Source organism: Taudactylus pleione, unplaced genomic scaffold (assembly GCF_031769625.1).
Source record: "Taudactylus pleione unplaced genomic scaffold, aTauple2 ptg000465l, whole genome shotgun sequence".
NCBI lineage: Eukaryota > Metazoa > Chordata > Amphibia > Anura > Myobatrachidae > Taudactylus > Taudactylus pleione.
Genome location: NW_028284867.1, coordinates 2,825,946 through 2,898,034, shown reverse-complemented (window position 1 = coordinate 2,898,034; position 72,089 = coordinate 2,825,946). Strand labels below are relative to the sequence as shown.

The following is a 72,089-nucleotide window of genomic DNA, read 5'->3' as shown; positions in this document are numbered from 1 at the left end:
TAGGCACTATTAAACCGCATTGGCTGCTTTTCTCTACTGTCTTTCTGGGCTGCAGAGTTAGCTATGCTGTCTCTGATAAGCAGTTAGGTGGACAATTCCTGCTGTCTAGGGTGATATAGCTGCTTGTGTAATTATAGCCTGACAGCTGAGGGGCACAATAGTGATACTGAGTGGTGCTTGTTTCTTTAGGTACAGACCTCTCCTGTGCTGCCCACACGGAGATGGGAGTTTCGCCCTGCTGCGTCACCGCCCCTTCTCCACCTCCGAGGACGGACCAAGACACCGCGATTCTCCGCCCACAGTCCGCCTCTGATGGTGTCCTGATCGACAGCTCCACCTCCCGCCTCACTCCGGAACAGGCCTCCTCCTATGGCAGACAAAGTCTCCGGATCTCCTGCCGCCCAGACAGCCAGTGGAACTCACACGCAGCCGTCCTTCAGGTGAGCAACACGACACACGTTCACCTCTAGTTGCCGCTACCTCAGGACTTCACAACCGCCACTAGGCAGTCCTCTATATATATCCTCCCTCCGGGTCCTTTTCGCCCGCGCCGCTCTACTCCCGCCGGGGTCGCGTGCAGTGCTCATTTATAATCCTATTGGCCGCTATCCATTGCCACGAGGACATGCAGGGCTCCCCTCTACAGTTCAGTTAGGGGTTCTTGCCTCGTGCGGTCACCATCACCACCGGGCTAGGCCAGTAGTAGAAGCCACACTTCCAGGGGAATTAGATTAGTGTTGGGCCGAGCATCAACAATAAACGCACCACATCTTACATCTAAATATTATATAACCACTATATCAATAATAAACCTTTTCCTGACCCCCAACTCATCAACATAAATATAATCTTTATGAATACTGTATTACAGGTCTTTTAGTGGTATTTAGGGGTACTCCCAACACTCGGGGTACCACACTTGGACACAGCTTGGATCAGTAATGCATGCAGGAGGGCGTGATGCCATATTACAGCTATCGCAGCTGTTACCATGTTAGCATCTGCGATAGCGGCTACGTCCCCAGCTGAATCAGGCCTTTAATGCGGCACAATAGGAATTGTATTACACACTTTTAGACAAAGATGGAAAAACTTTCCTTCAGGATATATGGGAGGTCTTTTTACTAAGCAGTGTTAGGAGACAGGGGGCCTGATTCAGAGCCAGACGCTCTGACTTAGCGCTCGCTCTGAATCAGGGCCGGCCTTCTGTGTTTTTAGAGTGGCCTCCTGACCGCTCGCATAGCTGTGGGTGACCACCCACAGCTATAGCGAGCGGCCAGGAAGATGGTCGCGATGACCATCGCGACCATCGGGCTTGCGAGGAGACCCTTGTGGTAGGGTCTCGTTGCCGCAAGCCCTGGAGTGCTTTTGGCTCTAACAGAGCCGAAAGCTCTCCCACTGACATCACTTGTGATGTCAGTTGGGCCGGCTCCAGATGGTAGGCGTTCCCATGGGAACGCCTCCGTCTGGGCAGCCACGCCCCCGGCCCGCCCACCAAAGGGGGCATGCTGTCACTCAACATCGACAGCACGCCCCCTTTGGTACGAGACCCGGAGCGACGGCTTGCCCGTCGCTATCCGGGTCTCGCGCATGCGCATGACGGAGCCGGCTCCGTCATGCGCATGCGCACTGGGGCACCATCGACCCGCTTGTGAGCGCATAGCGCTCTCGAGCGGGTCTGAACCAGGCCCAGAGTGAAAAGTGATAAGAAAGTGATAAGATGCCAGCCAATCAGCTCCCAACTGTCATTTTCTCAAACACAGCCTGTGAGATGGCAGTTGGGAGCTGATTGGCTGGCACCTTATCACTTTTCACTCTGGCCCTGATTCAGAGCCAGATGCTCTGAATCAGGGCCGTCCCTCCTACTTTTTGGAGCGGCCTCCTGGCCGCTCGCATAGCTGTGGGTGACCACCCACAGCTATAGCGAGCGGCCAAAATGATGATCGCGATGGTCAAGACCATCGCGACCATCACTAGTGATGTCAGTGGGGCCGGCCCCAGACGGTAGGCGTTCCCATGGGAACGCCTCCGTCTGGGCAGCCACAACCCCAGCACGACCACCAAAGGGGGCGTGCTGTCAATCACCATCGACAGCACGCCCCCTTTGGTGCGAGACCCTTAACGATGGCTTGGCCGTCGTTATTCGGGTCTCGTGCATGCGCATGACGGAGCCGCCTCCGTCGTGCGCATGCGCACTTGTTCAACATCGACCCGCTTGCGAGCACTCAGCGCTCGCGAGCGGGTCTGAATCAGGCCCTCTGTCTCCTAACACTGCTTAGTAACTAGACCTCACAGTGCACCCACTTGAAGCAAATATAGCACTATAGTTGTCGTATATTATAAAACCTATTAGGGTGGGTTTATCAACATCTCCCTTTTGCTAATGAAAGATGTAAATATGGAATGATCCAGGGGCTATGCAGCACTCACTAATCCTGACACTGAAATACATTATCGCTGCTGGAAAGCAAGATGGATGTAAGGCGTGGGTAGGAATGATTCATGTTAGTACATGACAAATGCTGCTATTGTTGGATTATTATTATTATTATTTGGTTTTGCAGGCACTGATGGATTTTAAAACATTTTGTGATTAAATCAATGATTTAAAGCATAACTTCGCCCAATAGTGGTTATTCAGCCAGAAAAGATATTGTTGGTTGTCAACAAGCTGCCAGGATGAAATATTACTTGGGTTGGAAGATTGAGGAGAGCGCGGCCGAAATAAGGGGTCTCCCATCATTACTGCCAGCACAGAATATTTATATACAGACAGACAGTGTGACTGAGGACTGCAGCGCCACGCACGCGCAGGGCGACCAACGTACAGCTTGTCTGTCATACTGGAGCTCCAGGTACTGCACGGAGCTGTGAGCGAGGCTGAGGGGCGGGACGCATGCGGGCGGCAGCAGGACAGACCGATCTACATGCTACAGTAGCTCATTTATCATATCGCTGCTTTTCGTGGCAATAAGAAATGAACTTTCCCCTAAATGTGCTAAGAATCTCATGCTTAATCACATGTGTAAAGACGGGAAATGATCACAAAAGCAATAATTTCCCTTCTATGAGCTGTATTCAATTTGAGCGTCCCAGACTTTTCGCCTACTTCGCCTGTTTTGTAGGCGGAAAACTGCCCACTTTACCCCATATTCAATTTGAAACTACGCAAAAACGGGACCTGGCAAAACTTGAACAAGCGGAAAGTACTGTCAGAATTGGGGAAATAAGCCTGATACCCCCCAAAAGATGCTCTGACATGGGGGTTCACTATGGTACCCCCCAATTTGGCTTGCTGAAGGTATTTGGTGTTTTTAAACGGGCTCAATAGCTGCTAAATAGCGTTTTTCTATACGTGGTGCAGAATAGTATTCAGGAGTATTTTTTCCTGAAAATAACTTATCCCAGCAAATTTGGGGTACTGGAAAATGAGGATCATCATATTTAAAAGTTGCTAAAGTGAAGTTGAAAAAATAGTGAAAAATCCACCCAGAGTCAAGTTTGCTAGTTTTTAACTTTGTACCCCAACTTTTTTTTTTTTCGCCCCCTTTTTCAAAGTAATTTTTGGGGTGTCCTTAAGTGTTTTTTTTTATTTTTGACACAGTTCCCGCAACATTGCACCCCAAAACCCCAATTCTGCACTTTTTTCCGCCTGCTATTCATAGGCGAAACTTTTTCACCTAGTACATGGCATTGGCTTTCCGCCTAGGCGGAAAGTCTTTAAAATGGGATACGGGGTAAAAGCAAGACAGGCGAAAATGACATCATCGGCGAAAAAGTATCGCGGATCCGGACTTTTCGCCTCAAATGAAATACGGGCCTAGAGTCAGGTCCATAAATATTGGGACATTGACAGAATTTTCAGATTTTGGCCTCTATTCACCACCACAATGGTTTTGAAATGAAACAAACAAGATGTGCTTTAACTGCAGACTTTCAGATTTAATTTGAGGGTAATTACATCCAAATCGGGTGAACGGTGTAGGAATTACAACGGTTTCAATATGTGCCTCCCACTTCTTAAGGGGCCAAAAGTAATGGGACTATCAACTCAAAATCTATTTCATGGACAGGTGTGGGCTATTCCCTCGTTATTTCATTATCAATTAAGCAGGTAAAAGTTCTGGAGTTGATTCTAGGTGTGACATTTGCATTTGGAATCAGTTGATGTCGATTCTCAATATGAGATCCAAAGAGCTGTCACTATCAGTGAACAAGTCATCATTAGGCTGAAAAATCAAAACAAACCCATCAGAGAGATAGCAAAAACATTAGGTGTGGCCAAATCAACTGTTTGGAACATTCTTAAAAAGAAAGAACGCACCGGAGAGCTCAGCAACACCAAAAGACCCGGAAAACCACGGAAAACAACTGTGGTGGATGACAGAAGAATTATTTCCCTGTTGAAGAAAAACCCCTTCACAACAGTTGGCCAAATCAAGAACACTCTCCAGGAGATAGATGTATATGTGTCAAAGTCAACAATCAAGAGAAGACTTCACAAGAGTGAATATAGAGGGTTCACCACAAGATGCAAACCATTGGTGAGCCACAAAAACAGGAAGACCAGATTAGAGTTTGCCAAACAACATCTAAAAAAGCCATTACAGTTCTGGAACAACATCCTATGGACAGATGAGACAAAGATCAACTTGTACCAGAGTGATGGGAAGAGAAGAGTACGGAGAAGGAAAGGAACTGCTCATGATCCAAAACATACCACCTCATCAGTGAAGCATGGTGGTGGTAGTGTCCTGGCGTGGGTATGTATGGCTGCCAATGGAACTGGTTCCCTTGTATTTATTGATGATATGACTGCTGACAAAAGCAGCAGAATGAATTCTGAAGTGTTTCGGGCAATATTATATGCTCATATTCAGTCAAATGCTTCATAACTCATTGGACGGCGCTTCACAGTGCAGATGGACAATGACCCGAAGCACACTGCAAAAGCAACCAAAGAGTTTTTTAAGACTAAAAAGTGGAATGTTATGCAATGGCCAAGTCAATCCCCTGACCTGAATCCGATTGAGCATGCATTTCACTTGATGAAGACAAAACTGAAGGGCAAATGCCCCAAGAACAAGCAGGAACTGAAGACATTTGCAGTAGAGGCCTGGCAGAGCATCACCAGGGATGAAACCCAGCGTCTGGTGATGTCTATGCGTTCCAGACTTCAGGCTGTAATTGCCTGCAAAGGATTTGCAACAAAGTATTAAAAAGTGAAAGTTAGATTTAGGATTGTTTAGTTTGTCCCATTACTTTTGGCCCCTTAAAAAGTGGGAGGCACTTATAGAAACCGTTGTAATTCCTACACTGTTCACCCGATTTGGATGTAATTACCCTCAAATTAAATCTGAAAGTCTGCAGTTAAAGCACATCTTGTTTGTTTCATTTCAAAGCCATTGTGGTGGTGAATAGAGGCCAAAATATGAAAATTCTGTCAATGTCCCAATATTTATGGACCTGACTGTATATTGGTAACTGGGGCTGTTCTGTGCATGGGCAGTCTGCAGACCACGCATGTGAGGTGGCCATTGCCAGGGAGGGTCCTGATATTTTTTGCAAAATAGTAGCCCATTTGCTACTATAGGATAACACCATCATGAGAATGCGTTATCTTATCAGGGCCAAGCATGGTAAATATGACCGCTTTGCAGACCCCATGGGGCTACAGCTGCTGCCAGATTTTAGAGGGGCTGCAGCAGATGATGGAGATATCTACTGCGGTCCCTGCCTCATACGTTCGAGGGATCCATATACTTGCCTATTCACTAGGAAGTGGGCAGAATGCGGGAGAAGTGCCTACCCTTCTATGGGTGCAGGGTGTTACCCGAAAAATCGTGAGCCTCCCGCGAAAACTGGGAGGGTAGGTATGTATGGCCTACTCTCCCGCAACGGCAGGGCTCACAAAAATCGGGTGGAGCTCCCCGACACCCAAAAGAGTGGACAAGTCTCTCGGCCGGCCACCTCGGCGCGGGGGTGACCTCAGTTGCAGCGCTGGGATCGGAGATGCTGACAGTAGATGTCTCTTCCCTTCAGACGGGAAGCAGTCACGATACTGCCTGCCGATATCCCGACACTGACAGGGGACTAAAGATTGGCGTAAAAATCCTGATGCCTATCATTAGCCCCACCACAAAATACCGACACCCGGTTTACCGAACGAAGGTAAGCCGAGTGACTTAGTATCTATCCGCGGGGGGTTGAGGGTTAGGTTTTGGGTGCTCCGGAGGGACTTGGAGTTAGGCACCCTCTGGGAGGGTTAGGGTAGGGAAAGGGGGGGTGAGGGTTAGACACCACTAGGGTAGGGGTTTAGGGTTAGGCACCCCCCCAGGAGGGTTAGGTTTAGGGTGCGAGGAGGGGGAATTAGGTTTAGGCACTAACACGGGGAAGGTGAGGGTTAGGCACTAGCGGTGGGAGGATAGGGGTAGGCACCACTAAGGGAGGGTTAGGGGGGGAGAGGGGAGGGTTAGGTTATTTACCAGTCTCAGTCGGGAATTAGGTCCGTCGGGGTTCCCCTGTAGGTATTTCATCCGGCGGCTATTCAGCTCTCCGGCATTAAATACCAATTCCCTTCAGACGCCTTCTGCAGCATTTGAATTTTAGCAATGATGGCAATCTGTGGGTTAAACATCGATGGTGCCATCCGTGGTTAACCTCGATGGTGTGTAACCACTGGCAGGGAAACCATAGATGGTTCTGCCGACCGAATGTCAGTCCTGCTCTGGTAGTGTCTGGGCAGCAAGTGAATCAGAATTGGGGGGGGGGGGGCGGGACATTGCGGGTCACAGAGAAGAAAAAAAACAATGTGGGGCTCTGAGCCATCGATGGTGGAGAACCACTGGATCTCCATCGTCGATGGAAAAACCCTCGATGGTTGGTAATCATCGATAGTCGATGACCATCCCTAGGGAGTGGTACTCCTCTGTGATTGAGACCTTCTAGGACTAGAACACAAACAGACAACTGTTTCTCAAAAGGTAAATATAACTCACATTTCCATTGCATTCATCCTTTCATATATCTGTGACCCAAACCAGCTTCACTTAAACACAATTTGAACCAGGGGCGTATTAAGGGTGTTTGTGTGGGGCCCCTGGACCCAGGGGGCCGTGTGCACCGCACAATCTGCACCACTTATAGATATGCCACTGATCTGAAAACCACCTGCTTAGACCTCCACAATGCTGGGATACCCTCTTCAGTGCATTTCAAAGAACGTGTTTTATATAGATATGAGCGGTTCGGATTCTGTGGAATCCGAACCACTCCGAACATTGGGGATCCGAGTCCACCGGAACCCTGTTCGGGTGTTTACCGCCTGACTCGGATCCCCGTTCGCGGCCGAACGGCGGCCGCCTGATGTCGGATTCTCACTAGAGAATCCGACATCAGGTCTCCTATTGTGTAGGGCAGAGCGCTGTGATAGCGCTCTGCCCTACACAGACACAGACACACAGCCGCCAGCGGCAGCTGTGTGTTTGTTACAGCAGCCAATGAGAGTCACACAGACTCTCATTGGCTGCTGCACGGAGGGAGCCGGCTGGAGCTCACACATGAGCTCCGTCTTCCGGCTCCCTCCTCAGCGTGTGACAGAGCGGACGGCGTGGGAGCGGGGATACAGGTAAGTTTTTATTTTTTAATTTGTGCAAGGGCCGGGGGCGCTACTGGGGGGGGGGTCTGCTACTGGGGGTGCGGGGGGGCCATACTACTGGGGGGGTCTGCACTACTGGGGGGGGTCTGCTACTGGGGGGGGCTATACTACTGGGGGGGCATACTACAGAGGGGCCTGCTACTGGGGGGGGCTATACTACTGGGGGGGGTTTGCTACTGGGGGGGGCCATACTACTGAGGGGCCTGCTACTGGGGGGGGCCATACTACTGGGGGGCTTACTACTACTGGGGGGGGCCTGCTACTGGGGCAGCCTACTACAGGGGGGGCCCATACTACAGGGGGGGCTACTACTGGGGCAGCCTACTACTGGGGGGGGCCTGCTACTGGGGCAGCCTACTACTGGGGGGACCATACTACTGGGGGGCCATACTACTGGGGGGGCATACTACTGGGTGGCATGCTAATGGGGGGCATACTACTGGGGGGGCCTGCTAATGGGGGGCATACTACTGGGTGGCATGCTAATGGGGGGCATACTACTGGGGGGGCATACTACTGGGGGGAATTCTACTGGGGGCACTGCATAGTGGATCCTACTACTAAGGGGACTGCATAGGGGGCACCACTGCTGGGGGACATTGTGTAAGGGACACCGCTACTGTGGGCATTGTGTAAAAGGGTCACTACTGTGGGCATTGTGTAAAAGGGGCACTACTGTGTGTCGTAACATAAATAAGAGACACTACTTTATGGTGTAATGTGAATCAGGCCCTATGTGCGGTGTAATGCGAATAAGATTGTGCACTGTGACTCCTAGGGCCGTAGCCCACTTTGTAAACAAGTACTGTGACTCTGCTGGCCGTACCCCACTGGGTGGGTGCACTACTTTTCATTTCTGCCACTGCTGTGTGGCAATGTGTCATAGATGTGCTTTATACTGTGGTGTCTGTGTCGTTGTGCCGCTGCTTTGTCGCTTAGTAACCAGTCAGCTCACTGCAACCTTTGGCCAATAATGTTGAAAACAATATTATAAGCTGTGATATGGTCTAAATTGACTGGAAATTAATGTTATTGGGGTTAATAATAGTCTAGGAAGAAAAAAAAGACCAATTTATGTGATTTTAGCTTTTTTTGTCAATTTTTGTAAAAAAATCCAAATCCAAATCCAAAGCCAGTCACCGCAGTTTGGCAAATCCAAATCCAAAGCCGGACGACGAATTAGAACCAAATCCAAATCCGGCAAAAATGGTCCGGCGCACATCCCTAGTTTTATACCATGGCTTGATGAGTCAACACCGAACCCCCCGCTAGCCTGTGCAATTACCATATAACTTCCTATGTCACAGAAGATGGCAATTACTTATATATTTCTCTGCATAGTCTATACATTTAAACATGCAATTCTACAATCGCGCATGGGGCTTGATTCAGTACGGATCACAAGTGCGATCGCAATAGCGATCAAGCACGCAGTCTCACTGCGATAGTATGCTAATCCTCTGCGATCGCTATGCCATCGCAGCACAACACAAGGACGCCCACCTTACCTTACACACATCCGTAATACTTAGCAACGGTATCGGTAACATGGAGTACCATCGCAGCCTCACGCACACTTGCACAAGCTCTAACCTTACCCGGGAATGACTAACCTACCAGTACGCAGTGAGAGCTCAGGCTGTGTAGGGCATCGCAGTGGCTAAGTTATGCACGCCCCTGTAACGGCGTTTGAACGCACTGGCACGCCTGCATTTCGCCGACCACCCCCCTGTCACCTCCTCCAAATGGTACTTCCTGTCAATCACTCTATGATGGGTCTGCGCAGTCCCGATCACAGTGGAGTCTTCGCGCACGCGCACTGCGATGCAGGTGCAGTATGCAACAGTCCCCATCCGCCTGCGCATTTGTACTTGCGATCTTTGCTGAATCAGGCCCTTAGTGCATTAACTATGACATGTTAAAACTAGGGGTGTGCACCGGCCACTTTTCGTGTTTTGTGTTTTGGTTTTGGATCTGGATCTTTCTTCGTGTTTTGGATCTGGATTGGTTTTGCCAAAACCACCCTTCCGTGTTTTGGGTTCTGGGTTTTGTGTTTTGGATCTGTATTTTTTTGAAAAAAAGCATAAAAACAGCTAAAATCACAGAATTTGTAGGTTTTTCTGCTCCTATGCTATTATTAACCTCAATAACCTTAATTTCCACTCATTTCCAGTCTATTCTGAATACCTCACACCTCACAATAGTGTTTTTATGTCCAAAAGGTTGCACCGAGGTAGCTGGATGACTATGCTAAGCGACACGAGTGGGCGGCACAAACACGTGACCCATCTAGGCGTGAAACTGCAGTGGCAGACAGGATGGCATTGAAAAACTAGGCCCCAAACTGTACATAATGCAAAGAAAAAAAAGAGGTGCAAGATGGAATTGTCCTTGGGCCCTCCCACCCACCCTTATGTTGTATAAACAGGACATGCACACTTTAACAAACCAATCATTTCAGCGCCAGGGTCTGCCACACAACTGTGGCTGAAATGATTGGTTCGTTTGGGCCCCCACAAAACAAGCTGGCAATTAATCTGTCCCTGCACAAACTGGCTCTACGGAGGCAAGATGTCATCCTCATCCTCCTCATCCACCGATTCCTCACCCTCTTCAGTGTGTACATCCTCATCCTCACAGAGTATTAATTCGTCCCTGCTGGAACCACAGGTCCCTCTGTACGTTCTGGAGGCTGGTCTCCCTGGAAGAGTTGATAATTCATTTTATGAACATCATCTTCTCCACATTTTGTGGAAGCAACCTCCTACGCCTTTCACTGACAAGGTTCCCGGCTGCACTAAACACTCTTTCGGAGTACACACTGGAGGGGGGGCAACTCAGGTAAAATAGAGCCAGTTTGTACAGGGACCTCCAAATTGCTTCTTTTTCCTGCCAGTACAGGTACGGACTGTCTGACATGCCTACTTGGATGCTGTCACCGATGTAATCCTTTAACAGACAGACGCACGCTTGTCGCTGCTGCTTTGAGGATTCAAGTGCGGCTACAGCCCACACAATTCACAAAGACAGAAAAAAAAAAAGAATATTTTTATTGTTTGTGGAGCACACTTTGAGGGTTACACCACCCTTTAACAGACAGACGCATGCTTGTCGCTGCTGCTTTGAGGATGCAAGTGCAGCTACAGCCCACACAATTCGCAAAGACAGAAAAAAGAAGAATATTTTTATTGTTTGTGTAGCACACTTTGAGGGTGTCACCACCCTTTAACAGACAGACGCACGCTTGTCGCTGCTGCTTTAAGGATGCAGGTGCGGCTACAGCCCACACATTTCACAAAGACCGAAAAAAAAAGAACAATATTTTAATTGTTTGTGTAGCACACTTTGAGGGTGTCACCACCCTTTAACAGACAGACGCACGCTTGTCGCTGCTGCTTTAAGGATTCAGGTGCGGCTACAGCCCACACAATTCACAAAGACAGAAAAAAGAAGAATATTTTTATTGTTTGTGTAGCACACTTTGAGGGTGTCACCACCCTTTAACAAACAGACACACGCTTGTCGCTGCTGCTTTGAGGATGCAAGTGCGGCTACATCGCACACAAGTCACAAACACATTAAAAAAATAGTTTTTTATTTTTTGGAGCACTTTGAGAGTTACACCACCCTTTAACAGACAGACGCACGCTTGTCGCTGCTGCTTTAAGGATGCAGGTGCGGCTACAGCCCACACATTTCACAAAGACCGAAAAAAAAGAACAATATTTTAATTGTTTGTGTAGAACACTTTGAGGGTGTCACCACCCTTTAACAGACAGACGCACGCTTGTCGCTGCTGCTTTAAGGATGCAGGTGCGGCTACAGCCCACACATTTCACAAAGACCGAAAAAAAAAGAACAATATTTTAATTGTTTGTGTAGCACACTTTGAGGGTGTCACCACCCTTTAACAGACAGACGCACGCTTGTCGCTGCTGCTTTAAGGATTCAGGTGCGGCTACAGCCCACACAATTCACAAAGACAGAAAAAAGAAGAATATTTTTATTGTTTGTGTAGCACACTTTGAGGGTGTCACCACCCTTTAACAAACAGACACACGCTTGTCGCTGCTGCTTTGAGGATGCAAGTGCGGCTACATCGCACACAAGTCACAAACACATTAAAAAAATAGTTGTTTTTTTTTTGGAGCACTTTGAGAGTTACACCACCCTTTAACAGACAGACGCACGCTTGTCGCTGCTGCTTTAAGGATGCAGGTGCGGCTACAGCCCACACATTTCACAAAGACCGAAAAAAAAGAACAATATTTTAATTGTTTGTGTAGAACACTTTGAGGGTGTCACCACCCTTTAACAGACAGACGCACGCTTGTCGCTGCTGCTTTAAGGATGCAGGTGCGGCTACAGCCCACACAATTCACATAGACAGAAAAAAGAAGAAGAATATTTTTATTGTTTGTGGAGCACACTTTGAGGGTGTCACCACCCTTTAACAGACAGACGCACGCTTGTCGCTGCTGCTTTAAGGATGCAGGTGCGGCTACAGCCCACACATTTCACAAAGACGGAAAAAAAAAGAACAATATTTTAATTGTTTGTGTAGCACACTTTGAGGGTGTCACCACCCTTTAACAGACAGATGCACGCTTGTCGCTGCTGCTTTAAGGATGCAGGTGCGGCTACAGCCCACATAATTCACAAAGACAGAAAAAAGAACAATATTTTAATTGTTAGTGTAGCACACTTTGAGGGTGTCACCACCCTTTAACAGACAGACGCACGCTTGTCGCTGCTGCTTTAAGGATGCAGGTGCGGCTACAGCCCACACAATTCACAAAGACAGAAAAAAGAAGAATATTTTTATTGTTTGTGTAGCACACTTTGAGGGTGTCACCACCCTTTAACAGACAGATGCACGCTTGTCGCTGCTGCTTTGAGGATGCAAGTGCAGCTACATCGCACACAAGTCACAAACACATTAAAAAAATAGTTTTTTATTTTTTGGAGCACTTTGAGAGTTACACCACCCTTTAACAGACAGACGCACGCTTGTCGCTGCTGCTTTAAGGATGCAGGTGCGGCTACAGCCCACACATTTCACAAAGACCGAAAAAAAAAGAACAATATTTTAATTGTTTGTGTAGCACACTGTGAGGGTGTCACCACCCTTTAACAGACAGACGCACGCTTGTCGCTGCTGCTTTAAGGATGCAGGTGCGGCTACAGCCCACACAATTCACAAAGACAGAAAAAAGAAGAAGAATATTTTTATTGTTTGTGTAGCACACTTTGAGGGTGTCACCACCCTTTAACAGACAGACGCACGCTTGTCGCTGCTGCTTTGAGGATGCAAGTGTGGCTACATCGCACACAAGTCACAAACACATTAAAAAAAAATTTTTGATTTTTTAGAGCACTTTGGGAGTTACAACACCCTTTAACAGACAGACGCACGCTTGTCGCTGCTGCTTTGAGGATGCAAGTGCGGCTACAGCCCACACAATTCACAAAGACAGAAAAAAAAAGAACAATATTTTAATTGTTTGTGTAGCACACTTTGAGGGTGTCACCACCCTTTAACAGACAGACGCACGCTTGTCGCTGCTGCTTTAAGGATTCAGGTGCGGCTACAGCCCACACATTTCACAAAGACAGAAAAAAAAAGAACAATATTTTAATTGTTTGTGTAGCACACTTTGAGGGTGTCACCACCCTTTAACAGACAGACGCACGCTTGTCGCTGCTGCTTTGAGGATGCAGGTGGAATCTAGACGGGATTTGGAACCGAGGACACACTACCTCCATCAATTGTCTAAATCCCACTGCACTAATGTCGGATACCGGACGCACGTCTAACACCAACATAGCAGTCAAGGCCTCAGTTATACGTTTTGCTTCAGGATGACTGCTGTCGTACTTCATCCTCATCGCTAGGGACTGTTGGAGGGTCAATTGTTTAGTAAAAGTAGTGATGTTCCTACTTCCTCTCTGGGATGATGAACAACTCCCAGCAGCAGCAACAGCACTAGGAGGAAGTGGTTCTTGACCTTACCCTATTTTATTTTTATCGGAGAAAGTTTGGTCCTCCATTTATGTTATATTGATATATATACGTGCGGCTAAAGCGCACACAAACACAGAAAATATTTTTTTATTTTTGCTGGAGAGTAGTGCACTTTGTGGGTTACACCACCCTTTAAAAAATGAGCCAGCCGGCTCTTTACTTATGGGACACAGGCGCACGCTTGGCGCTGCTCCTTTGTTGATGCACGTGCAGCCACAGTGCACACAAGTCACAAACACAGAAAATATATATTTTTTTGGTTTGGAGTGTACTTTGGGGGTTACAGAACCCTTTAACGGTCAAGCCAGCCGGCCCTTTACTTATGACACAGGCGCACGCTTGGCACTACTTTGTTGATGCACGTGCGGCTACTGCGCACACAATTCACAAACACAGAAAATAATTTTTTTTTTGGTTTGGACTGGAGTGTACTTTCGGGGGTTACAGCACCCTTTAACGGTCTAGCCAGCCGGCCCTTTACTTATGACACAGGCGCACGCTTGGCACTACTTTGTTGATGCACGTGCGGCTACTGCGCACACAATTCACAAACACAGAAAATAATTTTTTGTTTTTGGTTTGGACTGGAGTGTACTTTGGGGGTTACAGCACCCTTTAACGGTCAAGCCAGCCGGCCCTTTACTTATGACACAGGCGCACGCTTGGCACTACTTTGTTGATGCACATGCGGCTACTGCGCACACAATTCACAAACACAGAAAATAATTTTTTTTTAGGTTTGGACTGGAGTGTACTTTCGGGGGTTACAGCACCCTTAACGGTCAAGCCAGCCGGCCCTTTACTTATGACACAGGCGCACGCTTGGCACTACTTTGTTGATGCACGTGCGGCTACTGCGCACACAATTCACAAACACAGAAAATAATTTTTTTTTTGGTTTGGACTGGAGTGTACTTTCGGGGGTTACAGCACCCTTAACGGTCAAGCCAGCCGGCCCTTTACTTATGACACAGGCGCACGCTTGGCACTACTTTGTTGATGCACGTGCGGCTACTGCGCACACAATTCACAAACACAGAAAATAATTTTTTTTTGGGTTTGGACTGGAGTGTACTTTCGGGGGTTACAGCACCCTTAACGGTCAAGCCAGCCGGCCCTTTACTTATGACACAGGCGCACGTTTGGCACTACTTTGTTGATGCACGTGCGGCTACTGCGCACACAATTCACAAACACAGAAAATAATTTTTTTTTTGGTTTGGACTGGAGTGTACTTTCGGGGGTTACAGCACCCTTAACGGTCAAGCCAGCCGGCCCTTTACTTATGACACAGGCGCACGTTTGGCACTACTTTGTTGATGCACGTGCGGCTACTGCGCACACAATTCACAAACACAGAAAATAATTTTTTTTTTGGTTTGGACTGGAGTGTACTTTCGGGGGTTACAGCACCCTTAACGATCAAGCCAGCCGGCCCTTTACTTATGACACAGGCGCACGCTTGGCACTACTTTGTTGATGCACGTGCGGCTACTGCGCACACAATTCACAAACACAGAAAATAATTTTTTTTTGGGTTTGGACTGGAGTGTACTTTCGGGGGTTACAGCACCCTTAACGGTCAAGCCAGCCGGCCCTTTACTTATGACACAGGCGCACGTTTGGCACTACTTTGTTGATGCACGTGCGGCTACTGCGCACACAATTCACAAACACAGAAAATAATTTTTTTTTTGGTTTGGACTGGAGTGTACTTTCGGGGGTTACAGCACCCTTAACGGTCAAGCCAGCCGGCCCTTTACTTATGACACAGGCGCACGTTTGGCACTACTTTGTTGATGCACGTGCGGCTACTGCGCACACAATTCACAAACACAGAAAATAATTTTTTTTTTGGTTTGGACTGGAGTGTACTTTCGGGGGTTACAGCACCCTTAACGATCAAGCCAGCCGGCCCTTTACTTATGACACAGGCGCACGCTTGGCACTACTTTGTTGATGCACGTGCGGCTACTGCGCACACAATTCACAAACACAGAAAATAATTTTTTTTTGGTTTGGACTGGAGTGTACTTTCGGGGGTTACAGCACCCTTTAACGGTCCAGCCAGCCGGCCCTTTATTTATGACACAGGCGCACGCTTGGCACTACTTTGTTGATGCACGTGCGGCTACTGCGCACACAATTCACAAACACAGAAAATAATTTTTTTTTTGGTTTGGACTGGAGTGTACTTTCGGGGGTTACAGCACCCTTAACGGTCAAGCCAGCCGGCCCTTTACTTATGACACAGCCGCACGCTTGGCACTACTTTGTTGATGCACGTGCGGCTACTGCGCACACAATTCACAAACACAGAAAATAATTTTTTTTTGGTTTGGACTGGAGTGTACTTTCGGGGGTTACAGCACCCTTTAACGGTCAAGCCAGCCGGCCCTTTACTTATGACACAGGCGCACGCTTGGCACTACTTTGTTGATGCACGTGCGGCTACTGCGCACACAATTCACAAACACAGAAAATATATTATTTTTTTAGCACTTGGGGGGAGCACCCCTGATGGACAGAGCACCCCCTGGACAACACTACAGCACTCCTTTAGGACTGGGACACTGCACAGGACTTTGGAGTGGACACAGCCCCTATGGAGAACTGACTGCACAACACAGTCCAGCCAGCCCCTATGGACTTTGAAGTAGTGGACACAGCCCCTATTAACAACAGCAGCACAACACAGCCAGCCCCTATGGACTTTGAAGTAGTGGACAACAGCAGCACTACACTACACTACACTACACAGCCCTAACTCCCACCCTCCCTCTTCACTGTCCACAGCCGAGTGAGAAAATGGCGCCGACGCGGGTACCTTATATAGGATCCAAAACCCGCGAGACTCGGAAGGCGGGATGATGACGTTTTGCCTCGATTTCAGATCCGAGTCAGGCGGGAAAAGTCGAGCCTGACTCGGATCGGACTCGGATCGGGGGGGCTCGGGGGGGTTCGGATTTCAGAAATCCGAACCCGCTCACCCCTAGTTAAAACACATTATTACTAGGGGTGTGCACCGGCCACTTTTCGTGTTTTGTGTTTTGGTTTTGGATCTGGATCTTTCTTCGTGTTTTGGATCTGGATTGGTTTTGCCAAAACCACCCTTCCGTGTTTTGGGTTCTGGGTTTTGTGTTTTGGATCTGTATTTTTTTGAAAAAAAGCATAAAAACAGCTAAAATCACAGAATTTGTAGGTTTTTCTGCTCCTATGCTATTATTAACCTCAATAACCTTAATTTCCACTCATTTCCAGTCTATTCTGAACACCTCACACCTCACAATAGTGTTTTTATGTCCAAAAGGTTGCACCGAGGTAGCTGGATGACTATGCTAAGCGACACGAGTGGGCGGCACAAACACGTGACCCATCTAGGAGTGACACTGCAGTGGCAGACAGGATGGCAGTTAGAAAAACTAGGCCCCAAACTGTACATAATGCAAAGAAAAAAAGAGGTGCAAGATGGAATTGTCCTTGGGCCCTCCCACCCACCCTTATGTTGTATAAACAGGACATGCACACTTTAACAAATCAATCATTTCAGCGCCAGGGTCTGCCACACAACTGTGGCTGAAATGATTGGTTCGTTTGGGCCCCCACAAAACAAGCTGGCAATTAATGTGTCCCTGCACAAACTGGCTCTACGGAGGCAAGATGTCATCCTCATCCTCCTCATCCACCGATTCCTCACCCTCTTCAGTGTGTACATCCTCATCCTCACAAAGTATTAACTCGTCCCCACTTGAATCCACCACCACAGGTCCCTCTGTACGTTCTGGAGGCTGGTCTCCCTGGAAGAGCTGATAATTCATTTTGATGAACATCATCTTCTCCACATTCTGTGGAAGCAACCTCCTACGCCTTTCGCTGACAAGGTTCCCGGCTGCACTAAACACTCTTTCGGAGTACACACTGGAGGGGGGGCAACTCAGGTAAAATAGAGCCAGTTTGTACAGGGGCCTCCAAATTGCCTCTTTTTCCTGCCAGTACAGGTATGGACTGTCTGACATGCCTACTTGGATGCTGTCACCGATGTAATCCTCCACCATTCTGTCAATGGTGACAGTATCATATGCAGTGACAGTAGACATGTCAGAAATTGTTGCCAGGTCCTTCAGTCCGGACCAGATGTCCAAACTTGGTCCTGCCTGCCCTGCATCACCGCCAGCGGGTTGCTTAGGATACCTAAGTTTTTTCCTGGCAGCCCCAGTTGCGGGAGAAAATGAAGAAGGAGCCGTTGACGTGTCACGTTCCGCTTCAGCTGACAGTGTGTTCACCAGCAGGTCTTTGCACCTCTGCAGGCTTGTGTCGGCCGGAAAGAGAGACACCACATAGGCTTTAAACCTAGGATCGAGCACGGTGGCCAAAATGTAGTGGTCTGATTTCAACAGATTGACCACCCTGGAATCCTGGCAAAGCGAATGAAGGGCTTCATCCACAAGTCCCACATGCCGAGCGGAATCGCTCCGTCTTAGCTCCTCCTTCACTTTCTCCAGCTGCTTCTGCAAAAGCCTGATGAGGGGAATGACCTGACTCAAGCTGGCAGTGTCTGAACTGACTTCACGTGTGGCAAGTTCGAAGGGCTGAAGAACCTTGCACAACACGGAAATCATTCTCCACTGCGCTTGAGTCAGGTGCATACCCCCTCCTTTGCCTATGTCATAGGTGGATGTATAGGCTTGTATGGCCTTTTGCTGCTCCTCCATCCTCTGAAGCATATAGAGGGTTGAGTTCCACCGCGTCACAACCTCTTGCTTCAGGTGATGGCGGGGCAGGTTCAAGAGTGTTTGCTGGCGCTCCAGTCTTCGGCACGCAGTCGCTGAATGGCGAAAGTGGCCAGAAATTTTTCGGGCCACCCAAAGCGTCTCCTGCACGCCCCTGTCGCTTTTCAGAAAATTCTGCACCACCAAGTTTATTGTGTGAGCAAAACATGGGACGTGCTGGAATTTGCCCAGATGTAATGCCCGCACAATATTGGTGGCGTTGTCAGATATCACAAATCCCCAGGAGAGTCTAAGTGGGGTAAGCCACTGGGCGATGATTTCCCTCAGTTTCTCTAAGAGGTTGTCGGCGGTGTGCCTCTTACTGAAACCGGTGATACACAGCGTAGCCTGCCTTGTAACGAGCTGGCGTTTCTGAGATGCTGCTACTGGTGACGCTGCTGCTGTTGCTGCGTAAGGTGATACATCTACCCAGTGGGCTGTCACAGTCATATAGTCCTTAGTCTGCCCTGTTCCACTTGTCCACATGTCCGTGGTTAAGTGGACATTGTGTACAACGGCATTTTTCAGGACACTGAGGACACTTTTTCTGACGTTTCTGTACAGTCTCGGTATCGCCTGCCTAGTGAAGTGGAATCTAGACGGGATTTGGAACCGGGGACACACTACCTCCATCAATTGTCTAAATCCCACTGCACTAATGGCGGATACCGGACGCACGTCTAACACCAACATAGCAGTCAAGGCCTCAGTTATACGTTTTGCTTCAGGATGACTGCTGTCGTACTTCATCCTCCTCGCTAAGGACTGTTGGAGGGTCAATTGTTTAGTAAAAGTAGTGGTGTTCCTACTTCCTCTCTGGGATGATGAACGACTCCCAGCAGCAGCAGCAACAGCAGCAGCGGCAGCAGTAGGCGTAGCAATGCAGGATCCTCCGGAGGAATCCCGGATAGGAGAGTCAGTCATGCCAGTGATATGGCCTGCAGGACTACTTCCGATCCTGACTAAGGAGGAAATTGACGAGGAGGGAGTTGACGGTGTGGTTTGCAGGCGCTTGGATACAACAGGACAACGGGATTTAGGTGTCCCTGGACTGCTTACGGTCTGAGCCAAAGTTTCTGAACTTGACAGTAACTTTTTATGAACGCGCTGCAGGTGCCGTATAAGGGAGGATGTTCCTAGGTGGTTGACGTCCCTACCCCTACTTATTTCACCTTTACATATGGTACATATGGCAAGACAGTTGTTGTCCGGATTTGGATAGAAATATTGCCAGACCAAAGAGGTGGAATGTTTGGTCTTCTGCCCAGGCATGACCGTGATGGGCTTTTTCATCCCACGGACAACAACTGTCTCCCCCGGAGCCTGATTTAAACAAACCACATCACCATCAGAATCCTCCTCGCCAACTTCCTCCTCAGCGCCAGCTACACCAGTATCCTCATCCTGTTGTACTTCAACAGTGACATCTTCAATTTGCATATCAGCAAGTGGACTGTGGGTGCTCCTTTCAGCACTTGCAGGGGGCGTGCAAATGGTGGAAAGAGCCACCTCTTCCCGTCCAGTGCTGGGAAGGTCAGGCATCGCAACCACCACCACACTTGGACTCTCCTTGGGGATTTGTGATATCTTCTTAGAAAGCACAGTTCTTCGCTGTGCTTTTGCCAGCTTAACTCTTTTGATTTTTTTAGTGGGAGGAGTGCTTCCATCGTCATGTGAAGCTGAACCACTAGTCATGAACATACTAGGGATCGACCTTAGCCGTTCCTTGCCACTCCGTGTCGTAAATGGCATATTGGCAAGTTTACGTTTCTCTTCAGCTGATTTAAATGTCTTTTTCAAGGTCATTTTCCTGAACTTTGCCATTTGGGATTGTATGTGCCCTCTACTATGACATTGGGCATCGGCCTTGGCAGACGACGTTGATGGCATGTTATCGTCTATGTCATGACTAGTGGCAGCAGCTTCAGCACTAGGAGGAAGTGGTTCTTGATCTTTCTCTATTTTATTTTTATCGGAGAAAGTTTGGTCCTCCATTTATGTTATATCGATTTGATATATACGTGCGGCTAAACACAGAAAATAATTTTTTTTTGGTTTGGACTGGAGTGTACTTTGTGGGTTACAGCACCCTTTAATGGTCAAGCCAGCCGGCCCTTTACTTATGACACAGGCGCACTCTTGGCACTACTTTGTTGATGCACGTGCGGCTACTGCGCACACAATTCACAAACACAGAAAATAATTTTTTTTTGGTTTGGACTGGAGTGTACTTTGGGGGTTACAGCACCCTTTAACGGTCAAGCCAGCCGGCCCTTTACTTATGACACAGGCGCACGCTTGGCACTACTTTGTTGATGCACGTGCGGCTACTGCGCACACAATTCACAAACACAGAAAATAATTTTTTTTTGGTTTGGACTGGAGTGTACTTTCGGGGGTTACAGCACCCTTTAACGGTCAAGCCAGCTGGCCCTTTACTTATGACACAGGCGCACGCTTGGCACTACTTTGTTGATGCACGTGCGGCTACTGCGCACACAATTCACAAACACAGAAAATAATTTTTTTTTGGTTTGGACTGGAGTGTACTTTCGGGGGTTACAGCACCCTTTAACGGTCAAGCCAGCCGGCCCTTTACTTATGACACAGGCGCACGCTTGGCACTACTTTGTTGATGCACGTGCGGCTACTGCGCACACAATTCACAAACACAGAAAATATATTATTTTTTTAGCACTTGGGGGGAGCACCCCTGATGGACAGAGCACCCCCTGGACAACACTACAGCACCCCTTTAGGACTGGGACACTGCACAGGACTTTGGAGTGGACACAGCCCCTATGGAGAACTGACTGCACAACACAGTCCAGCCAGCCCCTATGGACTTTGAAGTAGTGGACACAGCCCCTATTAACAACAGCAGCACAGCACAACACAGCCAGCCCCTATGGACTTTGAAGTAGTGGACAACAGCAGCACTACACTACACTACACTACACAGCACTAACTCCCACCCTCCCTCTTCACTGTCCACAGCCGAGTGAGAAAATGGCGCCGACGCGGGTACCTTATATAGGATCCAAAACCCGCGAGACTCGGAAGGCGGGATGATGACGTTTTGCCTCGATGTCAGATCCGAGTCAGGCGGGAAAAGTCGAGCCTGACTCGGATCGGACTCGGATCGGGGGGGCTCGGGGGGGTTCGGATTTCAGAAATCCGAACCCGCTCACCCCTAATTATTACATATACGCTTATAGTACATGGGCGATAGTTCATATGACAATAGCACGGCAGCACAAGGAATTAACCCCCTCAGTGCCATGGCCACCACCTTGCTCACATGGTTTCCAGCCACAACATGTGTGGAAAAGTTGCAATGGGAATCATGGGCTCAGGGGCTATTTAAGAGAGGAGGAGTCCCTTGTGCAGCCTCCGTTTGGCCCCCCTCCTCTCTGTCAGCGCACTGAGCATGTTAGATTCTGGCTTCATGTCAGGATCTACTGTGCATGCGCTGGTCTCCTGGAAAATGGAGCCGACGCCTTTTTCCCAGGGGACATCTTTTCTGCACATGCACAGGTCACCGGGAAAATGGCCGCAGAGCAGCACACTGAAATCTGCGGAAAGGTAGACATTATTAACTATGGGTGCAGGATGTGCGGTGTTGGCCACCCTGGAGCCACGGGCCTGTGTGCACCGCACACCCTGCACCCATTATAATGATGTCTATGCGTACGCTACACCCCCACCGGTAAAGGTAACGCGAGATCAATCTCCAACAGGGCTGCTCCATTTAGGATGGCATTAGATACTGCAGCCAAGCTCCAAAAAGCTAAGCCTTTCAGAACTTGTCATATAGCCATCCCTATAGAAAACTATGGGGGCGGCTCATGCCAGCTCTGGTGATCCAAAAGCTGGGTACTCTAAGGGGCCTATTCATCAACACTAAAATAACGTTTTTAAGGACATTTTTTCCTTAAATAACGTTATTTTGGTATTCATGAACAGACTTAACACAGGAGATATCACAGATATCTCCTTGCTAAGTTCCCCTGTGTTAATTTCCACACTCCCCATACATTAGTACATTAGTATGGGGATGTGGAAATTATGGTATTCATCAAATTCCGAAAATTATGAATTTTCGGAATTTGATGCAGTTATTATTCGCCACTGTGAGGTGGCGAATAGCAGAATCCACTTACCTGTATCAGCGTGTGCAGGTCCCCCGACGAGTCCCTCCGGCGCTCTGCTCCGTCCTCAGGCTCCGGAGGCTGGTCTGTCATGTGTGCTCCCCAGCAGAGCACAAGAAAGTTTAGAAAAAGAAAAAAAAAAGTTTTTTTTTTTCTAATCTGTCATGTGGTCTGCTGGGAAACCACATGACAGACCAGCAGGACGGAGCCGGAGGCTGCTGCGCGGACAGGTAAGTCGGGGGGGGAAGGTGAGCGGAGGGGGTGGGGGGGTCGGGGGGGGGGACAAAACTTAACGCCTCTGTAGGCAGTGCTGCGCGTGCGCTGGTTTTCCAGAAGTAACAGCGCATGCGCAGCACTGTTTCCAGATGCGATAAGGTAGTGTAGGCAGGGAAAAGTATCTATTTCCCGAAAAGCTGTCATCGCAAAAATGACAGCTTTTCGGAATAGATACTTATGGAGAGGTGGAATGATGAATTCCACCTATAATTAGCTAGAACTCCATGAGAGTTCTAAAGCTAATTATCGCCATTGAATTTTTACTTTTAATGAATAGGCCCCCATATCTCCCGTTTTACAACTGTGATAAGTCAGAGTGATACGTTATTCTGCATTAATCTGTTTCCACATGCTTTAAGGACATACTAAGGGCTTGGTACACCCCCAGTCACTGCCCAGGAACACCTTGGTAGGGATCGGTATGGAATACCGCCGGACGCATGTTCTAATATCGACAACGGAAGACCGTCAGTGAAGATCCCGACATGTAAGTATTTAAACTATTTACTAATCTAGCCACCCCCCCTAACCCTCCCTTAGGGGTGCCTAACCCTAACCTCCCCCCAAAGTGCCTAACCCTCACCCCCCCTCTAAGTGCCTAAACCTAACCCCCCCTTCCCTGCAGCCTAACCCTAAGTCTCCCGGGAGGTGCCTAACCCTAACCTCCCCCCGGAGGTGCCTAACCCTAACCTCCCCCCGGGGGTGCCTAACCTTAACCCCCCCTTCCCCTAGCCTAAACCTAACCCTCACGGGAGTGCCTAACCCTAACCTCCCCCGAGGGGTGCCTAATCCTAACCTCCCCCCGGGGGTGCCTAACCCTAACCTCCTCCCGGGGGTGCCTAACCCTAACCCTCCCCCTTCCCCCAGCATAAACATAACCCTCACGGGAGTGCCTAACCCTAACCTCCCCCCGGGAGGTGCCTAACCCTAACCTCCCCCCGGGGGTGCCTAACCCTAACCTCCTCCTGGGGGTGCCTAACCCTAACCCTCCAACTTCCCCTAGCCTAAACCTAACCCTCACGGGAGTGCCTAACCCTAACCTCCCCCCGGGGGTTGCCTAACCCTAACCTCCCCCCGGGGGTGCCTAACCATAACCACCCCCTGGGGGGTGCCGAACTCTAACCCCCCCTCCCCCTAGCCTAACCCTAACCCTCCCGGGGGGGTGCCTAACCCTAAGTCCCCCCCAGGAGCCCCTAACTTAATCCTCCCCCCTGCGGCTGTCCGCATCCATTGCCCGGCTTACCTTTAATCGGTATGCTGGGCGTCGGGCTCCCGGCGTAGGTAAAATGACAGGCATCAGGATCTCGACGCCTGTCATTAGACCCCTGCCGGGATTAGACAGTCAGGCTGCCAACGGTCTGCATTTAGACCGTCGGCATCCCGACTGACACCCCCTTGGAAGCCTATTTTCTGCTAATGAGCCCTTCCTTCATGGTGGCATTGTGCTATTCTATCATATACAAAGAGGCAGTCGGGGATGTGCAGGCGAGCGAATCATTGTTTATCCTGTCTGCTATACATTGTGGACTCATCTTTAATTTAATATAAACTTTCAGATATTTCTCTTAACATGTTTCTTATCAGAACCTCATTTCTGTCTTAATGAAGCCATGACACAAAGGGGCAGATTCATTTAGCAGCGGGTTGTGTTGCCTGGTGACTCGACTTGAGATTGGTTTTCCCACTCAGGGGCCTATTCATCAACACTAAAATAACGTTTTTAAGGACTTTTTCCTTAAATAACGTTATTTTGGTATTCATGTAGCCACTTAGCACAGGAGATATCACAGATCTCCTTGCTAAGTTCCCCTGCGTTAATTTTCACACTCCCCATACATTAGTACATTAGTACATTAGTACATTAGTATGGGGATGTGGAAATTGTGGTATTCATCAAATTCCGAAAATTATGAATTTTCGGAATTTGATGCAGTTACTATTCGCCACTGTGAGGTGACGAATAGCAGGTGAAAATTACCTGTATCCGCGTGTGCAGGTCCCCCGACGAGTCCCTCCGGCGCTCTGCTCCGTCCTCAGGCTCCGGAGGCTGGTTGGACATGTGTGCTCCCCAGCAGAGCACAAGAAAGTTTAGACCAAAAAAAAAAAGTTTTTTTTTTTCTCTAATCTGTCATGTGGTCTGCTGGGAAACCACATGACAGACCAGCAGGACGGAGCCAGAGGCTGCTGCGCGGACAGGTAAGTCGTGGGGGGGGGGAGGTGAGCGGAGGAGGGAGGGGCGTGGGGGGGTGGTCGGGGGGGGTACACAAACTTAACGGATCTGTAGGCAGTGCTACGCATGCGCTGGTTTTACAGATGTTACAGCGCATGCGCAGCACTGTTTCCAGATGCTATAAGGTAGTGTAGGCAGGGAAAAGTATCTATTTCCCGAAAAGATGTCATTGCAAAAATGACAGCTTTTCGGAATAGACACTTATGGAGAGGTGGAATGATGAATTCCACCTATAATTAGCTAGAACTCCATGCGAGTTCTAAACCTAATTATCTCTAGAGAATTTGTAGGTTTAATGAATAGGCCCCTATGTCACAGTGCAGCGTTAGAGGGGAGTGCATCCTGCGCTGTCTCCACCTCTGACGTGATGCACCAACGCCATGACGTCACTGCCGGGCTTTTGAGCATTAGCAAACTCCGTACTGCCGGTGCCACAGCTATTACTGTTAACGCTGTTAACCCCGTGCTTACTGCGGTGTTACCGCTATCACTGCTGTTAACCCTGTGTATACCATCTGTTACCAAATAAATCATCCACACTGGTTAAGGATATCTGTGTGGACCAAACAGGTTCTACCTATAGGTTCTACCAATATGTAGGGTTTGTCCAGCTTTACATTTGAATAGCTTCCATTAGTAGTAACACCAAATACATGACCTTTCTGTACTGTACCCGGAACCTGTGCACAGTAGAGGCAGCCATTTTGTGGGTTTAACCAACATTCAAGAGACAGCAGCCAATCGTTTCACTAGGAACTAATGACATCGCTGAGGCATGAGGCACCTGTTATGAGGTTTTTTATTTTTTCTTTAACCTTAATTTAAGTTGCAAACTAATTGGTTATTCTCTTTTCACTTTTACACTAAAATCCCTTCAACATTTTTACAATTCATTCAGCACACTCACTCACCGGTCTAAAATAAAAAAAACAACAACATAATTCAGGTAGGAGAAAAAGAATAACATAACACCAGGTGGTAGAATTGAGATGGAACAAAAAAACATATTTCAGAGATAGCATAAGAAATAAATAGCTGTTTTCTATCATAGGACAGCTGGAGTAAGTGGTCATTTCTGGTAATCGTCTCGCTCAGGGTATCACCTTAGCCGAGAGGCCTTTGCTGAGGTAATTCCCCCCACAGGGTTCTGCGTCTGCATCAGAGTAAAACGATTGTATATGTTCTGAGTGTGCCGACGAGTCCGCTGGCTCAATCCTTTTAAGTCTTTTATTTTCTCAGCTTATTAGCCTCCAGCCCCAGTGCTAACGAAGCTTAGAGAGTCTGAAACACAACAAGAAAGGAATTATGTAGCAAGCAATTTATATCAAAGTCAGAGTTTAATTGATACCAGCGGATTGCTAACGAGCTAGGGAAATACAGCGGGTATATTATACTAGATATTGCTTCTACAAGGTGCCGTCTCCTCTAGCTGTGTCAGTTCCATTTTTTTTTTTTAGGATCCCTCTTTTATCTCAGCATTGGGCCTGATTCAGAGCCGGACGCTATTTGCGCTCGCTCGGTCAGAAAAAGGGGCCGGCTATTTAAATTGAGCGCTCGCTCTTTGCGGTCTGTTGACGCCTCTATGTCTGAGCGAGCGAACGAAACATGCGCTCGCTATTTTGTAAAGACGCCCCCTGGCTGCTCGCATCCTACGTCATCTCCGCTATTTATTAGATTAATCGAGTACGTCGAAAGGCATCTGAACTGCTCGCAGTGCTTGTGGTAGGTTTATCCTACCGCAATCATGCGAACAGTTCAGGCTAAGAGACAACCAAGTGACGTGGTCGATGACGCTGCTTTGTTAATTATGCACACCCTTAAAACGCCCGTCTTGACCGTTTGGCACGCCTGCATTCGGATCTCCACTCCCCGTTTTCAAGCACCTTCCTCTGTTACCACCCACAAACGCCTCATCCTGTCACTCAAATTAGCAGGCACTCGCAATTTTGCGAACACACGATTTCTGACCACAATGACTGGTTGGCGCATGCGCATTATGACCCATACGCATGCGCAGATGTTTTTTTTTTTCAAATAAAATACTTCAACATACTGTATGGGGCGGGATGCATGACACATCGCAATTTGCATATGATGCATCCCGCCACTGTTCGCATGCATGCCGGTGTTAATTACGCCAGTATGCATGATCAAGAATGCAAAGCACAGCTCTCTCTGGAAGACCTGTCCTTTAGGAGTGAGGGACTTTTGGGTCTATGACCCAGAAGTCCTTCTGATGCAGAATGACACGTGTGCCGCGGGGAGTTCTGGGAGGAATCCGATTGGATCTCTATTACATCACTCTGCAAATAGAAGTTCATAGGCTTCTATTGGGCAACGCCATCTAAAGATGGCATTGACCACCGCATCCAAGGCTTTGTACATTTCTGGCTTTAGTGCATCCTGTCCATGGTGTTTGTGTACTGGGTTTATTTTAATATTTTCTTTACAAGTGAACTAGGTGCCAGCGGTCCCTTAATGCCCACAAGTGTCAATATGCTGGGGCAAGTTGCTGGCACCTGTAAAGAACAATATTATTACCTATTCTTTACAAGGGTGTATGGAATAACCCCTGTTTTCAGCCCAGGGCTGGTTGATCCTTGGGAGAAGAGACCCCATTTTTTGGGGGGGTCCCAACTTTCCAAAAAAATCCAGCCCTGGGCTGAAAGCAGGGGCTGGGTAATGTGACCGCAGGGGGATCCCTGCTTAATCTAGGCTGAGAGGACAGGGTTGGTTATGGATTTGTGGGGGCCCCTATGCATTGAAAAAAAAAAAAAAGTTTAACTCTTTCAAAGTTTTTAAACCTAACAAAGCCTGCCCAGATCATACTGATCTGTGCAGTGCTTCTGCCAAACTCACCTGCCTCAGACAAGTCTATTGTTAGGGCGGGTGCTCCATCGTTGTACAGTTGGGTTTTGGTCGGTTTTAAAACTGACCATTAATAAATCTTCAGGTTCTATATTCTTTAGTGGCTATGTAGAAACATTGATAGTTGATCTGATGTTCTAAAGTCAGGTTTTTGGTTATTTTACCACTGGTTTTGTCTTTAGTAAATGGTCAGTTTGCAAAGCAAAGTCTCTCTTAGGAATAGTGCTTCCTTAGTTGCTTCTGCAAGTGCCATGTATTCCGCCTCAGTGGTAAATAGGGCTACAGCGGGTTACTTTCTACTTGTCCAGCTGATGGCTGCGCCTGCTAACACAACTATGTATCCTGTGCAGGAATGATATCACCCTCATCTGGGGGCCTATTCATCAACACTAAAATAACGTTTTTAAGGACATTTTCCTTAAATAACGTTATTTTGGTATTCATGTAGCCACTTAGCACATGAGATATCACAGATATTTCCTTGCTAAGTTCCCCTGCGTTAATTTCCACACTCCCCATACATTAGTACATTAGTATGGGGATGTGGAAATTGTGGTATTCATCAAAATCTGAAAATTATCAATTTTCGGAATTTGATGCAGTTACTATTCGCCACTGTGAGGTGGCGAATAGCAGGTGAAACTTACCTGTATCCGCGTGTGCAGATCCCCCGACGGGTCCCTCCGGCGCTCTGCTCCGTCCTCAGGCTCCGGAGGCTGGTCTGTCATGTGTGCTCCCCAGCAGAGCACAAGAAAGTTTAGACCAAAAAAAAAAAGTTTTTTTTTTTTTTTCTAATCTGTCATGTGGTCTGCTGGGAAACCACATGACAGACCAGCAGGACGGAGCCGGAGGCTGCTGCGCGGACAGGTAAGTCGGGGGGGGGAGGTGAGCGGAGGGGGGAGCGGGTGGGGGGGGGGGTACACAAACTTAACGCATCTGTAGGCAGTGCTGCGCATGCGCTGGTTTTACAGATGTAACAGCGCATGTGCAGCACTGTTTCCAGATGCGATAAGGTAGTGTAGAGAGGGAAAAGTATCTATTTCCCGAAAAGCTGTCATCGCAAAAATGACAGCTTTTCGGAATAGATACTTATGGAGAGGTGGAATGATGAATTCCACCTATAATTAGCTAGAACTCCATGCGAGTTCTAAAGCTAATTATCTCCAGAGAATTTTTAGGTTTAATGAATAGGCCCCCTGATCCCCAGTTGGCATTTCAGAAAGATTTCAATGAGGAATTTCCAGATTTGGAAAAATCTAGTTTTAAGAACAATGAACCTTTCAAGTATTTGAAGATTCTTTTAACTGCTGTCCAATGTTGCTTCCTTGGGTTAATAGTAAAATGGTTCATCCGGCTCACAGCATGTGTGATATCTGGACCAGTTACTACACTGCTATACACTAAACCTCATTAGCCCTTTGACAAGGTACATCTCTCATGCCCTCTAACTCTGCTTCACTTGTAGGTGACATGGCTTTGGTTAGTTTAGTGCTCTTGTCAATTGGTTTTGCATCTGGCATACTACTCAAGTTTAGCTTCAATGTATGTCTGCTGATCAATAGTGATTGTTCCTGTCCCCAAGCTTTGTGAAATCATTGATACTTGTTATGTGTTTTTGTTGGCCTGCTAGTAACAGATCGTCAGCATTCACAATAATGATGAACAATTTCTACTCTATATACTTGTGGAAGAGACAATGGGCCTGATTCAGAGCCGCTCGTAAGCGGCCGCTCGTTCGTTCCGGATTTTAATACGCATGCGCGAACCAGTCAGTGCGTCCGAAAATCGTGTGCATGCTAAATAGCGAATGCCTGCTATTTTGAGTGACAGAATGAGGCATTTATGGGTGGTAACAGGGGAAGGTGCTTGAAAACGGGGAGTGGAGATCCGAACGCAGGCGTGCCAAAAGGTCAAAACGGGTGTTTTAAGGGTGTGCATAATTAACAAAGCAGCGTCATCGACCACGTCACTTGGTTGTTTTATAGTTAGAACTGCTCGCATGATTGTGGTAGGAAAAACCAACCACAAGAATAGCGAGCAGTTCATACGCCGTCCGATGTACTCGATTAATCTAATAAATAGCGGACATGACGTATGATGCGAGCGTCCAGGGGGCGTTTTTTTCAAAATTACGTTCGCATGTTTTGTTCGCTCGTTCAGACATAGAGGCATGAACAGACCGCAAAGAGCGAACAGTTAATTTAAATAGCCACCCCTTTGTCTGGACGAGTGAGCGCAAATAGCGTCTGGCTCTGAATCAGGCCCTATGTTTCCTACGGCATTAGCATAGTAGTTGTACAGTATTGTACACTACTCTGAATCCAGCTCAGTGTACACCTCATTATTCCTAATGAGACATTTGTCTTCATATGCTGTCTGCAGGAATATCCACATCTCATATGCTAACATTTTCCCGTGAATTATGGAGTAAACATGTTGCTCCACACTTATGGTGCCCATGGCTCTATCTACTTCATCAGGATTAGGATTGTCAACTGGGTTACTTGTAGCCTTCCACAGCTTCTAACGTTTGAGCTGCATCTCCATAGCGAACATCCATGGGGCGTAGTTCTCTGTCCCTCTTTTTCATAATGTTCATGCTGGTTGCTGCACAGTGCATGCTGTATGCTGATCCAAACACAGGACTCACTGTATGCTTCGCACACAGCACACTTTGATGCCTGGGCCTATAATCTGTTGATATGTCCTATTGGTATAGGGCCTGTGAGGTTAACAATAGCACCAGCAAAATTGTGATATGGTGTTTAGGCAGACAGTTTGTCCTTAAGCAGGCTTGCAGATTTATTAAGAATAACAGCGGTAACAGATGTAACAGCTGTGTCAGCGGCAATACACAGAGCAAGCTGTATATGTAAGAGGAGACAGTGGTGGTAACAGCTATAGTTACAGTGGTACTCACACCCCCCAGAGGAACATATACTCATCACACACTCTAAGATGGTGCAAGAGCATTTGAATCGCACATGTGCAGTAACATGATCCTGCGGCCATCTTGGTAAAGGTGGCTGGTCGGCTTCAATGCAGCAAAGGAGATAGAGCTGGAGTGCACTCCTCTATAGATTGCAATTGCACAAAAGCCAGACGGCAAATGACCCAAGAGCCTGCAGAAATTAAGATATCCAACCATGTGACAGAATATCCACCACAATTTGGAGATTGGTTGATAACTCATGAGGCACGTACAGTCGTGTCTAGTATATTATTTTTTGAAAATTGGTGTGAAAGTAATGGAAATGCGATTGTATAGTGAGAATTTACTGGATGCAGCTTTTATCTTTTTTTGCAACTGGCTGATGTTTTGCCAACTGCGCATGCTTCTAAGCCGCAATTGTCTTGCAGCGGCGGTCACAGTGAGGATTTATTTGACAAGTGATTGACAGGCAGGGACCATTTGTTGCAACCGTATTGGGGGGCGTGTTGCAGCTAGCAACTGTGGGCCTGATTTAGCGTGCACTGCTGAACGTAGATTCCAGATTATCGGGAATCTGCGCGTACGCAGGACCCATTCTGCGAGTGTGAAGAATGGGTCCTGCTCCATCGCACGCAAGACCTTAAGTGTCTCTGCCTGATTAACAGGCATAGGCATTTAAGGGGCTGTGCGGGGGTGGCCGGCGTTCCCGGAAACGGGGGTGTGTCCACCCAGTTTTTCGGGAGTGGTCAGTCCAGAGACTGCGTGGACATACTCAGTCTTTTGGGCTAGCAAGCCGGCCAGTCTGAGTTAGCTGAGGCTTACTCAGCTGTACGGCCGCCCGGCGCTGTCCATCATCGAGACCATCGGCCACCGATGGTCGTGATGGTGATCTCAGCCTGCGACCTCCAGGTGAAGTATTTAAGTATTTAAGATCTGCAAAGTATTTAACTTACTGTTCTTAATTCTAGATTTAATCTTTCAGAGGAATAGCCTCTTCCTCTAAAAGTTTAAATATAGAAGTAAGAATGTTTATCTCTTTCTTTTTTCTGTGACAGAAAAAAAAAATCAAAAAACAATTCCCAATATCATATAGCGTTGGAAAATAACAATTTTCTAAACTGATATTTTCCCATTAAATTTTATTATTTTTCCTCCGAGCCCAACCACGCTTTGTTAACTGACTACTTTTAAGATACCGCACAGAAAAAGATTTGTGTTGCTTTTGTAAATGGTTTAACACTACTGGGAGCGAAAGGGAGCCGCATTACATGGCGTCAGGTAAATGCTCTGCCACCAGAACGTTTAAGACACAAGACACGTCTGTACCACTGCGTCCTCCGACAATCCATTTAGAAAAAAAAAAAAGATTTCTAAGTGCCCAGAGACCGGCAATTTTCTGCAATGCACTTGCCATATTATTAGTGTACTCTCAATTTAATGTAGTGCTTTGGAGCGTTCCAAATACGAATGCAACACTATAGCTGGCCGTCCCCTTCAGCGGAGAGTCAGCTTCAAGTGTCCATTCTCCTGAAAGATGTCAGCACTTAGGAATTGGAGAGAAAGAGGGCAAAGAAAATAAAAATGGTTATCTCATTTTACATCCACGGCCAAACATGTCTAAATGGGTCTATTAAAACATAGATCCTTCTTTTCCAGGAGAGAGAAAACAATTACTGGGGCCTCTGTTTAGTCTATTATGAGACAAATCCGCTGTGTGCCTCCCTGGGAGTCTGCAGAGCCTAATGGGGAAAATAGAATATGCCGTTTAAAGGAGAGAAAAAAAATCTGTCTTTTCTGTCTGTCACAAGATAAATCTCTCAATTGTGGATCCCGGCCAGCTCACTGTGTGCTCCGTGGCCAGTGTAAAGGCCTTTATTCATGATCCTGAGTAATCTAGTGGCGAGATGCCCATTGATTTTATTAAAGGGGAAGCATTGGGATGCATGCGCGGTGCAAACTACATCGGCCAACTGCGTGCATATCGGCACCGTGCGCAGTTACCGTGCACCACTGAATCAAACCTTGGGCCTCGTATATGCCAATCTCGAGGGCTATAGTAATAGTTTTAATATTAATGTTATGTTGTAACGCTGAGGAGTTTCCTGATTCCGGAACTTCTCAGCAGTGTCTGTGTGATGCGATTAACTGAGTGACATCACACACAAGGCCTGATTAAACTACCAATCGCAACTGTGATTGCAATAGCGATTATGCTTAGCAAGACTGCGAAACCATCGGTACAATCAAGTACCATCGCAGCCTCACGCACACTTGCACAAGCTCTTACTCAGAAATTGCTAACCTCATCGCACGCCGGGGGGCGGGGCTTAGCGTCGGTGGGGGGGTAGTAGCGGTGGTCGGTCGGCGCATGCTCGGGCTCTTAGTCGCGGTATTTTTTCCGAAAATACCGCGACTAGAGTGCGGATGGGATCCGCAGGGACAGAGCTTTATCGCAAGCTCTGTCCCTGCAAGGGATTTATAGTAAATCCCTGTGATATTACCTGAATTCGCAATGCGAATTCACTCGGTAATATCACACTACAATCCGCATTCAATATGCGGATTGTAGTAAATAGAGCCCTTTATGCTTTAGTATTACACATACTTGCCTACCCTCCCGATTTGGTCGGGAGCCTCCCGAAAATCGGGTGCCGCTTCCGACCTCCCGGGAAGGCAGGCAATTCTCCCGGCTGCCGCTCACCCTTCCTATCCCCCCGCTATAACTCCTGCAGCCCCCGCAGTGGGGGGGGGGCGGTGACGCGATTCGCATCATTTTGGCCCCGCCCCCTGCTTCACAATGCCTATTTTATCGGCATTGTGTAGCGGGGGCGTGGCCAAACTGACGCGATCCCATGACTCCACCCCTGCCACGCCCACAGGTGATGTAACCCGGCCGGCCACTCCCCCTGGTCTCGGCCACGCCCCCCCTGTTCTGCCGATCTGGCTGCTCCCTCCCGGAAGGAGCAGCCAGAAAGTCGGCAGGTATGGTATTACATGCTTCTTCTGCTGGTGGCAGTTACCAGGTTTAGTTACCCACACGTGCTGAGGTAACCTGTAAAAGTCACTGGCGGTGATTCTCAGATTGGCGTATCTGGAGGGTCGGTCCGCAGGACTGTGACACAGAGTATGTATGTTAGAGTCACAGAGTGTGTGTTAGTGTGAATGAGAGACAGAGTGTACATCATCATGTATATGAGAGAGGTAGAGAATGTGTCAGCAGGTATGAGAGACCCCATGTGTGCATCAGCATGTTTGTGAGAGGCACAGACTATACAATACATCAACATGCATGTGAGAGAGGCACCGAGTGTACAGTACATCAACATATATGTGAGAGAGGCGCAGGGTGTACAGTACATCAACATATATGTGAGAGAGGCAAAGGGTGCAGTACATCAACATATATGTGAGAGAGGCACAGGGTGTACAATACATACACATATATGTGAGAGAGGCACAGGGTGTACAGTACATCAACATATATGTGAGAGAGGCACAGAGTGTACAGTACATCAACATATATGTGAGAGAGGCAAAGGGTGCAGTACATCAACATATATGTGAAAGAGGCACATGGTGTACAGTACATCAACATATATGTGAGAGAGGCAAAGGGTGTACAGTACATCAACATATATGTGAGAGAGGCAAAGGGTGTACAGTACATCAACATATATCTGGGAGAGGCACAGGGTGTACAGTACATCAACATATATGTGAGAGAGGCACAGGGTGTACAGTACATCAACATATATGTGAGAGAGGCAAAGGGTGTACAGTACATCAACATATATGTGAGAGAGGCACAGGGTGCACAGTACATCAACATATATCTGAGAGAGGCACAGGGTGTACAGTACATCAACATATATGTGAGAGAGGCACAGGGTGTACAGTACATCAACATATATGTGAGAGAGGCACAGGGTGTACAGTACATCAACATATATATGTGAGAGAGGCACAGGGTGTACAGTACATCAGCATATATGTGAGAGAGGCGCAGGGTATACAGTACATCAACATATATGTGAGAGAGGCGCAGGGTGTACAGTACATCAACATATATGTGAGAGAGGCAAAGGGTGCAGTACATCAACATATATGTGAGAGAGGCACAGGGTGTACAATACATACACATATATGTGAGAGAGGCACAGGGTGTACAGTACATCAACATATATGTGAGAGAGGCACAGAGTGTACAGTACATCAACATATATGTGAGAGAGGCAAAGGGTGCAGTACATCAACATATATGTGAAAGAGGCACATGGTGTACAGTACATCAACATATATGTGAGAGAGGCAAAGGGTGTACAGTACATCAACATATATGTGAGAGAGGCACAGGGTATACAGTACATCAACTTATATCTGAGAGAGGCAAAGGGTGTACAGTACATCAACATATATCTGGGAGAGGCACAGGGTGTACAGTACATCAACATATATCTGAGAGAGGCACAGGGTGTGCCTTAGCATGTGTGTGAGAGGCACAGAGTGGATTCAGGTGTCAGACCGATCCTCCTGCTGTTTTTCCATCCACAGATGCAGCCGTCATCAGGGCTGTAGCTAGGGTAGTGCGGCCGGTGCCATCGCACAGGGCACCACAGGTCAGGGGGCGCTGTTTGAGCCTGTCAAATTTCTCTTTATTATAATTCTCACTTGTAGCTTCCTCTTATTTCCTCCCCAGCATCTCCTGGCTTCTCCTATCTCTTTCCTGGCCTTTCCCCATGAGGCCATTCCCCTTTTTTGGGGTGCATTATATACCTTTGAAAAATGAGGGGGGTGCCAATATTCTTTCTGGCACAGGGCACCAAAAAGTCTAGTTACGGCTCTGGCCGTCATTATTAGTGTGAAATTTTGCACCTGTCCCATTCTGGGTGTAAGAGATTCATCTGACACAGGCCTCACTTCCCCGTACGCAGAACTCTAGCTACACGGCACGCCCACAACACGGCCATGACACGCCCATGACACTCCCACAAGACAGAAGACATCTGTGCGATTGTCACCACCTAGTTCCCGCCCAGAAACGCCCATTTTAGGCAAAGCGGGATCTGGTATATTGTGCTAAAACTTGCTATTTGCACACGAGGAAAGCAATCAGTCCCTGAGTGTGCATCAGTGTGTATGGGAGGAATTCATAGGTCACACAAAACTCTGAGAAATGCCTGGTGTATTAATCAAGCACTCAGTATGGTAATATTCCGCGAATGAACCCAAAACACATCTCTGGTATTAAAAGCAAAACACCCCTTGGGCTACTGCTCTGCAATCTCCCTGGGTCTCCCTCCAAAAAAGCAGTGAACGGTTTGCAGCTGGTACAACATGCAGCTGCCAGGCTGCTATCTCATCTGCCTCCTTCCTGACACACAATCTCTCCACTGGCTGATTGTAAGGCAGTGAAAGTGTTTCAAGTTTGGCTTACTGACATGCAGCGCCCTACATAATCAGGGTCCTGGATACTTGAAGCAGCTTCTGGTTCCCTATACTCCCATTCGCTCACCCGGAACCGCAGATGAAAGGCTACTCGCAGTACCAAGAATCTCCAAAAATTCATATGGGGCCCGGGATTTAAGCTTTGCGGCTCCTACCCTTTTGAACTTCCAGCCGGGAGGCTGGCACTCTACAAATCTTCAAACGCACACAGACCTGGCTACTCCAGTATTTCACTAATGCACTTCTTCCATCACGAATTCAAATACTTTGCTCTCTTCCGTGTTCTGTTAAAATTTTATAAGTTTTCTTTTATTATGTGTTTTGTGTAAAGTGATTTGAGTTCCACTGGGGAAGAAAGTGCCATGTAAATATTACAATTACTATTATTACTCATTATTATTATTTCATATTATTATTACACATTAATATTATTATTATTATTATTATTACTCATTATTATTATTATTATTATTATTATTATTAATAATACTAATAATAATAATAATTATTATTATTATTACTACTTATTATTATTATTATTATTATTACTCATTATTATTTATTATTATTACTAATTATTGTTATTATTAACAATACTAATAATAATAATATTATTATTATTACTACTACTTATTATTATTACTACTTATTATTATTATTATTATTATTATTATTAATAATAATAATAATAATAATAATAATTTGTACACTCCTGTATTTTATCAAGGGTTTTAATAACTTTTTTCAAAAGAAGCTTCTCGTATGAAGCTACCATTATCACGTAGAATAAAGACAGAAGAATATGACTTGCCGTAGTACGGGATATTCCCTTGCAGTGATAGGGGTTAGACTATTTTTAAGCACTATTACCATCCTGATTGCTAATAGCAGTATCTAAAAATACACACAGCGCACTACAGTTTATGAATTGCAAATACCCGTCTGTCTCTGGCGGTCACACCAAGATTTCAACAGCAGAGTGAGGGCCAGTCCTGCAAGAAGAGAAAAAAATGTAAAAAATAAGCACAGCAACTGCATGTTCTGTGACATAGCCAAGATGTAATTACCATTGTGGTCAGAGCAGGCTGCATTACATGGCACACAACTGTCAGTCGTCGCATTGCTTGTACATGTTAGGGAAGAAGGAATGCTGGGTCTTGCTGCAACTGGTGGAAACCAACAAGCAAGTACAGAATAGGCACGGTAAAGGGAGAGAGCAAGAGCAGGCATTGCTAGTGACTTCACATACCAACGTCTGCCAACATTCCAAGCGGGTAATGAGAGAGAAATTATTGAACTTGGTGGAATAATCTGTTGCGTGCGTCTTGCTGCAGCAGAAATGTCCATGGTTTAACTCACAGATTCTCAAACTCGGTCCTCGGGACCCCAAATTGTACATGTTTTGCAGGTCTCCTGACAGAATCACAAGTGAAATTAGCTCCACCTGTGGATCTTTTAAAATGTGTCAGTGAGTAATGAATACACCTGTGCACCTGCTGGGTGACCTGGAAAACATGACCTGTGTGCGGTCCTGAGGACCGAGTTTGAGAACCACTGGTTTAACTGAACCAAATGCTGGTGACCAAGTGTATAGTGCACAGTCCAGTACCTAGTGGCTAAGTGTACAATGCATAGTCCAGTACCTGGTGACCGGGTGTACAATATATAGTTCAGTACCTGGTGACCGGGTGTACAATATATAGTTCAGTACCTGGTGGCCAAGTGTACAAAACATAGTCCAGCCCATAGACCGAGTGTACAATACATTGACCAGTCCCAGTAACCAAGTGTATAATAAATACATAGACCAGTCCCATTGATCCATGTGTACAATGCACAGTCCAGTACCTGGTGACCGAATGTACAATATATATAGTTCAGTACCTGGTGGCCAAGTGTACAAAACATAGTCCAGTCCCATAGACCGAGTGTACAATACATAGACCAGTCCCAGTAACCAAGTGTATAATAAATACATAGACCAGTCCCATTGATTGTGTGTACAATGCATAGTCCAGTACCTGATGACCAAATGTACAATGCTTAGTCCAGTACCTGGTGGCCAAGTGCACAATACATAGTCCAGTACCTGTGGCCAAGTATACAATATATAGTCCAGTTCCTGGTCACGAAGTATACAATTCATAGTCCAGTCCCAGGGACCGATTGTACAATACATAGACCAGTCCCACTGATCGAGTATTCAATGCATAGTCCAGTACCTGATGACCAAGTGTACAATGCTCGGTCAAGTACCTAGTGGCCAAGTGTACAATATATAGTCCAGTTCCAGTCACCAAGAATACGATGCATAGTTCAGCCCCAGTGACTGAGTATATAATACATAGTCTAGTCCCAGTCACCGAGGGTGCAATACATAGTCCAATCTCCTGTGACCAAGTGTACAGTACAATACATAGTCCAGTGCCTAGTGAACAAGTGTACAGTACAATACATAGTCCAGTGCCTAGTGACCGAGTGTACAGTACAATACATTTGGATTTGGGAAATAGGCATTGCTGGTGTATTAACTTCGGAAATTAAATTTTTTAATTAATCGTTGGGTGAGGTGATGAATATGATTTTACTGAAGTGCTGATGAATTGTACAGGGTAGTATCAATATATTCTGCTGTGGGACATGACCGACAATCTACGGAATGCTCAATGTAACTTATGTGACTAGCGGAGAGAATGCGTCTGGTGACGCAATAGCTGGTCTGTGTATTTCGCCCAATGAGATAAATCCATCCCAAGCTGTAATTGTATATAACTTCTGTGAAAGAAGCACTGGTACAGTTCTAAATGGATTATATATATGTCCACGGTTTCTGACCTACAGTATGTGTTCTAAACCCCCAGGAAATTTCTATGTCTGCTTGAGTAGAATTTGGGCTTTGAGTAAAAGCTGGATAATGGGTTCTGGGGGTGTGGATGTGAGAGAGAAGAGAGGGTTCCATCCACAAAGCCCAGTCGGGTTTTCTGGCTTTCAGACTGAAAGCAGGCTGATTAGTACCTGCAGCTGTGGGAGGCTCATAATATCTCTATGAGGGTTTGGTTCAGGGTATTATTACCTGGGGAGAGCAGGCGGTTGCTGAAAATGAGGCATGTCAACATTACATACACCCCTTTCTTGTCACTCTGGAAACATTCCTTACCATTCCATATGCACCTTAATGCCCCGAGTAGTAGTGCCCCTCTTGCAATGCTCACTGTAGTTGTGCCCCTTATGCAATGTCTCCAGTAGCAGTGCCCCATGTAGTAGTGCCCTTTATACAGTGCTCCAGTAGTGCACCCTTATACAGTGCCCCCAGTAGTGCCCTTTATACAGTGCCTCCAGTAGTGCACCCTTATACATTGCCTCCCTATGCAGTGCCCCTTATACAGTCCCCACTATGCAGTGCCCCTTATACATTGCCCCCCTATGCTGTGCCCCTTATACAGTTCCCCCTATGCAGTGCCCCCAGTAGTGGTCCCCCTTATACAGGCCCCAAGTAATGCCCCTTATACAGTACCCGCAGTAGTGGTCCCCCTTATCCAGAAACCCAGTAGAGCCCCTTATACAGTGCCCCCAGTAGTGGTCCCCTTATGCAGGCCCCCAGTAGTGCCCCTTATACAGTGCTTTTCATAGTGCATAAGACAGACAGACAGACATACACACACATAACACTGACTTGACTTACCCGAATCCCCGCGCCCGCCACTGTCTGCTCCTCCGTCCTTCCACTTGGAACAATTGGAGAGACGTCATGACATCTCTCCATCACCCACTGCAGGAGCCGGAAGGCGGACCTCATGAGTGAGCTCCAGCCCGGCTCCAGTAGTGGGCGCAGCAACCAATGAGAGTCTGTCTGACTCTCATTGGCTGCTGAAACACACACATTACCGCCGGGTAGTACGAGTGTACTACCCAGCACCGGCGGTGATGTGTGTGTAACAGTGTAGTGCGGACTGCACTCACTGCGGTCTGCACTACACTGGCTGACTAGGGCGGGCCTTTACCATGGCCGGCGGCGCCCCCCACACCGCCGGTCCCACTGCACCCAGGGCACAACCCCCTGTGGCCCTGACCTAGTTACGCCACTGGCATATGCCTATATTTGTGGTAAGGGCAATAGGCCCTACCATTTTAAGAGAGGGAATCTGTTGTTTGGTTAGTGCCCAGATGGGCTTGGACTTATTTTTATGATTTCTGTTTTTATACTGCACAATAAAAACTAGCTGCGTCCAGCTTGCACGAAAACCCTGGACTGGTGTGCTGTTTCCTGGCTGCTGTGTGTTTGGAGGTGTCCATCTACCCCAGGAGAGGGACCCCCCAGCCCGATCTTATTACACTTCAATGAAACTATTATACCTGCACAGGCTTCTATTTTATTGCAAAATGATGAATTTGAAGTGGCAGCAAAATGCGATCAGTTCTCTACAATGAAAGAAAATCACCCCATAATTTATTAAGCACTTATATAAGATCTTGGTCTTTTCGTAGGCTTAATAATTGTGTTTATGGTAGGTTATGGAAATTGTAGCATAAAGGGGATTAAACCATGGACAGCATGGGACCAAATTCATCAAGCTGTGAAAGTTCAAAATACATTAAGAGTTTAAGAGATTATTGCCACAGATACTTATTTTCTATGGGAAGAGTAAATCGAGTTTAAACTTGTTCTATAGACAAAGCAATATAGTGTTTCCTTTAATCGCAGAGACACTGCACGAGCCTGGGGAAAAAAGTAGTTTATAACAGTGATGTGAGATTATACAGTGGTAATGTTAATAATAATAATAATAATAATCATATTAACTTTACACAAAGGGGCGTATTTAATAATTTTTAGAGAGGCGCGGTTCGGTTTTGACTCGGTTCTTTTCGTCAATTTATTGCAAGTTCGGATCTGACTTAGGGCCTGATTCCGATTAGCCCATAAACCTGATTGTTTACATATTAATCCGATTATTTGGGGTCTGCGCATACGCAGTATCTGTTCTGTGCATGTGCAGAACAGGTCATGCGATCTCGCTCGCCGATCCTCTAAGTTGCAGCATGATTGACATGCTGGATGTTTTGGTGGTAGAGCGGGGGAGTGTCTGGGTTGTTTTGGCATTTTCTGGTAGTGCCAAAACCAGGGTATGTGGACTTATATTTCCTGGACTCACAAGATGCCAGTCTGAGTAAGCTGAAGTTTATTCAGGCTGGCCGGTGATGCAGCCATTGTGACCAATGGTTGCTATGGTGATCTGATGCCGCGTCTGTGGACGCTGCACTTGAATCACAATTGCTGTCTGGAGGCACCTGTTTCCTATAGACGCCTCCTGCTGTATTTAAGTATTTGCCATCCAGCAAATATCAGGCTTTTATTGGCTATCCAAAACACGTGACAGCCGGATACACGATGAGTCAAAACCGAACTGCTCATTTCTATAAGGTTTCAGGGTTTTTGTATCTCCGCTTTTAACAGCATTAGGAAATTATACATCGCCCAAATGGATTGGGTATAAGATCCCGGCGGTTGGGATGCCACTGGTCAGAATATCGACAGAAGCTTCCCTACAGTCAGAATCTCGACACCCATAAGGACAGAAGGTAAGTCTACCCAGTGCCTAACCCTAAACTCCCTACCCAGTGCCTAACCCTAACTCCCCCCCTAGTGCCTAATCCTAACCATCCCCCTAACGCCCAATACTTACCTTCGGGATGCCGGCAGTTGGGATTCTGTTGCCGGGATCCCGATGCTGCCGGGATTTCGGCGCCGGGATTTCGCCCGTCGGCATCCCGCACACCGGGATGCTGACTACATCCCACCCAAATGTACTATTCTTCACATGCAGGGAGAGGGGGCTCCGAAAAGCCCGTCCTTGTGATGTGTAAAAAGTGAAATGATCGATCATTTCACTTCTACTGTACTTGCGCAAGCGTGATCTGCTGACCATGCATGTGCTGCACCCATTGCCGGAGAGGGTTTCGGAGGAGTGAGCACGGCTGTACATGTCACATTACTGCTGAATAAACAACCCCACTTGTTAAGAACTGGGCTGTTTGCTGACTCAAGTCATCCGCTAGTGTGTACATACACTCTGCCATACCACCTGCCACCTGGACACACATATTACAATAAGTTATGGACCCAGGCATGCGAGTTACAGTTACACAGGCCCCAAGCTACTAGAATGCCCAGCAGCACACAGACACCATTTTTGACATGTGCTGGTCATAGAGTGTTTTCAGACACACAGTGAATAGAGCACAGAGTGTTTCCAGCACAGTGTGTCAACACAAAGAACTAAGCAAAAGTACAGAAGTGACATAATTATATCTGTAAGAAGTATGCATGCAGGAGCTACACCCATATTGGAGCTTATCAAACTTAAAGTTGCAGAGAACTACACCACATGGAAGTTTGCTATGGAAATGCAATTAAAGAGTGAAAGGTTGTGGAAAGTATCACTGGATCTTGGTGGCAGTCCAAACCCAGATGATGTAGACAGCCATGGGTACAACTGACATAAGTGTAGAGCAACACGTGTACTCTATCAAAACATGGAAAAGTGTCAGCAAAAGGTGGACAGCATGGACACATGGACAGCACTGTAGGCAGCATATCAAGATGGGGGTCTAATGAGAAAAAAAATATTTGAGGCGTGTACTGTATGCAGGAATATGAGTGACTACATTGACAAAATATGTCTATTTCTCGGTAACTAATGTCTGTAGGAGTGCAAGTAGATGATGAAAATATTGCTATGGTGATGCTGCAATATGTAACGCCTGAGTTTGATTTTGTACTCATAGTGTTGGAAGCAAACAGAGCCATGTAAACCACAGACAAAGTTAGAGCAAAGCTACAGCAGTTCCAAGAACACGTGCCATTGAGAGTACTGCATTACACAAAAATAGAGAGAAGCTCAGAAAATTTCAGTACAAGTGTTATATTTGTCACAGGACAGGTCAAAAGCATGTAAGCAAAATAATGTGTATGCTACGCAGAATAAGAAGTGCAATGGTAAACATGAGTTGGCCCTAAGCGTAACAGATAAGATTACAGAAAAGATTGTTGGTATATTAACTCAGGTGCTACCAGGCATTTCAGCTGCAATGAGAGGTGGTTCGTTACTATAGTCACGTGTGATCCTATCATAATCAGCAGAAATGGGAATTAAGTGCTTACAGCAATGAAAGCTGGAACAATTACAGCCCACTTAAAAGTTGGGAGTGAAGAGTCACAAAAATCCAAGAAGTGCTTTAAGAACCAGACAAATCTTATAGCCATCATTGTTCTAAAGCAAAGAGAACAGAGAGTTAATTTTGCTAAAGGGAAGTGCATTGTGGGGAACAGAAAAGGAACCATACTGTAATAGCAACAGGTACTTTGTGCCAACCATTATACATCCTTGATACACAGCGATGATGACAACTGAGTCAAAGTATATGGAACTCTGGCACAGAAGATTTGGTCACCTTGGATATGACAGTGTTCAAAAGCATTCCAGAGTTTGGTACTGTAAATTTGACAGCTTTGCAGCCTCCATAGAAGCCTATGGGGGCTGAAGCTGCTGTTGGAAATGGATGGACCGTCGTAGATATGGTACATGTGTTTACGGGGGATATGCCACAAATATTTAATGATAGGTCCCCAAATATCAACTTTGTCACAAAATTGCATCTTTTCTTAGCGCACTCCTTGGGGACCAGCAGCATAACCACATACTCAATGCTGCCCCCTGCTGCCACAGAAAAGAGGTGTTATAACAGGAACAGACCAATGAGCACTGTGCAAGATGTGCCTGAACACGGCAACCTATTGGCAGCAGATGTTGTGAACAATGGCACCACTAGGTGGGTGCGGAAGCTGTGGCCGGCACCAGGTGTCACCCTCTGACGGTGTGACCCCAAAATACTGGCTCCTCCTCAGCAGGGCCGGCTCCAGGCATGTTCCACCTGAGCGGCCGCACGAGGGCGTCACCTACAGAGGGCGCGCCGATTTTCTGCCAGCATTTTCCCAGGCTGTCACTGTCATGCCAGGCTCTGCTCAGCCCACCCACCCCGCTGCTGCTGCGCTTTCGCCCTACCCCTACCGCTGAGGGCGTCCGTGGTGCGGAGGAGACGGTAAGTGAATGACGCTCATGGCTCATTCCCCCATCACATCATGGGCTCAGGCTGGCTGCTGGCACAGGCAGGCAGGCTGTGTATGTGTGTGTGACTAATGTGCTGGCATGCCGCACCCCACCACATACATACAGCCTGCCTGTCAGTGCCAGCAGCCAGCCCATGCATAAAAAACACGGTGCTGGAGTCTGAAAGGATGCAGTGCGCATGCGCGCGGCATCCATTCAGTGATGGGAGAGGGCTGGGGGAAGCCCAGCTAGTGAGGCCCCCCCCAGCCTGACGTTACTTGGAGGCGTGCCATGCAGGCGCTCCTCCAAATAACGTCACATAGGTGGCGTGGCCTATGGTAATTAGGCCACGCCTCCATTTCCAGTGGCGCATGGCGATTTAAGGGCGCCCTCTTAAGGGCCGGCACAGGGTGCTCCAACCCCTGGAGCCGGCCCTGCTCCTTAGTGACAGGGAGCCAGGCGATATATACAAACAACACAGTGCAGCTCCCGGTCACTGAGGAGGAGCCGGGAGTGCGGGGAGAGTTTCTAGGGGCAGCCCGGAAGCTCCGGGTGTGCTGTGCTGCACAAACTTCAAGATGGTACCCTCACTAACTTGGATGCATTTAAGAAGAGGACTGTTTAAAAGTGGGCAACAAGGATTCAGGGCCTGATTCAGACCCGCTCGCGAGCGCATAGCGGGTCGATGTTAGGCCACTGCGCATGTGCACGCCGGAGCCGGCTCCGATGTGCGTATGCGCGAGACCCGGCTAGCGACGGGCGCACCGTCGCTCCGGGTCTCGCACCAAAAGGGCTGTCGATTTTGATCGACAGCTCGCACCGTTTTGGAGGCGTGGCGTGGGGGTGGCTTCACAAACAGAGGCGTTCCCTTGCGAACGCCTGCCGTTTATGGGCGGCCCCACTGACATCACCAGTGATGTCAGTGGGAAAGCTTCCGGCTCTATTGGAGCCAGAAGCTCTCTGGGGCTTGCGGCCACGAGACCCTACAACAAGGGTCTCGTCGCAAGCCCGATGGTCGCGATGATCTTGACCATCGCGACCATCATCCTGGCCGCTTGCAATAGCTGTGGGTGGTCACCCACAAAAACGCGAGCGGCCAGGAGGGCGCTCCAAAAAAAGAAAAAACGCCCTGATTCAGAGCGAGCCCTCTTTCAGAGCGTCCGGCTCTGAATCAGGGCCTCAGGGCTGATTCAGAGCCGCTCGTAAGTGGCCGCTCGTTCACTCCGAGCGATGTTCGCACATCTGCGCATGCGTATGGGTCGTAATGCGCATGTGCCAACCAGTCAGTGCAGTCGGAAAACATGTGTTCGCAAAATTGCGAGTGCCTGCTAATTTGAGTGACAGGATGAGGCGTTTGTGGGTGGTAACAGGGGAAGGTGCTTGAAAACGGGGAGTGGAGATCCGAACGCAGGCGTGCCAAACGGTCAAAATGGGCGTTTTAAGGGTGTGCATAATTAACAAAGCAGCGTCATCGACCACGTCACTTGGTTGTTTCTTAGCCTGAACTGTTCACATGATTGCGGTAGGAAAATCCAACCACAAGCACTGCGAGCAGTTCAGACGCCTTTCGATGTACTCGATTAATCAAATAAATAGCGGAGATGATGTAGGATGCGAGCGGCCAGGGGGCGTCTTTACAAAATAGCGAGCGCATGTTTTGTTCGCTCGCTCAGACATAGAGGCGTCAACAGACCGCAGAGAGCGAGCGCTCAATTTAAATAGCCGGACCCTTTTTCTGAACGAGCGAGCGCAAATAGCGTCCGGCTCTGAATCAGGCCCTCAGTTTTTTAAAAACTGGTTAAAAATACACAAATACAATAGTTATATAGTTGTCTATAATGCACAGGGCAATGATCACTGCGCGAGGATCTAAAAAGAGCAATACTGCCCCATGTCATGCATCCAAACAAAAGATTACGATACATAGCAACGTCAACATAATCAATAAACAGTGACCAGAGCAACTGTGGGCCTAATTGAGACACGCTCGCGAGCGCTCGCAAGTGGGTCGATGGTGGCCCAGTGCGCATGCGCATGACGGATCCGGCTCCGTCTTGCGCATGCGCGAGACCCTGATAGCGACGGGCAAACCGTCGCTCCGGGTCTCGTACCAAAGGGGGCGTGCTGTCGATGTTGAGTGACAGCACGCCCCCTTTGGTGGGTGGGCCGGGGGCGTGGCTGGCCAGACGGAGGCGTTCCCATGGGAACGCCTACCATCTGAGGCCGGCCCCACTGACATCACAAGTGATGTCAGTGGGAATGCTTTCGGCTCTGGTAGAGCCAAAAGCACTCCAGGGCTTGCGGCCTCAAGACCCTACCACAAGGGTCTCATCGCAAGCCCGATGGTCGCTATGGTCTTGACCATCACGACCATTTTCCTGGCCGCTCGCTATAGCTGTGGGTGGTCACCCAAGCTTTGCGAGCGGCCATAAGGCCGCTCTAAAAACACAGAAGGACGGCCCTGATTCAGAGCGAGTGCTCTGTCAGAGCGTCCGGCTCTGACTCAGGCCATGAGTCCCTACCTGAACATGGGTTTGTTATGAAAGATAAACAGGATTTTTTTTTCGTTTCCTAACCCTAACCCTCCCTCCTTGGGCCTAACCCTAACCATCGAGGTAAGTGCCAAACCCTAACCGTCCCTTCCAGTGCCTAACTCTAACCCTCCGGTAAGTGCCTAACCCTAATAAAAATGTGTTGACCATTTTTTCTGCCAACATTTTTGTGACAAACTTTTGACCCTGTTGACCTTCATCCATGTCGACCTTTTCTGTGTATAACTTTTTCCTCTGTCGACCTATTATCTGTTTAACATTTGTTGTTTATCTAGAAATTGTCAACCTTTTTTACTGTCTACAGGGCCGTTAAGAGTCGACCCGGGGGAGGGGGCATGGCCTAATCATGGGAGTTGTGGCCACGCCCTCTTAGAGAGCAAAAGAAGAAAAAAACTTAATTGCTGCGCACTGGGGAGGGTGGCGCTTCTGTGCCCCACATCCCCAAGGCAAATCTAGGGGGGGCGCGATCAGTGTAATCGCTCCCACCCCCACAGGCAGAGGAGACAGCACTTGCTGATGCTCAGCAATAGCGAGCAGTCTCCCACTGCCTCCCAGCACACAGCAGTGTGCTGGGCTGCTGACAGGAGAGTGGGAGAGGGGGGGTGGCGTCGGACCTGGGCCCCTCCAGCAAGCCCGGGCCCAGCTAATTAGTACCTGCACCCCCCTCTTGTCGCCCATGACTGTCTGTCTATTGACTGAAACCCCCTGAACATGACAATACACTTGGGAACACAGAATTACTGCAGCTGTCATCAGTGTATGTGCAAAAATTACAGCTTTTCGGAATAGATACTGATGGAGAGGAGGAATGATGGATTCCTCCGGTAATTAGGTAGAACTCCATGCCAGTTCTAAACCTAATTACCTCCAGCGATTTTATAGTGTTGATGAATAGGCCCCATAGTTTCCAGATCACCACTCTCTTGGTACCCTATATGTGGGAAGCAATCGGGAAGCCGACTGCCTAAATACCGGCAGCCGGCTTCCCGACTGTCATATCCCGGCAAGGGTGAAATGCCGGGCGTCTAGATGTAGATGCCCGTATTTCCCTGATGCCGGGAGACCGGCGCCCACCATCCCGATCGTAGTGAGCGAGTGAGCAGACAGCCGCGGACGGGGGGAGGGTTAGGTTTAGGGCTCCCGGGGGGGACTTAGGGTTAGGCACCGCCCCGGGAGGGTTAGGGTTAGGCTAGGGGGAGGGAGGGTTAGGGTTAGGCACCCCCGGGGGGGACTTAGGTTTAGGCAGCGCGGAAGGGGGTGGTTAGGGTTAGGCACTTAGAAGGGGGATTAGGGTTAGGTACCGGGGGGGGAAGTTAGGGTTAGGCACCCCTAAGGAGGGTTAGGGGGGTTAGGTTAGGTTAGTAGATACCCACCTATCCACGATCGGGATTTCCAGCGCTGTCGGGCTTCCGCTGCTCGGAACTCTGTTCATGACGGGCTGCCGCTGATGGGAATCGAACCCATACCCTATATGTAGCTCAATGAATCCATACCCTTAAATGCAGAACATGCGCAATAAATGTCCCCTCGCAATATTTCCTTATTTTCTGCTGATGTGGAATATCTCCTTCGACTTTTTGGAATTCAGTAAAAAGTCCTTTCTCAATAGACATTGGGCAAAATTTACTAAGCGGCGGTTCGACAGCGGTTTCTATTCTAAACCCGGCGGCTTGGTGGCGGTTTCTATTCTATTCTAAACCCCGGCGGTTTGGTGGCGGTTTTGCAGTGGTTTCTAAATGACAGCCCTGTTCTATTCTATTCTAAAATTTGTTTTGATGGCAGTTTTGCAGCGGTTTTGGCCTTAGTAAATCTGCAGATAGCAAAGCCGCCAAACCACAGTCAAAACACATTTTAGAATAGAATAGAACAGGGCTGTCATTTAGAAACTGCTGCAAAACCGCCACCAAACCCCCGGGGTTTAGAATAGAATAGAAACCACCACCAAACCGCCGCTTAGTAAATGTTGCCCATTGCTTCTGTATACACACAGACTTATTCACATCTAAAAACGATTGTCATATCAAAGCTCCTTTTGAGTACAAGTGAACAAGAACTTAAATAGGATGCTAAGCAATTAGCTAGTCGATGTTGATCATAGAGACTCTGAACTTCCATTGAATCATCTGCTGCGGAAAATAATCTAAAATTAAAAAAAAGCCACACGAGATCATTAGGGCCGCTCAGGAAAGTCTGTGCAATAAGTGGATGCAGTTTGCTGGCGGAATGGTGGGAAGGGGGGGTGGGGGGAGGGTTAAGGGCAGCAGATTGACGTGTTGTCATAGAAACTGCTCAACCTGAATGCATGGGCGCACAGGCTTCTTTGGCAGGTGTCTGTAATGGTTTAGAAGAGGGAAAAAATTACATTTTCATGACAGTTACAGATTAGCTGAGCGGAGAAGCTTTTTCAAGATGATGATTTTCTTTTTTGGCAACTTTTTTTTTTTTTTAACCATTTCAATGTAGAGGACGGTATTTCTGCACCCCAGGAGAATGAGAACGTGGCAAAACAGTGCACAGCGGCAGTGCCATAGCAAGCCGACCAGAATGGAAGACTGCTATGCATAATAGATGTTTTTGTATCATTCACATCATTTTGGCTATATTTGCTCTCCACTATTCAATATAATAATAAAACATTTTCATTATTTGCCTCCTTGACAATTATCTCACGTCCGCTAATAGATCACATTACTCAAATTGGATGCACACGTATCCAATTAAAAAGGGACGAATCCCTGTTTCCCTGTACCGATCTTGACTAAATTTGAATTAACACTTTTTAGTCACTGCTCCCCCATTGAAAATATCAGTAACTTCGAACCCCAGCGAAGACATTCCATGTTAGACCTGCAGGGCAGGTTCAGGGATGACCATCGACCATCGATAGTTAAAAAACATCAATGGTTTACTACCGATGGCTGATTCTTTTGCCAAGTGGAAACCAATGTTTTTTTTTCCTTCACCCAACACAGAGCTTAGCCTCGCCCCCTGTTGCTCGCTAAACCTTACCCCCATTTTTGATTGGCCTGTGGCCCTCCATGCACCCTGAGCAGCCACGGGTGGCCATCCTTAGGCAGGATTAAGAGCTCATGGGCCTGGGGCTAAAAGATAATCAAGGGCCTATACTGAGAAGGGAGGAGCAGTGGACAGTGCTGTTTGGGTGTGGACAGAGACACATAGGTGTGTACTCACCCTACCCTACCAGCCTAAGGGGGATATGTAATAAGCAGTGATAAGAGACAGACGATAAGGTGCCAGCCAATCAGCCCCCAACTGTCATTTTTCAAACACAGCCTGTGAGATGGCAGTTGGGTGCTGATTGGCTGGTACCTTATCATTTTTCACTCTGTCTCTTATCACTGCTTAGTACATAGACCCCCAAATGTCTGCCTAAATATACACAAAAATAGAAATAAAATCATAATTTTCTGTGACGCAACTAGAAATACAGTTTTAATACTTGTACTTTATGGCCAACTGTGTGGCCAACTGGGCAGCTGGTCATCATTATGCTGCTATGATGATGGGCATGTTGTTATGTGGGTACCTGGAGCTGGAGCTCCATCCACCCCATTGTTAATCTGGCCCTGTAGACCTGTGGCGCTGAACGGTCTATACATTGTGATTCTCCCTAATGAATTTATATTTTTCTATATGTCAAGTAGATTGTAAACTCATTGGGGCACAGAAATCACATTTTCTCTTTGCAGGAATTGCTTGAATTTAATGGATTTCTTAACATGACGAACTTTGGGGTAGATTTACTATGAATTGGTTTTGCCATAGGACTGCTGTCTAAAAATGCAGTGTTTGTAACACCCCTTTACTCAAGTGGTATAACAGCAAGTTTCCTGATCTTCACACAATATATCAAACCAATTGGTGCCAACAGCGTTTCTGTTTATTATTAGTAGGGGTGAGCGGGTTCGGATTTCTGAAATCCGAGCCCCCCCTGATCCGAGGCCGATCCGAGTCAGGCTCGACTTTTCCCGCCTGACTCAGATCTGAAATCAAGGCAAAACGTCATCATCCCGCCTTCCGGGTCTCGCGGGTTTTGGTTTCTATATAAGGTACCCGTGTCGCGCCATTTTCTCACTCGGCTGTGGACAGTGAAGAGGGAGGGTGGGAGTTAGGGCTGGCTGGGCTGTGTAGTGTAGTGTTGTGCTGTGCTGCTGTTGTTAATAGGGGCTGTGTCCACTCCTCCAAAGTCCATAGGGGCTGGCTGGACTGTGTTGTGCAGTCAGTTGTCCATAGCGGCTGTGTCCACTCCAAAGTCCTGTGCAGTGTCCCAGTCCTAAAGGGGTGCTGTAGTGTTGTCCAGGGGGTGCTCTGTCCGTCAGGGGTACTCCCCCCAAGTGCTAAAAAAAAATATATTTTTTCTGTGTTTGTGAATTGTGTGCGCAGTAGCCGCACGTGTATCAACAAAGTAGTGCCAAGCGTGCGCCTGTGTCATAAGTAAAGGGCCGGCTGGCTTGACCGTTAAAGGGTGCTGTAACCCCCAAAGGGCACTCCAAACAAAATAAAAAAATATTTTCTGTGTTTGTGAATTGTGTGCACTGTGGCTGCACGGGCATCAACAAAGGAGCAGCGCCAAGCGTGCGCCTGTGTCCCATAAGTAAAGGGCCAGCTGGATTGTCCGTTAAAGGGTGCTGTAACCCCTAAAGGGCACTCCAAACAAAATAAAAAAATATTTTCTGTGTTTGTGAATTGTGTGCACTGTGGCTGCATGTGCATCAGCAAAGGAGCAGCGCCAAGCGTGCGCCTGTGTCCCATAGGTAAAGGGCCGGCTGGCTTGACCGTTAAAGGGTGCTGTAACCCCCAAAGTGCACTCCAAAAAAAAATATATTTTTTTTTTGTGTTTGTGAATTGTGTGCGCAGTAGCCGCACGTGCATCAACAAAGTAGTGCCAAGCGTGCGCCTGTGTCATAAGTAAAGGGCCAGCTGGCTTGACCGTTAAAGGGTGCTGTAACCCCCAAAGGGCACTCCAAACAAAATAAAAAAATATTTTCTGTGTTTGTGAATTGTGTGCACTGTGGCTGCACGTGTATCAACAAAGGAGCAGCGCCAAGCGTGCGCCTGTGTCCCATAAGCAAAGGGCCAGCTGGCTTGTCCGTTAAAGGGTGCTGTAACCCCCAAAGGGCACTCCAAACAAAATAAAAAAATATATTTTTTTGTGTTTGGGAATTCTGTGCGCAGTAGCCGCACGTGCATCAACAAAGTAGCGCCAAGCGTGCGCCTGTGTCCCATAAGTAAAGGGCCATCTGATTTAGACAATTGATGGAGGTAGTGTGTCCCCGGTTCCAAATCCCGTCTAGATTCCACTTCACTAGGCAGGCGATACCGAGACTGTACAGAAACGTCCGAAAAAGTGTCCTCAGTGTCCTGAAAAATGCGGTTGTACCCAATGTCCACTTAACCACGGACATGTGGACAAATGGAACAGGGCAGACTAAGGACTATATGACTGTGACAGCCCCCTGGGTAGATGTATCACCTTACGCAGCAACAACAGCAGCATCACCAGTAGCAGCATCTCAGAAACGCCAGCTCGTTCCAAGGCAGGCTACGCTGTGTATCACCGGTTTCAGTAAGAGGCACACCGTCGACAACCTCTTAGAGAAACTGAGGGAAATCATCGCCCAGTGGCTTACCCCACTTAGACTCTCCTGGGGATTTGTGATATCTGACAACGCTACCAATATTGTGCGGGCATTACATCTGGGCAAATTCCAACACGTCCCATGTTTTGCTCACACAATAAACTTGGTGGTGCAGAATTTTCTGAACAGCGACAGGGGCGTGCAGGAGACGCTTTGGGTGGCCCGAAAAATTTCTGCCCACTTTCGCCATTCAGCGACTACGTGCCGAAGACTGGAGCGCCAGCAAACACTCTTGAACCTGCCCCGCCATCACCTGAAGCAAGAGGTTGTGACGCGGTGGAACTCAACCCTCTATATGCTTCAGAGGATGGAGGAGCAGCAAAAGGCCATTCAAGCCTATACATCCACCTATGACATAGGCAAAGGAGGGGGTATGCACCTGACTCAAGCGCAGTGGAGAATGATTTCCGTGTTGTGCAAGGTTCTCCAGCCCTTCGAACTTGCCACACGTGAAGTCAGTTCAGACACTGCCAGCTTGAGTCAGGTCATTCCCCTCATCAGGCTTTTGCAGAAGCAGCTGGAGAAAGTGAAGGAGGAGCTAAGACAGAGCGATTCCGCTCGGCATGTGGGACTTGTGGATGAAGCCCTTCATTCGCTTTGCCAGGATTCCAGGGTGGTCAATCTGTTGAAATCAGACCACTACATTTTGGCCACCGTGCTCGATCCTAGGTTTAAAGCCTATGTGGTGTCTCTCTTTCCGGCCGACACAAGCCTGCAGAGGTGCAAAGACCTGCTGGTGAAAACACTGTCAGCTGAAGCGGAACATGACATGTCAACAGCTCCTTCTTCATTTTCTCCCGCAACTGGGGTTGCCAGGAAAAAACTTAGGTATCCTAAGCAACCCGCTGGTGGTGATGCAGGGCAGGCAGGACCAAGTTTGGACATCTGGTCCGGACTGAAGGACCTGGCAACAATTTCTGACATGTCTACTGTCACTGCATATGATACTGTCACCATTGACAGAATGGTGCAGGATTACATCGGTGACAGCATCCAAGTAGGCATGTCAGACAGTCCGTACCTGCACTGGCAGGAAAAAGAGGCAATTTGGAGGCCCCTGTACAAACTGGCTCTATTTTACCTGAGTTGCCCCCCCCTCCGGTGTGTACTCCGAAAGAATGTTTAGTGCAGCCGGGAACCTTGTCAGTGAAAGGCGTAGGAGGTTGCTTCCACAAAATGTGGAGAAGATGATGTTCATAAAAATGAATTATCAACTCTTCCAGGGAAGCCAGCCTCCAGAATGTACAGAGGGACGAGTTAATACTCTGTGAGGAGGAGGATGTACACAACACTGAAGAGGGTGAGGAATCGTTGGATGAGGAGGATGAGGACGACATCTTGCCTCCGTAGAGCTAGTTTGTGCAGGGACAGATTAATTGCCAGCTTGTTTTGTGGGGGCCCAAACGAACCAATCATTTCAGCCACAGTCTTTTTATTCTTTGCATTATGTACTGTTTGGGGCCTAGTTTTTCACACTGCCATCATGTCTGCCACTGCAGTGTCACTCCTAGATGGGCCACGTTTGTGCCGCCCACTCGTATCTCTTAGCATAGTCATCCAGCTACCTCGGTGCAACCTTTTGGACATAAAAACACTATTGTGAGGTGTTCAGAATAGACTGGAAATGCGTGGAAATTAAGGTTATTGAGGTTAATAATAGCATAGGACCAGAAAAACACACAAATTCTGTGATTTTAGCTGTTTTTATGCTTTTTTTAAAAAAAATACAGATCCAAAACACAAAACCCAAAACACGGAAGGGTGGTTTTGGCAAAACCAATCCAGATCCAAAACACAAAGAAAGATCCAGATCCAAAACACAAAACATGAAAAGTGGCCGGTGCACACCCCTAATTATTAGTATCGGTAGAAAGTGAGATTTTGCAATACACTGATAATGGGATTTTACTCAATACATCACGTCAATACCATACATATTACAACAGTTCAATACAGAAAATGGACACATGTCCAAGGGATAATTTATACTACTGGAACCTGGATACCTCCACAGCTGCTCGTCTGTAAATTAAGTTGGTTAATTCGGTACATTAGGCATATAACAGAACACATGAAATTAATATCATTAGTCAGACACAATAATAATAACACCATGCAATATGATAAATGTTCAAAATAATATACTACACAGATGGCTGGCCAGCTAACTTAGTAATGGTGGTGCACAGTTTTGCCGGAGTAATACTAAGCTCTTCTAAGGGTTTTGTAAGAATAAATAGTTTAAAGATCTGCATTGTTTAATCCTGTGCTGCACTAACAATCAGATGAAAGGGCTCTGGCAACAATGGTAACATAAGCTGGTGAGAGTCCCCAAAAAGGTAAATTAGTTGCTATTTGTTTCCATCAATTGCAATGTCATCTCCTTTGCACAGTGAGTATTGCTAATGCTGCTTAGGTTACAGAGAGGACTGCCAGGGCCAATGAGAGCCACGTCGGGCCCAGGTGACAGGGGGCATGGCCTAATCAAGGGAGGTATGGCCTTAGAAAGTGAAGCGGCATGCTGGGGAGGAGGGCGCTGTGTGCCCCTCAGCCCGGCGCACAGCCAATGAGGGGCAGGATCAGCGTGATTGCTCCCCCATAGGCAGGGCCGGACTGGCCATTGGGCACTTCTGCAAATGCCAGAAGGGCCGATGGTCAAGTGGGTCGGTTTGGCCGTCTGTTTGGATGCTGTATGAAATGTCTTTCCCAAAATGGCCACCGCCTGAAAGAAGACATTTCACATAAAGAATAGTAATGATACTAGAGGTCCTGTTAGTCCTCTAGTGTCCACTGGCCAGGTTCTGCCAGCGGACACTAGAGGACCAGCGGGACCTCTAGTAGCAAGTACTGTCTGACACGCCCCCCTGCCTGCTGTATGTGAAGACCAGGAAGTGCCGAAGAGGAGCAGCAGCGTGATTATACAGAAGCAGGAGGAGACCCAATTTGACAGCTGCATCTCCTGAACCCTGAGTGGAGAGGAGAGGGGGCACTACCAAACCTATCAGGTAAGTGTGTGCACCTTATTTACTTTATAAATCTGTTGCTCTTTACCGTAATGACAAACAGCTTTATGTGTATAATCACTGTATCTCCTCCCTAAGTATCCCAGGCCTCATCCTCCCTCTAACCCCCCTTCAGTGTCCCAGCCCCCACCCTTCCTGTAACCCCAAATTAGTGTCCCAGCCCCCACCCTCCCTGTAACCTCCAGTGTCCCAGCCCCCGCCCTCCCTGTAACCCCCAGTGTCCCAGCCCCCACCCTCCCTTTAACCCCCCTCAGTATCCCAGTCCCCACCCTCCCTGTAACCCCAATTAGTGTCTCATCCCCCACTCTCTCCCTGTAACCCCCAATCAGTGTCCCCGTCCTCACCCTCCCTGTAACTACCTTCAGTGTCCCTGTCCTCACCCTCCCTTTAACCCCCAATCAGGACACCACTGTCAGTTGTAAATGTAATGTGACGAAGGGGCACTACTGTGTAACATAATTTGTAGTATTGTGTAGTCACGCCCATTCCCAGCAAGCCAACACCTGTTTTTTATCTTTCAGTGCTGACCTTTGGTGCGCACCCTCCATGCTTCTATTACGGGGAGTGGCACCAATGCTCTTTATGCACACAGGGCACCAAAATGAGTAGTAACAGCTCTGCATTGGTGTGTACAGATGTGTCCTTCTCTGTGCTCAGCACCCCCTGCCCTAAAAAAACCTACAGTGAGAGTTTGAAATTGTGACAGTTTTCTCTCACATTTTCTAAGCTCAGCCAATGTAATAGTCACATAACATGCAAACTTGCATGTTTTTCAGACTCAAACAACTCTCATGATTTAGGGGTCTATTTACTAAGCAGTGTTAGGAGACAAAGTGAAATGAGATAAGGTACCAGCCAATCAGCTCCTCACCGCCATGTCACAGGCTGTGTTTGAAAAATGACAGTTGGGATTTGAGTGGCTGGCACCTTATCTTATTTCACTTTGTCTCCTAACACTGCTTAGTAAATAGGCCCTTTAAACTCTGATCCAGGTGCTGCCGGTTTTGAAAATACAACCCGATTAGTGTATTAGTGTGAGAGTTTTATGCTAAACTCTCACTCTATTACATATTATGGCCCCAAATGTCTGACTATGGCATATGTTTAAATCCCTTGCAGGATGTGCACCGTTGTGTGTGTGTTTTTATACAGAGAATAATGTACACTTTTATGTTGTTCTAATATTAATTATATGTGTAAGAGCAAAGACTAAGCAGTGGGAGGAGTCAGGAATAGCAAGGGGAGGAGTCTGTGACAGGAACCAGACGCTGACACCAAGCGGTCAATTCTATTAGGTGCGATGTGCCGTTGCAACAGCGTTTAAATGCCGCCAACAGCACCGCAACTCACACCCTTCACTACCCAAGCCAGGGTTCACATAATTTTGCTCGGAGCCCTATGGGGCTGCGAGCAATATTAGGTAAATCCGGGCTGCCGTAAAGTGCGGCTACTGCCGCAATGACTCACGCTGGCGAGATCGCGGCTAATAGGATTGACCTCCAGGATGGGCATGTGTGCTTTAAAATGCCAGAGCCTATTTTTAGTCCCAGTCCAGCCCTGCCTATAGGCATAGGAGACTGCTCCGGCTGCTGCTTTAGCAGCCACGAGTAGTCTCCCAGTGCAGCCCAGCACACAGCAGCGTGTGCTGGGCTGCTGTGACTTGGGAAGCAGTGCCTGACTTGGGCCCCTGCCGAGCCCCTGCAGCAAGCCCAGGCCTGGATAATTTGTACCCGCTCCCCCCCCCCTCTCGGCGCCCCTGAGGACTGCACTGTATGATTAACTTAGGGTAGTCTTTAAAGCAGTCTGTTACTACCAAATAAAGAATATTGTTCCTGAAGGAACCTGAAGATTCTAGGGATTGGACACCCTGTTCACAGTGGGCTGATTCTAATAGCAAAGTCACCTGCCGACTCTCACTAGCTGACTGTGGGCCTGATTCAGAGCCGGACGCAAGTGGCCGTTCACTCATCTGCCGTACGAGCGGAAATAATAAAATTCAAGCGCTCGCTCGTATGTTCGTTCGCAGCTAATTTTCCGCCCCATAGTCTCCCAACCCCTCCTCTAGCTAGCGAACGTTCTAAATAGCGACCGTCCGTCTCCTCTTTGGTTGCAGGGAATGCTCGCACAAGTCAATTCCGGAAGTGGCCCTGTCAGTTTTCGATTGCCTGCTATTTAATTCAGGAAACATACTTGAATCGATTAATGGCAATCACTATATTAATTAGCTTAATTGTTATTCACATGTTTGCAATCCTTTTTTTTTTTCAATGTCAATAAACTTTATTATTGTTAGTGTGTGTCATTGCTTCCGCAGAATACGTACGGTTGTACCAAGGGGATGGTTCTTCAAAATTAAAAGTTGGTTTGAATGCTACTATTGTTTTGCATTTTTTTTATAGGCCGATTTATCAACTTTATTTTTAATATTTAAATTAGCTTACGCATGTCACTGCATCAAGCCTATCATAACTCACATTATATTTGTGAGGGTGTAGGTCACATGACTCATACAATAACCAATAGAATGGTTTCTGTTAATTTACAAAGTACATTAGCCAATCAAATTTTTTCTAGGACCTTTATTAAAACTGTTTTGTGTAAAAAAAAATCATTGCCATCATGAGAGCCGCCGCTTTCTGTCGCCGTGAACTCCTGGTCCTCACTGAAGTGATGGACCAGAGAATCACCAATTACACGCGCCCCACCACTAACCTCCGCAAGCAGCTGGCCTACGCGGAGGTGCGGCGCCGCCTGCGTGTGATCGGCTACCGCAAAAATATCGGCCACCTTGAAAGAAGGTGGTCCGATCTGAGGCGCAGATCCCCACGCCTGTTGGCCAATTTGTGACAGCAGATCCAGGAAAGTAAGTGTTTTTTTTAATTTTATTTAAAATGTAAGCATACCTGCGTGTGCATGTTTACCGTATAGCCCTGTTTCTTTATTTTGGACATACCTGCGTGTGCATGTTTACAGTATAGCCCTGTTTCTTTATTTTGGACATACCTGCGTGTGCATGTATACCGTATAGCCCTGTTTCTTTATTTTGGACATACCTGCATGTGCATGTTTACCGTATAGCCCTGGGGTTTTTTTAGGTTTTTTTTGGTGTGTAAATTTTTTCCCCAAAAAATGAAATATGTAATAATATTAATTTTTCTACATCATTTAGGGGCTGAGCGCAGACTCCAACGCCAGCGACGTCGGGCTCGTCCCCTAACCCCACTCCCACCCAAACATCCTCGGCCCACTCTTCCCCAAATTCCCCCTCCAACCCAGACCTGGCCGACCGTGAGGCCCCTCCCTCTCCTCACATTCCCATCCCTCCAAATTCACACTCCCCTCCACCACCCCCTCTCTTTTCCTCACCCTCAACTTCCTCCCAAATAACCCCTCCTCCATCCGTGCTGCACTGGCCCACCTCTGATGAGGACGATTTTGGGGCTCCAGGCCCAGTCAGCATTATGACCGGTATGTTTCCCTTTTAAACTATGGTTGTTTTTTCATTATTTTGTTTTTGGTTGATGTTGTCCTTTTGCCTGTGCAGTTCAAAATTGTAAAGTATTTGTAATGTTTTTGATATATATCTTTGTGAAACAATGTCTAGGATGTTTTCCCCTTACACATATGACACATGTCCAAACACTCATACTTGTGTCTTTCTTGTTTACGGTACCAACAAATGTTGTATTTTTGCGTAGTTGTAACTCTCTTTTGTGTTATTTTTGAAGAATATTTTTTGTCTTTTGTTTTCAAAAATCTTTTCGTTTGGCATTCCTTTTGTTTTGGAGATGTTTTTTTTCACCTTTTTTTGTATAGTCTGATTTTTTACTTGTTTTGTAAAATATAATTTATGCTGGCTTGCAGATCTTGAGGGGTCATGTCGTTGCCATGTTTGTGGCCTTGGATCAGATTTTGGCGCGCCTACACCACTAATTTTTTTATTTTTCGCTCAAAAAATGTTGTTAAAATTAAAATTTATTTTGATTTATTTCAGTCTCATTCCTTGTGTGTAAATCTTAGATTGTTGAACCTTACATAAGTCTACTATTTGTCCCTGATTTTTAAAGAAATGTAAATTATGTAAGCTTGCACATTAAACACATAACAATACCAATAGGTTTGGAGAAGTAACCTCAAAATGTGATTATTTTTTGGTGTGGGTAATGTTAAATTTAAAGCTGCCTGCTTAGGCCTACAATTGCAAACATACTGATTCACCATAATACCTTTGGTGTTTGTTTTTAGCAACAAAGCAGGGTACTAAACTTTTCCAAATAAGAAATTACAGTATTAGGCATTAAGCAACTTTGCATTTTTAGAAACAGGTTACACTTGGTTGTAATTTACGATGGAAATGGTTGGTGAACGTAAAATTAAATTTTAATTCACACAAATAATAAACACCAAGTGAATACACACAATAAATTCCAAAATTCAAAACACACACACAAGTCAAAAACACACCAAAACCCCCCAAAAAACACAATCAGGAACTGTTTGAAGAAGTAGCATGCCAACATAAATCCACAAATGAGGAGAAGAAATCATTGTTCCCGAAGTTATATCCAATGTGTCCACATAAAGTCATTTGTGTTGATCAGGTAGTAGGCATGGATTTTTATGGTCATTTTAGGGATTAAAAACAAACAAAAAAAAACCAGTTAAAAATGTACTTTAAAATATTACATGTCTACATTGTGACATTTTTAAACATTATGAGGAAATAATTACCTAAAAAATCTGGCCACAACTCATCGCGTATGGCCCCCCCACATACTGACCTCCGACCAACCTCGGGGGGGCCGTCCTCAGGCAAGGCATCCTCTGGCTGCATTGGGACACCACTCCTTATGGCGATGTTGTGAAATATCCCACACAGGACCACAATTTTCGAAACCATAGCCGGCAAATACATGAGGTCGCCACCGGAGCGGTGGAGGCATCTGAATCGGCCTTTTAAAAGGCCGATACAGCGCTCCACCACCTGCCTGGTGGCTGTAAGTGCGGAATTATACTGACTTTGTGGCCCTGGTGTGGGAGCCAAATAAGGAGTGAGCAGCCAGGGCGTGCAAGGGTAACCACTGTCTCCTGTGAAAAAATAAAAAAAAACATCAGGACCGTTGTGTAACAAGCTTTGCATTGGTTTCAACAGAAGGTGTCAACTTACCCAGAAGCCACGCATCACCAGCTTGTAGGTTGTTTAATTTGTGCCAAATCCCTGATTGCCAGATGACGAAGGAATCATGTGCACTGCCAGGGAATTTGGCATTCAGGGACAGGATCTGGAGGGAGGCATCACATACCACCATTACATTCATCGAGTGAAAGTGCTTTCAGTTCCTGAAGGCTGGAGGCTGAAGTGGTATGTGAGTGCCATTCACAACCCCTATGATGTGTGGGAAGCCAGCTATTTGGTAAAAATTAGCCTTCGCCACATTAAGGGAACCCATATTCAATGGCATTTTAATAAAATGATGGAGGTGTTTAAAAAGGGCCTCCATCACTGCCCTCAGGATCCTTGAAAAGGAGGATTGGGATATTCCAGCGACTATTCCCACAGTGGTTTGAAAGGATCTTGAGGCACAAAAATGGAACACCGACATTAATTGCGTAAGTGGTGGTATTGCTGTAGGACTGTCAATTTGCCATTCAAGATCACTCTCTATTAATGAGAGAGTGTCTATGATGAGTTGTGGCGGAAGACGGTAGCGCCTTAACACCTCATCATCTGGCATTCCAAAAAGGGTGACATGTGCTCTATATATCTGGGGCCTTGCATGCCTACGAGGCCTACGCCTGGGACGAAGTTGAGGTTATTTGGGTTCTGGAACCATGGCCAATATAATACGACCAACATCAACCTGAAATGTTAAGCAAGGTAGTTATTGGTATAGACAAATGTGTTAAGAAAAATATACTTATCTTTTCCAAGAAAACCAAAGATGCTTACAGGCCTGGGACGTGTCATGTGCAAATCAACCTACATTTCAAAATTAGAAAATGTTTAAGATATTAATTTAAAAAACTATGATTGAAAACAAATTTCGTATTCTAAAAAATAGAGAAGGGAGCACACATTAGTTCTCAAAATAGTATGCTACATTTAGTGGTAAGACATGATTTTACACAGAGAAATTGAAAACACATTATTACGTAAAATAGTATGATAATTTTACATTTAAAATAAAAAAAAACATTAGTTTGCTAAATAGTACGCTACTTTTACAGTTAAATAAGGGCACATTAGTTTGCTAAATAGTACGCTACATTTAGTGGTAAGACATGATTGTTCCCAGAAAATAAACAACATTACTTAGCGAAACATATGCTAAGACCAACACATCAAATTTGTAAATTCATGAAACCAAAAACACTTACCAAAAACAGACAAATATCCCAAAGTTCAAAAACGTCACTGGGTCACTGCCAAAATAACTGTAAAAAAAAAAATATTATAAAAATTTGTAAACTATTTACTATTATTTTTTACGGTAGTTTTTTAAAATACTTACTCAAAAATTCAAATAAAAATAGCCAAACAATAAAAAAAAATGCTAACGGAAAAGAAAGAAGTAAGAAAAAAAACCAAAAGATCCAAAAAAACAAGTCCTCCTTCTACTCAACAATCAGCCAACAATCCACTCCAATGCAAAACTTCCAACAATCATAACATGCCACCTCGACTCGAGTCACACCAAGCCATAAATAGGCTTTATTTTCCCGCTCAAATTAATGACGGACAGTAGGAGCGCACAAGGAATGATGCGGCCGAATAATGCTGACGCATGTATAAAAACGTCACTGAAGGCCAAAATCGGTCTGCTACATTGCCAAAAAAAAATGAGTACAGAGCAGCAAAGTACTAGCCAACGGGCACCATGTAAGTGTTTTTTGAGGGGAAAATGCGTATTTTTAACATTACATTTTAAAACATTTTACTAAAAATCTTTATTAACATTTTTAAAAAAAGAGGCTGCTGGCCCTAGTAGGCAAACTAGGGCCAAAAAAAAAAAAGGCAGCCACAATTTACAAGGAAGGAGATGGAGGTTTTGGTGCAAATGTGCAATGACAACCTGGCACAGGTACCAAGGAATATGGGTGCAAACTAGAGATGGAAACTGTGGGACGACATAGCCAGTGGTGTCAATGGTGTGGGTGAGTTTGAACGTTCAACCGGGGAGGTCAAACGCCGGTATGTAAAAATGACATTTTATTAAAATGTGTTTACAGGTCAAAATACTGCAGGAATAATGCCAAATTTTAAACCAACAGATGGAGCGACTTCAAATATCGGCTTAAACAAAAACTGGCTGATAGGGCTAGGCATGCAGGGGGGACAGGTGGGGGTCCCAGCCCTGTGTCACTTGAGCTCACAGATTTGGAGGAGCTGGCCCAGGGGTGTGTGCAGGATGAGGAGGTGTTTGGCGTGTCGAACATGGATACCGACATGCCAGACTTTGCGGCTCCTCATGTTGCCCCAGGTAAATGTTGTAATGTTACCAAATCAGAAATGTGTTTTTGACAATATCTAGATTTTAATTTTACTCTTTTCTCTTTTTTCTCACAGAGACACAGGCGGATGAGTCTGCTCCAGAGGTGAGCTTTGGCCGCAGAATTTCTTCTGGCTCTGCAGGGGAGGAAGCAGTAGATCCGGCTGGGGACCCTGTGGAAGACAGTCCAGGGCATTTCCCCTCGCAGGCAGTGGCCCTCCTCACTGATCTCAATGGTAAAACGGATAAGCAGACCGAGATTCTGCTGAGGATGGACGCCAATCTGCTATGGGTGGCGGACGCCCTGGAGCAAAGTGCTGCAGCCAACGTGACCATTGCTAAGGCCCTTGCGGAAAATACTGGGGCCAACGTGCGAATAGCGAATGCCCTGGAGCAGTTCATTCGCCAGCACATGTTGGAGCCGGCCTCCCTTCCTGCCGGAACATCAGGACCCTCCACCTCTGGCACAAAACAGCCATCCCTCCAAATGTGCCTAGCCCTATGCCTAGTCCAGAGGCCACAACATCTGACTCTGGCCAGGCCAGCTGAAGGACTTCCCAGACCCGTTCAGGCTCCCTCCAACCCCTGCCAAACGGCCTAAAAGGCGATGACAGCACTGGCTAATTTCCCCACAATCCATCTCTGTGTTTGCCCCATATTCCTGCATGGCAAAAACCTCCCTCTCCTTTCTTGTGAATTGTTTTTATTTGTTTTATTTCTGTTCAAATGCCACTTATTTTGTGGGTGTGTGGGCAAAATGATTTCTAGATTTTGTCCCATGAAAAAAAATGTTTACTTTAATAAAAACTTGAAACAAAAATAACAAAAAAATTATTACACTTTGGAAACAAAATTGCAAAAATCTTTTCTTGATTTATTTACAAACTGGTTAAAAGGTAATCCCTCTAACAAACTTACAAACAGTACAACGGAAATAGAAACATTTCATATTTTGCCTAAAAATTAAGGGTTAAAATCAATTTATGAGTTTTAAGTAACAATTATCAAAAAAAAAAAGGACGATTGGTTTCTTGGTCCAAAAAAAAAACATGCGTACAATATTGTTTGTCTACAAAATAAACACTTACAAATATGTAAAAAGCACTCAAAAACATTTGTTAGCTAATTGATTGTATTGCCTCACTTGATTAATCGCAACACCATCGATGAGTCCGGGGAAGTACGAGGAGACCATCGTCATTGCAGTAGACTATATCAGACCCCAAGCTGAGCGAGCAGTCTTAATGGAAATTGGATCACACAGTGACGTGGACAAAATATCGCCCACATTGGACGTTCGCACAAGATAATACATGTACGCCCAAAAAATGCCTTGCCACGCCTGCGTTTTCTCATCTCCACCCCCGTTACCACCCATAAACGGAACATTCTGTCAATCAAATGACATAGGTCACTTCCTGTTCGCTGTGTATACGAGCGAACGAGAAATGACCGCAATGATCCGGCCGCACATGCGCAAGGAGAACCGGACGCATGCGTGGTTTAAAACAATCGAATGCGTACGAGCGAACGACTGATAGCGTCCGGCTCTGAATCAGGCCCTGTGGCTGTTAGATGGAGCAATTGTTGGGCTGGGTAAAGCAACAGGGTGGCTGACAGTAGGATTATTGTTGGCTTCAGTCACTATTTAGGAAAGAATAATCTATTTCAACTGTTTTGCTTCCTTGACTGCAGGGAAAATAGCTGCATTGGCACTAACAGGGAGAGCACATTTAGTGAATGGCTAAGCCCCTTAAATAGATAGTTGGGTGTGCTGTGAAGAATCTGTCAGCCGGGCGACGCAGCAATAACATGGGACAGTGCTTAATTGTTTTACAGACCTCTCCTGTAGCTCCTCTGGTAATGGGAGTCTCCATCTGGGGGAATGACCACCCCCTTCAGCCGGCACCTCCCTCAGCCTGCCTCCTGGATCAGACAGACCCGCCTCCGCTCCGCTCACACCGGTTTTCCTCTGTCGCAGGCGGGGAAAGGAAGTCTCTGAAGCTCCAGTGACTTGTCTGTCAGCAGTCGCGGCTCCCTCCTTCAATTACCACCGGCTCACAGGTAAATGCCCCAGCGCAGGTCCGCTCCGTCTTGCGCTACCTTAGGACTGCCCAACGGTCAGCTGGGCAGTCCCCTTTATAACCTTCCTCCTGGTCCGCTCTCCTCCTGCCGGTCTTGCGCGCTAGCCTCCTGCTTTGTTTAAGGCAGCTGGCCACTGCTTCGTGGGCATGCAGCGCTCCCCTCCAAGGATCAGTGGGGAAGCCGCTGCCTCGTGCCCTCACAGTCACCAACAGTCCAGACCAGCGGGAGACACCACAGTTCCGGGGGGTGGAGGGGGGGAATAAAGAGGGCATAAGCATACAATGTACATTTTAATATACCAGCAATACATATATAATAAAATATATACATAACTCTATTAATGGTACAGGGGTATTATAACAGAAAATGGTACTCAAAAGTGGTACTCCAGAGGCTTGGGGTACCACATATTTACTAACCATCATATTGGAGAGTCAATTTAAGATAGAAGGCGATGTCCATCGTATATTTGGAATGGGTTCGATTCCCGTCAGCGGCAGCCCGACAGGAGCAGAGTGCAACGCAGCAGAAGCCCGACAGCGCTGGAAATCCCGATCGTGGATAGGTAAGTATCCACTAACCTAACCCTCCTTAGGGGTGCCTAACCCTAACTTCCCCCCCAAGTGCCTAACCCTAATCCCCCCTCTAAGTGCCTAACCCTAACCACCCCCTTCCCCGCTGCCTAAACCTAAGTCCCCCGGGGGGGTGCCTAACCCTAAGTCCCCCCCGGGAACCCTAAACCTAACACCCCCCCGCAGCTGTCCGCTCGCGGCGCCCGGCATCACTATGATCGTGATGCCAGGCGCCTGACTCCCGGCGTCGGGGAAATGCGTGCGTCTACATCTAGACGCCCGGCATTTCACCCTTGCCGGGATAAGACAGTCGGGAAGCCGGCTGCCGGTATATAGGCAGTCGGCTTCCCGATTGCTTCCCGTATATTTTCTGTCTAAAACACTGTCATATAGAAGTGTAATTCCGATAGAAACTGATGAACATTCTGCTTCTGCCTCCTGGACCCTGTCAGACAGCTGCTTATCTCAGGTAAGTGGTGAGCACAGAGCAACCTGCTGCTGCGATATTTGTCACATTGCTGCAGGTGCTTCTGCCTCCTGGGCCCCGTCAGACAGCTGGTGGAGCGATGCAATCTCAGGTAAGTGCATAGGCGAAACTAGAGATCTGGTAATGGGTGGTCCCAGGTTTAGCACCATGGGCCTGATTCAGACCCACTCGCGTGCGCATAGCGCTCGCAAGCGGGTTGATGGTCGGCCAGTGCGCACGCACGGCGTGCGCAATGCGAGTGCGTGAGCCCCGGAGAGAGTGAGAACTTCACTCGCTCCGGGGCTCGCTACAAAACGGGGTGGCTGTTGATGTTGATCGACAGCTGTTCTGTAGGCCGGTAGAGGGGTGGCTGGACAAATTGAGGCGTTCCCGAAGGAACGCCTGCTGTTTGTGGACGGCCCTACTGACATCATTCGTGATGTCAGTAGTGAACTTCCTGCTCTATTAGAGCAGGAAGTTCACTCGGGCTTGCGGGAACCGAGACCCTACCACAAGGGACTCGTCGCAAACCCGATGGTCGCGATAATTGCGACCATTGCCAGGCCGCTCGCAAAAGCTGTGGGTGGTCACCCACAGCTATGTGAGAGGCCTGGAGGCGGATTCTTTTTAAAAAAAATCTGCCCTGATTCAGAGCGAGCAATCGCAAACAGCGAGCACCTGTGAATTGGGCCCCATGTCAGACATTTTATTACTGTTTCTTGGAAAGAAAAATTGTATCAGACACATTTTATATATATATATATATATATATATATATATATATATATATATATATATATATATATAGTATATATTCTAGAGTTGCAGGGGGCAGGGCGACTGATAGTAGAGACGGTTCTTTTACGCATGCCGGGAGTGCACGCCCCAAAAAAGGAGCATGGCCCCTCAAACAGGGGGCATGGTGTCTCCAGCCACTACATGGCTCCTAACTGCCATGTATGTACATAATTGCTGGTCTGTGCAGCATTACTGAACATTGTGAATGTGCCTTGCCACCATAGGTTGTTAGGAGTCATATAGGGAAGGTGCCAGTACACACTCACTAATGATGATGACTTGTCTCCTGTGCTGACAGTGCAGTGGTGTATGCATCTCGGGAAGGGCTGAGCTCTGCGTATGTGCGGAAACACTATATTACCACCATTCTAATTGCTTAGCTCTAATAAGCAGGCTTTCAAATTAAGAGATATTGTTAATTTTGAGGCATATCACACAGAGCAAATTCGGTAACTGTTGCACTAAGTCAGATATTGTTGGATGTACACATACAGGAACCATTTAAAAGCAGTGCTGTATAGAACAGACTTGCAGCACACAATGACTCCTTATACACCAATTTAAAAATAACAAAACAAGATAGTCTCCTGTACATCTGTTTGTAAAAATCTAAATGCAATGACCCAACAATAAAAAGCAACTACCAGTGATCGTGTTCTGAAAGTTCTGTATTATGTCTTCAATACTGTATGTCAATATAGTACCTTCCAAAAGATAGGCCATGCTGTAATATGATTAGCAACGAGATTTGAATACGGATAATTAGACATTCAGCCCCCTTATGTGTCTCCAGGCCAGCCACCCTTATGTGTCTCCAGCCCAGCCCTCCTTATGTGTCTCCAGCCCAGCCCCCCTTATGTGTCTCCAGGCCAGCCACCCTTATGTGTCTCCAGCCCAGCCCCCCTTATGTGTCTCCAGCCCAGCCCCCCTTATGTGTCTCCAGGCCAGCCCCCCTTATGTGTCTCCAGCCCAGCCCCCTTTATGTGTCTCCAGCCCAGCCCTCCTTATGTGTCTCCAGCCCAACCCTCTTATGTGTCTCCAGCCATCCTTATGTGTCTCCAGCCCAGCCCCCCTTATGTCTCTCCAGCCATCCTTATGTGTCTCCAGCCCAGCCCCCTTTATGTGTCTCCAGCCCAGCCCTCCTTATGTGTCTCCAGCCCAGCCCTCCTTATGTGTCTCCAGCCAAACCCTCTTATGTGTCTCCAGCCATCCTTATGTGTCTCCAGCCCAACCCTCTTATGTGTCTCCAGCCATCCTTATGTGTCTCCAGCCCAGCCCCCTTTATGTCTCTCCAGCCCAGCCACCCTTATGTGTCTCCAGCCCAGCCACCCTTATGTGTCTCCAGCCCAGCCACCCTTATGTGTCTCCAGCCCAGCCCCCCTTATGTCTCCAGGCCAGCCACCCTTATGTGTCTCCAGCCTAGCCACCCTTATGTGTCTCCAGTCCCAGCCACCCTAATGTGTCTCCAGCCCACCCTTATGTGTCTCCAGCTCAGACACCCTTACGTGTCTCCAGCCCAGACACCCTTATGTGTCTCTAGTCCCAGCCACCCTTATGTGTCTCTAGTCCCAGCCACCCTTATGTGTCTCTAGTCCCAGCCACCCTTATGTGTCTCCAGCCCAGCCACCCTTATGTGTCTCCAGCCCAGCCACCCTTATGTGTCTCCAGCCCAGCCCCCTTTATGTGTCTCCAGCCCAGCCCTCCTTATGTGTCTCCAGCCCAACCCTCTTATGTGTCTCCAGCCACCCTTATGTGTCTTCAGCCCAGCCCCCCTTATGTCTCTCCAGCCATCCTTATGTGTCTCCAGCCCAGCCCCCTTTATGTGTCTCCAGCCCAGCCCTCCTTATGTGTCTCCAGCCAAACCCTCTTATGTGTCTCCAGCCATCCTTATGTGTCTCCAGCCCAACCCTCTTATGTGTCTCCAGCCATCCTTATGTGTCTCCAGCCCAGCCCCCTTTATGTGTCTCCAGCCCAGCCACCCTTATGTGTCTCCAGCCCAGCCACCCTTATGTGTCTCCAGCCCAGCCACCCTTATGTGTCTCCAGCCCAGCCACCCTTATGTGTCTCCAGCCCAGCCCCCCTTATGTCTCCAGGCCAGCCACCCTTATGTCTCCAGGCCAGCCACCCTTATGTGTCTCCAGCCTAGCCACCCTTATGTGTCTCCAGTCCCAGCCACCCTAATGTGTCTCCAGCCCACCCTTATGTGTCTCCAGCTCAGACACCCTTACGTGTCTCCAGCCCAGACACCCTTATGTGTCTCTAGTCCCAGCCACCCTTATGTGTCTCTAGTCCCAGCCACCCTTATGTGTCTCTAGTCCCAGCCACCCTTATGTGTCTCCAGGCCAGCCACCCTTATGTGTCTCCAGCCCAGCCACCCTTATGTGTCTCCAGGCCAGCCACCCTTATGTGTCTCCAGGCCAGCCACCCTTATGTGTCTCCAGCCACTGTTTGGGTCCTTCAAATACATGGGGACTTTTTGGAGGCAAATAGCCACACGGGGGCTGATACAGAGATCCACGTGAGCCTGTTTAGCAGCCCGGTCTTGCTGTTTTGAGCATTAAGCTAAGTAATGGTCCGCGCTACAGGAGTATTTTTCTAAATCTAGCTGCTACACACAAACAGTGAGGTATCCCAACCTCGTAAACAATATGATATACAAGGGTAGGTGTGAGCGCTCTGAGTTTAGAATTGTGGGTAAGGTAGTTGTGGACGATGACACAAATCTGGCTCATGGGTATATATAGGGATATGTATGGGAAAAGGGGGGGATGGGGGATGTAGTATATAAGTCCTGGTGTAAACCACCGTATGAACTGTGGGTAGGGGGTTCACCTGAAGGCAGTTCAGTTACTATGTAATCTTACAAAACTGGGTCGGCAGTAACTTGTGGCAGTATGTTCTTATAGGGTCGTCAGTTGGTTCTTTTAATGACAGTTAATGGTGCAAAAGAAGGAGGATCTCCCTTTGTCTACTGGTATATTATTCGGTATCCCGGCTCTCATCCTCAAACGTATCCCATATGTGAAAAAAGGAGACCCGAGCATCAGGTGCAGGCAGGCAAGAATGGTGTAAAGTATGTGGTGAGTACTTACCCAGATCCTGCCGCAAGCCCGCTGATTCACCTACAGTCTTTGCTCGACGGTCCAATGAGTATGGGTGTGGGAGTGGTTGTCCGGCTAAACCATATAAACACTAGTACATGGACTCAAAGGGAGATTAAAAATGTGATTTATTGCCTGTCCACATGCAAACAAAGGCTCCTGATGGTACAGGTAATGAAGGGTTAATAGAAAAACAAGGGAAGCTTTCAATCTTAATATAAAAGTTCAGTGTTAAAAAGGTAGGTCGCTGTGGTGTCCCCAACGCGTTTTGTCCCCTATAGGGACTTTTTCAAGGGTAGGTGGTCTGGGGGGCAAAGTAACAGGCTTTAAATACCTGTAATGGAGCCCCGTATGTAATGCTAATCCTGTTGCTTCCGGGTTCGCGCTCTCCGCTGCACGCCGGTCACGTGATAGGAGTATATCTGGTCACATGCATGGCCTGCTGACTGCGCATGCTCCGAGTGCTAAGAGCAGACAGTGCGCCTACTATAGCATTAGTGGGAATGTTCCATTCTTCTCCCCTTTGTATATGGGGCTACATTGGTCTCCTCTGTCTCTCTCCTGTGGGCGGCCATTTTGGGTGAGATTCTACATAATGAAAACCTTATATATAAACGTGTTCACAATAAGGGAACGCTATGCACTTACGGAATGGTCCTAATAATGTAAATGTTAATCTCATCTGTATGGATCTGGCTTTCATTGATAGCTTATCAGTCTTTAATAATGGCATTGAGTGCAGACTAAAGTGTGCCACTCAATATGGTCCTCCGAATGGTCCCAGCATCCTAAATACCGGTGATGGGATCATAATAAGTGCAAGTGTATAAACCTACTCTTGACCTTGTAGGGTCAACTTAAGAAAGTGTAAAACATCACAAGATACTAATAATGTCCTTTGTGATATGTATTAGTCCTTAATAAATTGTAGTATAAACCATATGTGGTGTGGTAATTGGTAAATTCAATAGCAGGCTATTGTTATGGATATAACATGCATATATTGTCGCCACATATCATGAATGACAATATAGGGTATAGTTCCCAAACCATGGCTGGATCGTTAAGGGTCAATATTTAGACCTTCCGGCTAAAGAGTTCGCATTTCGAATATCCACCGGCTTTCTACTCTGTCAATCCTCGTGATGTGATCCCCCTCTCTTCAATTCGGCTTGACCTTTTCTAATCCAGTGAATCTAAGACCCTCTGGATTGCATGCATGTGTTGTCCTAAAGTGATCTGACACACTATGTCCTGTGAATCCCCTTTTTATGTTGTTGATATGTTCACTAATTCTGGTTTTTAAATTACGTGTGGTTCTTCCAATATATTGGAATTGACAGGGGCATCTCAACACATATATGATGTTGCAACTATCACAAGTGATGGTTTCCTTAATTTTATAATTTATTCCTGTTCTGTCTGATACCACTTCTGTTGTTGGTGCAGTACTTCTATATTTTAGTTGTATACATGACCGACACCGGCCACAATGATAAAAGCCTACATTTACACTGCGTCCCACCAGGGTATGTTGTCTTAAGGTTTTCTTATTGGGTTTGATATGATTCGTAACTAGTTTCCTACCAATGTCTGGTGCTTTACGGAAAACTATATCCGGTTTGGCTGATAACATGGGATGTAGTTTTTCATCCATGTGGAGTAAACCCCAATGCTTTTTTAAAATATTTTTCACTTTGAATGCTGATTCCGTATAATTAGTAATGAAATATACTTTATTATGTTCCTCCTGTAATCCTTTGTCCTTGTATTTTAAAAGTGGTGATCTGGGATTAATAAGTGATCTCTGATATGCCTCCTCTACACGTTCCATGTCATAATGTTTTTCTTTAAATTGATCTTTCAATTGACTGCTTTGTT

At 47.1% G+C, this 72,089-nt stretch overlaps 1 long non-coding RNA gene across 1 annotated transcript; it reads right to left on the bottom strand.

Moving 5' to 3' along the window:
* Positions 1-25,891: 25,891 nt before the first annotated feature.
* Positions 25,892-70,536, bottom strand: LOC148504616 (uncharacterized). The gene is made up of 3 exons (XR_015869922.1): positions 70,200-70,536; positions 37,292-37,345; positions 25,892-26,389 (listed from the first exon to the last, which is right to left on the bottom strand). It is a non-coding gene; the product is annotated as an uncharacterized LOC148504616 (long non-coding RNA).
* Positions 70,537-72,089: the final 1,553 nt, after the last annotated feature.